At 39.7% G+C, this 72089-nt stretch overlaps 1 protein-coding gene across 3 annotated transcripts; it reads right to left on the bottom strand.

Moving 5' to 3' along the window:
• Window positions 1–8202: 8202 nt before the first annotated feature.
• LOC105255272 (B-cell lymphoma/leukemia 11A) lies at window positions 8203–56639 on the bottom strand. 3 transcript variants are annotated; one of them, XM_025408392.1, is made up of 3 exons: window positions 56572–56639; window positions 23054–23503; window positions 8203–10650 (listed from the first exon to the last, which is right to left on the bottom strand). In XM_025408392.1, exons 1-3 carry the CDS (start codon window positions 56612–56614, stop codon window positions 8483–8485), a joined length of 2661 nt encoding a protein of 886 aa, XP_025264177.1. In that variant the 5' UTR covers window positions 56615–56639; the 3' UTR covers window positions 8203–8482. The 3 variants fall into 3 exon arrangements, with proteins under 3 accessions (XP_025264177.1, XP_011262749.2, XP_025264178.1); XM_011264447.3 differs by lacking the exon at window positions 56572–56639 and adding an exon at window positions 44593–45766; XM_025408393.1 differs by lacking the exon at window positions 56572–56639 and adding an exon at window positions 30098–30612.
• Window positions 56640–72089: the final 15450 nt, after the last annotated feature.

Raw genomic sequence — 72089 nt, forward strand, 5'->3', positions numbered from 1 at the left:
GCGCGCAATTTTTTTTCTCTTTCCTCGGACGAAAGGCGATGTACACGAAGCGCTTTAACCGGAAGACGAATGATCATTACTTAATCTTTTGACCGAGGATGAGGCGTCGTCGTCGTCGGAGTATCCTGGCTAATCCGGCGCAATTGTTTTCGTCCATGTTGACTGCTTATCTGGCTTAACAGCCGACTAATTCCGCGATCTAACAAACTTCGAGCTTCATGGTCTCCCTTAGACACTTAACCCCCGCGTTACCCGCGAGTTTTTCGTCTCGGGTTGCGAGCGACTCGCTAAATTAAAATTGTAAATTTCGCGAGATAACAACACCGAGACACCGAGGCAACAACGTACTGCGGTAACGCGCGATAAAGAGCCATTATGTTTAATGAAATTGTTCTAGTGCTTTCTATAACTGGTTAATTATTCATTTGTTTGAATATATTTTCCTGCGTGAATTTTTTTCTACGAGCATCGCGATTAAAAATTACAATTATTTATCATTAATAAAATTTTAATAATGAAAAAATGTCCATTAAATTAAATTTTGCGACAGGAAAAATTTTAAAAATAAAATTATAAGTTTCTAAATTTTATCCTTTTTTTTAAATCGCAATGATTTTATTGACGTATTTACATTACTTAAATTGTTACATTTTACACAAATTATGTAATTTTTAGATAAATAATTAAATTCATATTTATAACACATATATATTTTTAGAGAGATCTTTACAACTAAATTGTTATAAATAGATTTTTCGACAATGCAGTTTGTCATGATACAATTTTCCCTCACTTTTATTTTATTCTTGGATTTATTTTAAATATTTTATTAATTTTATTTTTTATTATAAAACTAGAAGCATAAACCTATTGTTCTAAATCGATATTGTCGCAAATATAATCACGAGTAATGTATAACAAGTTTACCAGCCAGCCTGCAATGGCATGGTCAATCCTCGACACGTAAGAGTCTCTTCCGCTGCAGGGTGTATAGCAACCCCCAGAAACTCGCCCTATAGCTGGTTTTATACCGGACTGTATCTCCTATTAGCAGGCAACCGTATTGCATCGGTGCTTCTCGAGTTTGGGTGCTCCGGGTGCGAGAAACGGGAATGGCAAGGTACCACGACCAATAGCATATTGGCGCACACGAATCAAAAATTGTTCGCCTCGACTATTTTACGACGAAACTATTTTACGAACGTAAACATATTTACATCCAGCGAGGCTCCCGACAGGTAAATTTATTGTCATAGTATTTAATTAATGTAATTAATTCATCGAATAATATTTTCCTCTGTATTGTAAGAGCTAGACTTAAGAACGCTATATATTATGGAAAAAGAAGAAGCAAGTGAGATGCCATGCGCAGTCTCTTTTTCAAGTGTATTATAATTTATATTTAAATTTTTTATATTAGATATCTCGAAAATTATTATTTTATTTCAATATTAATTCATTCACAGTGAATGATACATATATGTGTCATTTGCATTGGAAAAGTTAATACTGACAATGAGAAAGGTTCCTAGTATTTTAAAGATTATCATGAAAGAGCCAAAATATATGTGTGTAAATTCTAACAAATTATATAATTATAAGAAATACAAAAGGATTTTAAAAGTTTGGAAATTAAAATAAATTTAAAAGCAAAAGAAGAACAAAAAGAATTTGCAAAGTATCTATCATATCCTTCTCGTGGTGTATTTCGGGATTATAAAATATTTTATAAAATTATTTTATCAGCTAACTGTGGAGCCAATAATACTATTAATGCTGCTTTTTACTTATTCATTATTTTAAATTTGAAGAATTTGATAGCAAGAAAAATTCTTATTTTCGTATAAGATTAATTAAATTTTCATACATTTTTTCACATGTTTCTATCTTCTCGTTCGCTATATTCAATCCATTTTTAATTTTGACAGTTTGATAGTAATTCTTATTTAGCATCCTTGCAAATTATAAAAATATAATACAATAATCTTTTATGTATTTTCATCTTTTCATCCTCTATATGTTGGCTTTACCATTTCAAATTTTGGAAATTTGATAACAAATTCTTATTTAGTATCCCCGAAAATTATAATATTTTTCAAATTTGTGAAGCAGTTTACTTTTTTACCGTGTACCTTGTTGAATAAACTGCCACAATAAACAAGTTAATAACACGCCATATCATTTCCTAAATTTCCACACATTTGATTCGAATAATTTCACAAGAATAATTTTACAAACCTTTCACATTGATTCGGTTGTCGGGATTTTGCAGTTTGCCATTTATTATCGAGGCAGAATGCGATTGCAAATTGCAATAGGAATAAATCTCTGCTATTTACAAGGCGGCAATGGCCGTGAGGGAATTCGAGGGAGGTGCAAGTGTTTGACATATTTTGTCCGGGAAACCGACAGATCAGGGACGAAAGCGGCGCCGCGGAAAGGGTTGGAGTGGAGGGAGTGAATGCAGGGGCACCTCTGTTTCTGACGTGCAGATTAGTGTTCGCCATTGTAGTGACGTCATCATAGTTAACACGCATTCAGAATGGTCCGAAGAGACCGGCGAAACTATTGACCGCGATCGCTCGTGGAAATCCGTGCGGGTTTCTCTCGGGATCAGCGTGATCTTTTCTTCCTCTCGTTTCCCCGGAAGCACGCTCGAGACGGAATTTTCACGACGGAAGTAACACGCGAAATGTACGGGGGACATATGTCGCAGAGGGAGGAATTAGAAGGCGGTTTAGAGAGGGACGTCCTTTCGACTCGATCGCGCGAACGCGTCGACTGCAGAATGTGTCAGAAGTCGGTTCGCCAGTTGACAGATGAATATGCCCGGGGAACAATGGGGGCCGACCAAAAATTAACGGCATTGTCCTAACTTTGCATTCTGATGCGGCTGTTTGCTCCCGCCGAGTCGATTGCCGCGAAACAAGGACTGAGACCGGCAGACGTGTACCGAGAAAGCTCCGAAAGCTGTTTCATCCCTCTCTCTCTCTCTCCACCTTTCTCCATCTTTCTCTCTCCCTCCCTCCCTCATTCTCTCGATTACCGAGCGGCGGATTAATCTGATGTTGACGGTGGATCCCGGACTTCGTGATCTATATTTCGCTTGAGGTTTTCGAGGAATCTGCGGAATGATCTCAATGCGAAAGCGGAGCAAACGAAAATAGGGTGGAAATAGCGATAATATTGAGTCTCGATGTGCATATTTCGTAGTTTACGTCGGCGAAGTGGAGAGGAAAAGCGACTTTTTAATTTCATTTTTACATAAACATTTTTAATCCAAAAAAAAAGAAAACAAATTAATAAGGAAAGGTAATAATTTTTAATAATTATTGCTTCAATATATTTAAATATTAATTCTAATAGCAATTGAAATTACAACTTTTTCTTCTATTATGTTAAATTCTTGAATTGGATGTAGATCCAATTAATTAATTGCATAATTAATTTATTAAAACTTGACATGTAACAATCTTATTGATAATTTATCCCATCTTTCTGCATAAAAATAATAAATAATAGACTTAGAAAATTATTCGATATGGAAGATTAAATTTTTTTCAGAGATACACAAGGATTTTGAATATTTATATAAATTTGTAGACGCGATAGTTGAATACATTTAGTTTTTAATTAAATATATTTGTTTTGATAAAATTAAATCTTTTCTGTCACGACACTTATTAATTTTCTACTTGATGTTATGCATAGCTCGTTTTACATAGATGCATTAAAAATATATTTGATTGACGTAAACGATTTACGCTTATTTTGTAAAAATTATTAAAAAATGCAGAAAAAGAAGAAAGGAAAAGTATCTTTGAAATTGTTTGCTTTTTCTAACGACAAACGAAACAGCATATGAATTAACAGGACACCCTTTGGAAGGGCAACCCAACATGCAATGCAGTATATTCCTCTCACTTTTGGCTCAATATGATTGTTCTCACCTGAGTTTTCGTTTGTATCGTTACACCTTCACGCTAGATGGCACAAATGATTCTTAAACTAGTGCAATTTTCAACTGCAACTATACAAATAAAAAAAAATGATTACAGATATTCATATACATCGCTCCATCATGTTACATACAATTAATAAGCAATAATTTTGTTTATTAATTGTATGTAACATGGTGGACAAATTAAGGAATAGAAGCTGTAAAGAGATTTATTGAATCAGATATTCTATATTTTTGGATGACGAAAAATCGAATCTGAATATTCTTCTTTTATTTCTAAATAAAATTCGACGCGAGACGAATCGATTTTAATCGAATTTTTAACCATTGCGAAACCCGTTATGCAATAAGCGGCGAATGATAGTGACTCGACGACGAGTTAAACAATTTATGTAACGAGCTTTCTACGCCAGACAGAGGCGTATCGGAAACGAACGGTACAGATGGCTGGGAAATTCTTTCATTTCCCGAATAATTCGTCAGTCATGATTATCATATATAATCAATTATAATTTCACGAATATTAATGAAAAAGTTTGCAAAATGTCATCAGAAAATTCCGAAAATTGTGTTTTAAATTATTAATTGATAACTTTTAAATTGTCGAAAGAGCATTATACATATAAATATTTCTATTATTGTTTCTAAAATATTATAATGTTGAAAATTAAAAAATGAATGATGAAAGACTCGTCTTTAAATTTAAAAAGCACATTTTTGCTTACGAGAAACTCTGTTTGTGGATATAGTTCACTTAAAGGAGAAACTCATTGAAAAGAGAAAATATAAACGAATACTTTATATTTTATATTCATTAAACAATTGATGGGGGAAAGGGAGGTGCAAGAAAACCTAAACAAAACTCATCTAGATTATTTAAAAACAATGTCGTTTATTTGAATCGCACAAGACATACACCGTATCTGCTATGTTTACAATTAGGGATCCCTGCGAGGAAAGCTCGGCCAATGTTTGTCGCAGGTCTTGGCCGGAATTTACTCGGAGACGCCTGGATTTCTTATTCTTTTTTTTTTTGTATTGCCTTAATGTCGATCCTCGGTTAAAAGTGTTTCAATGCCAAGTTTAACCCGGTCACGTACTGTCCCTAGAAACCGAGCTTCGGATTATATTTTACCCTGGATCAGAAGATTTCCTAAAAATCCAATTTCCCTGCTACGATATTATCGCTCATTTTTTTTTTCTCACCCGATAATCGACTCTGTGTGTGGATCTCCTTCTTGTATATGTGTGTGTGTGTGTGTGTCTCTTATCATAATTATAGGAAATATTTCGTAGTTTTAAATTATATAGACTGCCTAGATACTTCGCTCGACTATACTCTTGACGTTCGTTCTGGGATTATCTTTTAGCATTTTACGTGATTTACCCTGTAGAAACGTTAGAAATCAACCGGGGGGGAGACACGACGGGATCGATATTGTGCCGATTAATCTGAGGTACTGAGGAAAATTTCTGCAACATCGTATATATTTCTCCAATTTTTTTTCTCTTCAAACGCTCACGTCCGCGAATCGAGCTGGAAGAGTCGCCGTGTGCGGCAATTTCCATGCTGGATTCGCATCGCCATTCATCGCGGCTACAGCGTCCTGTCCCTAAAATGCGAAGGATATTCGCATAAAAATTCGCTCTCGTCCTCGTCGTGTCCCGCCGACCCGATCGCCCGCCGCGAGATTTGCATGTGTCACTCTCCTTTGTTTCGGTGTGGCAGGGAACTTGGTCCTATGTGGGATGAATTCGAACAAGATGGGCAAGAAGAGAAGGAGGGAGAACGTTTGAACGAAATGAAAATATTGGCGACGTGCCGCAGGATTTTTTTTTTATTTCGTCGATTATATACACGGCGCTCAAAAACCTTTCTCTCTCTCTCTTCGTATCCGCGAAATTTCGGAAAGAAAGGGGTCGCCCCTCCTGGGTATTCTTCGTCGCGAATGACGGAAACGCGCGCGAGAAAAAGGAGAAATCATTGTTCAACTTATTCCCCTTCTTCTCTCTCTCTCTCCTCCCGTGATTGTAATCGTTAAACAAATTTTCGACGACGCGGCTCTCCCTTTCTGCTCTCGGGTCTCATCGCTACGGGCAGTGCCATTATTTACAGTATGTCGTATAAACGCGCGGAGCCTGGCATGTACGTATTTCAGGAATCGATCTAACAAACTTTTAACTAGATAACGAGAGATTTTTTTTTTATCTAGGGCCGTACACGTCTAACATCGAGAGAACTATCTGATATGAGTTTTTTTTTTTTTTTAAATCGCCTTTATGCTTTCTGGTTCTCACGCACACACTCATCCCCGGAACGAGAAGGATAACACGCACAATAAAATCACAAGGAGACACGCAATCGATATCCGCATTCATCTCTCTCTCACGCATAAAGTTATTTCTTTAACCTTACTCTGTCTACGTTATATATATATTTATATATATATCTCTCTCTCTTTAGGAACAGTTCCCTTCGAAAACGTTTACGTCGACGAGGCGTCTCTCGTTGAGGAAAACAAAAAGAAAAAAAAAAAAAATAAAAGAAAAAATTCTATTTCGCTGTTTAAAGTGGAACGCAAAAAACTTGAAGAAGGATCGTCACGTCGCCCGCGAAAGCTTCAGTCTTAAGACGAGGACGAGAGAAAACGGGAATTCGATTCTGATTGCGCCTCGGATTTGGATCGCGGGAACGATCCTCGCAGGATCAACGATCGCGGGAAGGATCGATCCTGCGAGAATCGGGTCGCGATCCGAGCGACAATAAATATAATCAACGAACAAAGCGCGCTGATGACAGATCCCGACGTGTAAAGTGGCCGGGTCGAGGGAGGGGAATTTTTTTTTTTCGCAATTGGAATATTTTTCTCTTCCTCCCCCGCCCCCGCCCCCTCCCCCTCCGGGCTTTCTCGATTAATTAAACGACTCCTTCGCCTCGACAAACGCGTCGCGCGCGACGCAAAATCAACGGCCATAAACCTAAACAACTTTGGCATTTTCTTAATCTTTAAAAACATCTGAGACAATAATTTAATATCGGAATAAAATAATGAAAGCGGCGCTTTTGAACTCACTGTGCAACCGTAATCATAATAGTGACAAACGTAATAATAATAATAATAGAATACTAATAATAATAATAATAATAATGATAATAATAATAGTAATAATTACAATAATCATGTTGGAAAACAATAATAATAATATTAATAATAAAGACAATATAATAATAATATTAATAAAGATAATAGAATCGCCGATAATAGATATAATACATTGTACATAGGATCGAGCTAGAGTTTAGAGATACTAGCTTCTCATAAATTATCTTAATCAGATTTTTTTTTTCTCAATATTCTATAAGTATTGATATATATATATATATATATAACAGGGTGTTTTTTTTTCTCAAATATCGATGTGTTTTTAAATATTTAAATATATATATATATATATATATATATATGTATATTATATACACAGAGGATCATCAAAGTCGCCATTTTTTTTTCTTACGAGCTAAGGAAATCGATGCATTCGAAATAAAACGACGCGTCCGTCCAATCGACACGTTCTTACGAAGCGACATTGCGTGTAATGTACAAAAAGAACTTGACTCCGATTTGCGTCTCTAGGATACTTACATACACGGCGAGTTGCAAGTTTTCATCATATATTTATACATATATATTATGTTATACAATATGTATATATATATATATATATATATATATATATATTATTAAATAAATAATCTTCAAATGCAATAATAAAGTCACGAACTTGTACGTTCGTTATCTTATTTATAATATTTATATTTTGTATATTTATATCTGCCTTTTATATATATATATATATATATATATATATATATAATATATATAATATAAATATATATATATATATAGTCTTATATCTGTGTGTGTATGTGTGTATGTGTAATACATACATATTTAATTTATAGTGTCTTTTTCCGCGTTATTTATAACTACCTCTATAGCGATATATAATTTAAATAGGTGTGCAGAGACTCGCAAACTGGTAACCATTCGTTCGTTTTTCTTAGAGTGGGTTAAACGCGGAGTTCCTTCTCATCGAGCACCTTTCCTCTTTATGCCGCCTCCTGGGTTTCGCATCATGCGAGCGTTCCCCGCGCTTCTTCGAGAGCGAGGATCCTCCCTTCTTCGAAGAAGCCGAAACTCGTCTAGCTTCGCTACATCTCTCGTTGCTTTTATCATTTTCGAGCCGTTTCCAGGCCGTTTTGATCGAGAGATTGTTGAGATCACGCGTCGACCTACCACCTCTCCTAATCCCCGAGAGGTGACCTCGGATATTTCGCGGCGAGAAATCCTTCTGAAGTCGCACCGTATCGAGATCTTGTGCGACTCGGATCATCGGATGTGTCTCTACCTATCTCGAGGTCGCTGAAGAGAAAGATCCCCTCTGGGATCTTCAGTACACCGGATAAGGCGGCCTGTGCGGCCACAACGGTGGGATTGGCGGTAGGCTTCCGTTCCAGGATCAAGTATCCTTGCTACTGAGTGAGGAATCCTCGTCCTTGATCACCGGGTACGGTATGTCCAGCTTGGGACCCTGCTGAACCACCACCACACACTTCCTCATGTGTTTCTCGAGTGTGCTCGGCACCGAGAACGGCATCTCGCAGAAGCGACACTTGTACGTGTCCTTGCCATGTCGGCCGTGGGTCTTCATGTGCCTGGTCAACTTTGAGCTCTGGGCGCACGCGTACGAGCAAAGCTCACATTTGTAGGGTTTCTCGCCCGTGTGCGACCGTCTATGAACCGTCAAGTTGGAGCAGTTCTTGAAGACCTTGCCGCAATACTCGCAAGTGTCGTTTCGGCCGCTCCGTTCCTTCTTCAGCAACGGGCTCGGCAGGCCCTGAAGCGCCAAGCTGGACGTCGTTGCCTTGGACGCTTTACGGAATTCGTTATTCTCCAAGTAGTGCGGACTGGGTAGCCAGAGACCGCCAAAGTCCGGCCCCGAGGATCTCGGAAACCCCTGGCCGGAAAAAATGTTGGGCGTTGTCGACGAGTTGAAATTCGGCGAGAGCGCGCTCTCCTTCTCCTTGTTATTGTTGAGCGAGTTGGCGAGGTTGCAGGGCGAGTCGGTTTTGAGAAAGCCGCTACGATGATTCTCCTGTAGCGCCTGTCGATAAGCCTCCGAGTATTGGGCAATGTTGCTCAGCCCAAACTTCTCCATGAGATCGCCCACTAGACTGGCTGGTTTCTCCACTCGACCTCCGCTCTCCTCGCCACTTTGTCCTTGATTGGTGCTCAGATCCTCGGGTGTGTTCTCTTCCGCATCTTCGCGCTCGGCCTTTTGCTCGCTCTCCTCCATCTCGTCCAGATCCATGTTCTCGTCACAGCTGGATCCATCATCCGGCACCGTTTCGACGCTGCCCTGTGGACTGGCAGCCGAGTTTAGCTGCTCCTGATGCTCCTTCCTCATGTGCTTCCTCAGTTCGGTGAAGCTCGCCAACTCAAGTTCGCACACGTCGCACCTTGTCGATGTGCTCTGACTGTCTTGCGTAGTGTCTTGCTGCTGATACTGCCTCTCCTTGTCTCGATGGCTGCGACGATGGACGATCAGATTGGACTGAAAGCGAAACTTTTTGTCGCAGACCTCGCACGTGTACACCGTTTCCGACGAAGAGTCGGTAATTATTGGCGTCGAGGCCACAGGTGGACTTGTCTTCTCGCTGTCGGTCGAATTGTTGTTGTTGTGATGACCCACCGGACTTTGACTATAACAGGGTGGTGAGTTTTCCTTCTGGTGATTGCTGTGGCTTAGATTCGTAGGATTGGCCGAGGCCGGACTAGGTGGTTCCACCGAGTGAACTTGCGACTGTTGCTGTTGCGATGGTTGTTGCTGCTGCTGCTGCTGCTGCTGCTGCTGAACATTACTGGCAATGGGAACCGATGGTACCGGCGGTACCGGTGGAGGAGGGGGATTCGTCGTGGGATTTCCGCTAGGGGTTGGTGGAGCCGCGCCTAAGGACGGATTAGCGAGGCTCCTTAGGCGCGCTGAGTAAAAATCCAGGTTCGCTTCGAGTGGTGGTGGGTGTGCTTGGCCGGCGAGGCCTCGGCCGTGCGACAATTCGGCCAAATTGGCGAGATTCCGGGCGTTGTTGAGCGAGTCCAACGAACTGCGGACCAGCGGATCGCCCAGATTCAAACCGTCCATACCGCGAAGCGGGTCGCCCAGGTTCTGCAGATTTCTCGTGGCCGTCTGCAGCTCCTGGAGACCTCTGTAACCTGCCAGAGGATTCAACGTGAGGAAGTCGGGCCTGAACATGGGCGGGAAACTTCGCTCCAAATGTTGAGGTAGCCTCAAGAAGCTGTGGAGAGGGTCGCCCACCAGGGACGCTGAGGTTTGAAGCTGCTGCCGGCTACCGCTACTGCCACTTGTGTTCGTGCCACCCGATGAGTTCGCCGCCGAGCTTCCAGTGGACTTGCCGCTCAGGTTCAGGTGATTTGGCGGGCTAAGGTGATGCGCGTGCGTCGGCGTAGGCGTCGGTGGACTCGGCGCCGGAGTGTTGGACGACGAGTTCGTCGACGAGGAGGAGGAGCAGTAGAGACGAGCGCCGTGCATGCTCTGTACGTGCTGAAGAAGCTCCCACGCCGAGCACAGTCGCCGGGAACATTGCGAGCACTGCAGCCATCTTGGCTCTGAAACAGATATATGAACGTTGCGGTGGTTAACAGTCGTTGTTGTCATCGTGGAACTCGGACAATTTTATTTTAACATTGTTCGGGATTTAAATATAGGTCGCTTCGTATTTTATTCTTTCGTATATATTTAAATATTTCATATTTTTCAATATTAAATTTATATAATAAATTATATTTAAATGTTTAATATTTTTCAATATTAAATTTCATCAAATAAAATAATTACTAAAAACACAATATTTTTTAATATTAAATTTAATTACATGTGTTCTTAGTAATTATATTTATAATAAATATAATTATATTTAATAAATTATATTTAAATGTTTAATATTTTTCAATATTAAATTTCATCAAATAAAATAATTACTAAAAACACATAATATTTTTTAATATTAAATTTAATTACATGTGTTCTTAGTAATTATATTTATAATAAATATAATTATATTTAATAAATTATATTTAAATGTTTAATATTTTTCAATATTAAATTTCATCAAATAAAATAATTACTAAAAACACATAATATTTTTTAATATTAAATTTAATTACATGTGTTCTTAGTAATTATATTTATAATAAATATAATTATATTTAATAAATTATATTTAAATGTTTAATATTTTTCAATATTAAATTTCATCAAATAAAATAATTATTAAAAACACATAATATTTTTTAATATTAAATTTAATTACATGTGTTTTTAGTAATTATTTTATTTAATAGTAATTATTATTAATAGTAATTATTTTACTTTTAGTAATTATTTTATTACATGTGTTTTTAGTAATTATTTTATTTTGATCAAAGACGTTACGAAACATCAAAGTTTTATTAGCTATTTCGAAAATTGAACAAACCAGTGGGAGAGGGAAATTACGCCGATAAAATCAGGATATAATTCTCGATGGATTAGATTCGCGAATATAGGATGATTATAAGACCCATATCGCAATAATCTCCAACGATGGAGGATTCGAGGCTTCACGGTGATTTCACGAACATGTGACGGCAGCTCTCGTAAAACAGCACATTGTACGAAACGTGTGTGCGTCCCTCCCGCCTCCCCCGAGCCCCCGCTATCAATTTTCGAACCCACCCTTAATTTCGCGGAATCGAGACGACGGAGATCGGCCCCGGCCGATTGAATTCGGAATTCAAACGGCGCGTCTGTGTCAAATTGCGGTTCGGTCCGACGAGTTGCGGGGGGGCTTAAAAATAATATCCTCGAACGACGAGGGAGGAGGGCGCGGTGGAGGAGGGAAGGGTCGACGGGGGTCGGTTACCACGGCATGCGGCTGAAACTGACCCTTAACGACTTCTCGACCCTCCTACCCCTTATGGCGCGCGCGAAAGAGCTTATGGCGGGAGGGACGGGTTTTGAATTTCAATGTTTTTAATCCGGAATATCAGATTTTCGGCCCATTTTTCACGCCAGCGCGGCCATAGACATCCGCCGCGACGCGGGTTTGGGGCGAATCCGTGGGATTCTATTAATTCGCCCCAACGCGACGAGGACGAGCCGAGACGGTCGGGAGGAGAAGAAGCGACAGACCGAGGATGCAGGCGCCACGTGCTTAAGAACGACCCTCGCCTTGCGAGTAAAAAGCACCGCGAAACATTACCCGGGAAGCATATTCTCTTGGATCGTAACGCCGGACGTTGGGGTCCTCCCCCGAGGAAGGAAAAAACTTAAATTCACGTCTTGAGAAACACTACGGGATTGCCTAAGATTACGATTAATCATTCTTGTGGAAATGTTTTTTTTTTACGACGCGTACTTTTGAATTTATTCGACATTAATATGAGGCAAAAATTTAAATATAATTTTCTAATATTATTCTATCTTATATAAAATATATTTCGTTAATCATAAATATCAATTTCTTTATTAAAAGTTTTTTGTCTAAATAAGATGTATTCTATTCAATATTGTAATTTCCTAAGTACGAGAAATTAATTGAGGTAAATAAATAATTTGCAAATATTGTGATATCGCGTATATTTTCCATTTAATTAATTTAAATGACAGAGATGGAATTTATATCTCAACTGTTGGTGAAATTTAGAAAGAAAGTTTTTCTATGACGCTCATCCTTATTAAAGCTAATGCTAAGTCTAACGTGATACACAAAAGAATCATTTCTTACAAAAATTATTCTAGCTGCAACATTGAAACTAATATTTATCTAATACACTAATTAAAATAAGGCTTGAATTTATTAGAAAAAAAAATTTAGCTAGCTAATAAATTTTTATTGAAATATATAATAATAGAAACTACCTTGGCAAAAAAATGATTGTTGAGATTAGATTGAAACTAATATTTATCTAAAACACTAATTAAAATAAGACTTAAATTTATTAGAAAAAAAAAATTTAGCTAGCTAATAAATTTTTATTGAAATATATAATAATAGAAACTACCTTGGCAAAATGATTGTTGATATTAGATTGAAACTAATATTTATCTAAAACACTAATTAAAATAAGACTTAAATTTATTAGAAAAAAAAAATTTAGTTAGCTAATAAATTTTTATAGAAATATATAATAGTAGAAACTACCTTGGCAAAAAAATAATTGTTGAGATTAGATGTCCACCTATCCATCGGCAAAATATTTTTCTGAATGAAAGACACATTTTAGTGAAAACGAAACTTTTCTCTTTTTATTTCGAAGGGATTTCTTTCTCTTTCAATTTGTCCAAGATCAGACTCGACGAATTTGCAAACGCGAGCAATCCCGCAGAGTCGGCCGAATAAATACGCACATTGTTCGGAAAGAAACTTCTTAGACGAGATAAATACGTGCGCGTTGTAACGAGCAGAGAGGTAGTACTTGCTCTTGTAAGAGATTAAAAAGTTCAGGACTCGCCATTTCCTCCCCATTTACTGTCTCGCGATGGTCTTGGACGACGACAAGTCGGACAAAAGGCTGCAGCAAAATAAAGTGGTCCTAATTAAATGGCCATTCTGGATAGGGAGCGATCTTTGTTTAAATGAAGCTTCGGGATCTTAAAGCCGAACGATTGTCGGATCGAAGCGTGTTTCTCGTTCTACGCTTTGAAACGTAATTTTTTTTAGGTGAGGTGAAAGGAGCTAAGTTTATTCATCGCGTTAAAATATGATTTTATGAATTATATATGAATTTGCATGAACGTCATAAATATTTTCCGCGATTCCACAGCCAATTCCTGGTCTCCTCCAAATACAATCGTAACTTTACATTGCAATGTTGACGTGAAATAACTCAGGACAACTCTCTGAGAGATGGTCCGATGACAGCGCGAGCAGGATGTGAAGACAATGAATCTGAAATAAAATTAGGAACAACTCGACACCGGTGAATGATAGTTTATCTCGCGACAATACACAATAGAACACATTTCGTCGTGTGTAACAAGGTGCTAAGTAGAATAACGAGCCCGATAGTGGGCGAGGGACTTTTCTTTATCGTCTTGCTGACCTTTCACCACGATTACGCCGGCGAGCGTGAAATGAGAGACGATCGTCGCAATTTCATTGACGCGCGCGATTTTTCAGTCGTCGAGAAGAGCGAGGAGAAAGTCGCAGACGAACAGGGAGCAAAGATCGCGAAGGAATACGCGAGAGATCTTCGATGATTTCCTAAAGTGACAAGCTCTCTCGTTCGAAAAAAAGCATGTAATGTATTTAATTATCTCATTTCTCTAATTCTACTTTAGTTTTACTTTTAAAAAATTATTCAGTTAAATCACATCTTTTTTCAAAGAGTCCACAATGAAATTTCAAATCACATTTTTCTTTTCTTTCTTATTTTTTCCAGGCAACAAATATCTTGATAATTTAATTAAAAATAATTTTGAGAAAAAATTTAAAAAATAGTGAAATTTTTATAAAATTATAATATACATTTTTAATTATAATATAAAATTTAATTATAATTTAAAATTATAATATAAAATTTTAATTATAATATAAATTTGTATAAAAATTTGAAGGAGAAAGATTAACAGTTCGAATCAGGCAAAAGTTTCGAAACTTGAATATTTTTTTCGAGTCATCTGCAGCCTGATCCTGATGGGACGAGGATGAGATAGAAATTTGTTCGAGTTTTAGAAATTAAAAAGTGAGAAATAGGATCGTATGAAAGAGAGAGAGAGAGAGAAAGCAAGAAAGTGAGGGTCGAGTCATCTTGAAAATTGACGTCGAGTCACCACTCGCTTCACCAAGCGCGAAAATTCGGCAATTATTGTTTCACGCTTCGGGCATTCGCCGCGCTCCTTTCCCTCGACCTTTCCCCGACCGAGTCTTCTTTTCTTTCCCCGGAAGTCGAAAATATTGCCGACTTCCCCGGGGAGGGAAGATGCGAGAGACAGGGGGAGAGAAGCGGGAGATAAGCAAGTGCTCGGGCATAATAAAGGTGTATCGATTCACGGCCGGGAGCTTTTCATATGCAAACCTCGCGGGTGGCCATCCGTTTGGATTATTTCCTCAGATTTCCCCGGGCTGTGTGTGTCCGCGAGAAATGGCAGGCTGGCTGAGAAAACGCGCGCTATCGTTTACGACGACTCTTTTATCGAATAAATGGAAAGTTCAATATACACAACTGCAATAAATTGCAGCACACTTGCTTTGTTACGAGCTAATGCTGGAAAGAAATTAAGACGATCTCCATTTCTTTTAAATTAAATGTTATGGATTTTCAATAAGATTGATTGCCTTTTGAAATTACATGCGAAAATAAATGATCAACGAGCGAATAAAAATATATAAAGCCACATGCTGTAAAATTTTTTGTCGCAATATCCAACAATGGAGAACGTTTGAAGGATGGCAACAGGATTCGTGGTTGGAAAGGGCAGCGGAATCAAATGAACGGTATGTCTGCGCATGAAATTCAGCCCCACGATAGTGACCGAACGATTTTCTTCAGAAATTACCCGACAAATTGGCCCGCGTAACGTTTACGGGCAAATCGTTTGGAAGGCCATTGTTTAACAACGACTCGAGCCCTGGTCATCCTACGAATACTTCCTTTCAACCCTTTTACGGAAGATTTAACAAGAATCTACTCCTCTTTGATGCACTTCTTTTTTGAAAACTGTTGGTTGTCCAAGTATGTCGAGGCTTTCTATCGAGACATCGAGAGATAATCGATAAATGAATAGATTTTTTATAAAATTTCTTATGATATAAATAAATAGTTTTTCATAAAATAAAAAAGAATTGTTATAACAATAATTAATTAATTATAATTAAACATTGCTTAAATTTACAGGATATTATTTATATGCTTGTTTGAGATTTAAAATTTAATAAAGCTTAAATTAATGAAACAACTGTCATAAATCGCGAATGAGTCTGAAACAAACATGTATTAATATAATAATTGGCAGGAATAAAAATTGTTGCGATATTAATGCTGGAAAAATATTTCAAAGGATGAAAGAAATAACTTAAAATTATTTATAATCGCACATAATCGCAAGAGCATTATACGTGGTTTCATGAACAAATTTTAATCGTGTAAGCGACGTTAACGCGCTCTCGAAAATCTTTTTGGACGGGACACATCTGCCGCCCGGTGACGTCACGATACACCCATACACACAAACACACACAAAGGCCTTTAATCCAGAATGGCGTGTGACAATATTAAAATATCGATTAGCCGACGTATGCGACGTATGCACTTTGTCGTCGATACAAGGGCTGCACTTAAAAGGGACAAACGTGTAGCGGATCATGTCCAGGTGGGTAGTTTGCGGGTGATTTTAATCATTTTACTGGACCCATTAATTAAATAACCAACTGATCAATTTCGCGCAGTAACGGGAAATATTTGGCGCTCGTTCAAACAAATTAATAAATAAACGCGAGGAAATTTATCGAAAGTAATGTAAAAAGTAACGAAAATAATTCTGGAGGTAGATAACTTCGTCGAGCGAGAAAAATTAAAATTAACTTTTTAAATTAATTATCTTTGTCGTAATAATTACTTCACAAAATATAATATATTAATAAAATAATTAAAATAAAATAAAATAATTAAGACGTTAATAAAAGAATTAAAAACTTTGATCTCAATATATTCTTTGCGCAAATACAATGTGATTATTATATCGCATGATGTTACAATCGAATTATATTATGAAAAATTTATATAAAAATATAATAACATAATTAATTTTACATGTATGACACATATGCTATTAATATCTGGTCTACATCGCGTCTGCGAGCGTAGCTAGCAGATCTTTTCCAGTAAATTTTTATTTACGACTCGCTCAACCCACCGCAGAGTGTCGCGGTGGGTCGGACGGCAAAGAGCCGAAGCCGTTAAAATCGAGCGAATATAGCGACCGGGGCGATTTCATTCCCTCTAAACGAATATTGGAATGGTCGCGTAACATACTCCTTGTGGTCACTATAGTTCCGCGAAAAGATTGGTCAGACTGCGCTTCACGGAGCCTTTATGTCCTCCGTTACTCAGTTTGTCCGTCGAAACCGCAAATCTCGCGAATGCACCACCGGTGGGCCGTTAACCCTTTCGAGGGCCCCGAGAGTCTCAATTTATTAAAAGAGTTTATTATCCGAGTTTCTCGTGAGAGTTGGACGCGCAAGGACAATATCCGGCGAGTGCGCATCTTGAGTGAAATTTTCGCGCTGATTTCATAATTTCGAGACATTTCGCAAAATAATTCGCCGAGAGACTGAGAGTCGCGAGAGTTTGATAAGCGAGGGAAACGAGACGCGAAAGCGCGACATTTTCCTGCGAGAAGACTTTCCACGTGAGAGATTCGCCTTTACAGCTACTTCGATTTTCCTTCCTCTAGTGTTACACGACCGAGGAAAGGAGAGGACTCGCCTTACGTAGAGAGGACGTAAGGGAAAAAATTAATCAAAAAGCCACTCGACCTGGTAATTTAAACGCGTCGCGTATATTGAACTTCTGCTTTGTAAGCTTTGATGACGTTCCTGTTTCCCTCTCCCTTTCTCGCGGGGTTCCCTTTATGCGAGGCACGTCAAGTAAGTGCAAAGGAAGCGGAGAACGCAGCTACCTTGTCATTGTCGAGGAAGAAAGAAGGTAAAATATGAACCGGAGCAGTCGAAACGGAAGCAAACCTCTTCGGAGGAGGATCCGCCATCCCGAAGGTTTCCACCGTTGATTTTTATAATGGCGTGCGCCATTCTTCTCGTATTCTGCCTTTCTATCGACAATAAGAGATTCGCGATGTTTGCGCGAGTGAACGATCGGATTTCGCGTTATTCACATTAGACATTTAAATTATCGAAAATAAGAACTCGTACCAAGATACGAGATAAAGCGCGAGCGGGCTCTCTGGTTCCGGTGATATGCAAAATATATGGCCGAAAAAGTTTCCTCGACGTCACTTTTCGCTCGCGCGTTCCGTTCTTGTCGGCTTCCTTCCGCGAGAGAGGAACGAAACGGAAGGAAGAGGAACGAAAAAGCTGCAGGACCCCGAAACCCCGAGCGACAGCCAATTCGCAAGCAATTCTCCGTTCACCTCGGGCGGTCCGGGAAGTCGTCGACTTTGCCGGTGGAGAGGAAGAGAGAGAGAGAGAGAGAGAGAGGGGCCGGGGGAGGCGGATCGGAAAGGAGCCATAAAGCTGCCCGGGGAAAAGACCTCCACCCGCGGACGAGAATTAATATTCCCGGAGAGACAAACGTGACAGATAGATCAAATCTGCATCTCACCGGGAAGCGCTGCTCGGTGTCAATTTCGACGGATTATCGCCCTTCTCCACCCCCGTCCGCGCGCCTTCCTTCGGCCTTCAGCCCTCCTCGGAAACGCACATCGTCCCTCGGTTCTCCAACGCCATTCTCTCACACGCGGTGCTCTCGCGCTTTCTCTACTTCTCCCGTGGATAACCGAATTTTCCTCGCGTCACGGATTTTTCTAAACTTCCATTTGGAGACAGAAATCAAAAATATATCCCGCGTTTTTCTCCTGAAACTGGCTCCACCGATCTTCGAGGACCCGCACTGAGAAAAAAATCTGATTGCATTGATTAGAATTCTGGTAGATTCAACCAGTATGTCTGTTGGAAAATGGACGAACCAGAATTCTTGTAGGAATTACCAGATGAATCTAATTAATTTCTTTCTGTTAAATTTATCAAATTTTCTGGTTAATAATATACTAAATTCATCAGCACCAAGTCGTCTCAAATTTTTTCCATCTAATCTCAAAAGTCTGTTTAATATTCTGAATTCCAACTAGATTATTGGATAAATTCAATCCAGATTATTGAATAATTATTTTAAATTAAGTTTGTTCTATTTATTCTATTGTTCTATTTATTTCTTATTTTAAATTAAGTTTATCAAAATTAAATTGATAAACAGTGATACAAGAAGAGAATGTAGCTCAAATCAGAGAGCAGTCCTCTTCCTGACACTACTGCTCGTAAGAGAAAAAAAAATATACTTTGGATTTAATGTTAATACTAGTTCTTTATATACATTTCATGGCAATATAAAAATATTGAATACGAGTTAAGCTAAGAAGCAAGCAAAGAAATTAATTAACAAGAAATTTGATAGATTCAACCAGAAAATATTAACCAAATTTTTACAGTCAAATCTATTAAACGTTCTAGTTATAAAAAATCAAATCGTATCATGATAACTAGAAATTCTTGTTTGATTTAACCAAAATGCCTTCAATCATATACGTCTTGTTGGTACAATCAAACGATTTTTCTCAGTGTGATGAAAAAATAAGCATCTTGATTTAATTTGATTTAAGAGACAAATTAAATTCATGTAAAATTTGTAAATCAATAAAAAAATTATAGATGGACTGGAAATATCCTGAAGAGCCTTACAATTTCTCTTAATTACAAATAATAAAAAATCAACAACTAGAAATTCTTGTTTGATTTAATCAAAATGCCTTCAATCATATATGTCTTGTTGGTACAATCAAATTTTTCCCAGTGCGGAATTCGACCCATTTCTCGCGTTAATCTATCGCGTGTAGCCGAAAGTAGAAAGGTACATTTCGAATCACACGGAAGAGGGATTCGCTTCTGGCCCGAGCAACGAGGGTTCCAACACATCCTGTCGATTCCACCCCACGTGTGCGTTTCTGATACGCGTCGCTTTACCTGTCCTCATGCGATGCCCGTGCAACTCGCACGCATCGTATGGACACGCTCTCGTGTGGACGGCTCGTGCGGACCACGTGGCCGAACAATAGGACGATTCTAATTGGGCCTTTCGACGTGGCTGTCCGGTAGCAAAAAATTCGACAAAAAAGGCGACAAAAGGGGCTTAACCGGGGAATATCCCCGGCGGGATGAGCACGAGCGAGTGTATTCTTATAGCGTTCGTGGACCAGTTCGGAAAGGGTTAACTCTCTCTCTCTCTCTTTCTCTTTCCTTTTTTATCTCGTCGCCAGAACATGCTGGCGAAAGAGGGTTTGGGGCGAACGCCGCGGAGCGTGATGAAACTTTAAAGAGACACCGGTGTACGAACCATCGTCGATGCGTTGCTCCTCGAAATGGGGTTGCACAAGACCCAAGACGAGGCAATATTCGGAAAAATATTGTATTGCTATTGAAAATTTTCGAAAACTCAAAATCTTATCTTGGTCGTGTCTCGCGAGTGAATTTTTGTAGCAAAAATCTCATCTTATGTATCTTGTGCATTGTCTCAATTTTCTTGACAAATTTATCTAATGGTTAACGGTTTAAAATAATATTTAACATAATCTTTATAATATAATTTAAGATAATATTACATACATATATTTTATTTTCATATAATTAATATAATTGTTTTAAATTTATTAATATAAATATTCTTTATCGAATAAAATATTTTTCGTAAATTTGTATACAAGTTTGTATTTAATATAGTGTGATTTCTCTTTCTCATCTCCCTAGTTTACAAATATACATATTTCAGCTCGTTTTAAATCTCAATAATCTTGACAAGAACAATCTTAACAATCTTGCTATTGTCTTGACAATTAATTAAAAATCGCATCTTGATCTTGTCTCGCGATTCGAGACAAGACAATATCAAGACTAATCTCGGTGTCTCGTGTAACCCTATCTCGAGAGACACGATTATGTTTGTTCGCGATGGCCGCCCTCGTTTCCCGAGATGACGGAAATTTAACTACATCCATGTTTTGGTGTACTATTTTTAGAATAAATTCAGATTATCTGGAAAAGTTTTCGGAATTAGAAAAAGAAAATCTGTGATACTTTTCACTCGTGTAAATAAAAGGACAGCGGATTCACGCACGTATCTAAAAGTTTTATCTATGATTACTTGACATAATTAAATTGACATTAAAAATATACAATTACAGATAGAATTAGTTATACAATTACAAATTACCAATTTTATCATGAGAATAAAACTATTGTTATTTCAGAGATAAAAATCTGTCAGTATTTTTCAATTCCTCATTTTCCGTGAGAATTTTAAGAGATTATTATTCGTAATAAAAATTTCTTCTCAGGGTACATGTCAATATTTTGTTGAAAATAATTCTAAAAAACGAATTTGCGTAGAAAACTGAAAATATGGAAAGTATATCCGCACGAGTAATATAGGTTTCTCTTTAATAAATAACATATACGACGATGAAAATAATTTTAATTACGAAGGAAAATACACATAGAAGAGCCAGGGGTGGTTCTCTCTGTTATCGAGGGCGAAGGCAGAATCCATTCTGCGTTGCAAAGCAGCTTCTTACGTCAATTTGCACAGTTAAGCACTGTATAAGAATCTCAAAGGAGAAGCAGTGAATTAATCGAAAATGCCACCGGTGTGAAATTAGAAACCATGAAATCACGATGGAGTCCCGTTATTTAAAATTATAATAGTAAATATATATCTATACGCATTCTTTTATTTTTCAATATAATAAATATTTTAATATTAAACATATTTTATAATAAATATATATTATAGATAAATATTATAAAATTTAATATTATAATATTATTATAATTTAATATTATAAAATTTAATATTAAAAAATATATATAAGTATTAATTTAATTACAAAAATTTTTATTACAAAATAAATTAATATATCAACGATATATCTTTATTTGATTTAATAAGTCTAAAATTCTCTTTCCCTCTCTATAGCGGTAGTCATTACGCAATAATCCGAGCTTGTAAACCGCGGACCACAAAAAGAGAGTCGAAAGCGATCATCAGCCTCATGATCGAGCCCCGTCTTTCACAAAGAAACCGAACGCAAAGAAGATAACGTAGTATTTTTACATCGGCAACGTGTCGATTGAGGACGCTCGCGCGCGTTAAACCCTTCGACGTATGACAATGTAGTTCCCAACAAAAGGGGGTCAGAGAAACGATGCGAGGGAAGACACGAAAGGAGAGAGAGAGAGAGAGAGAGAGAGAGAGAGAGGAGCGGAAAAGGAGGGGGAGGCAGGTTCACCCCAATCCCCGAGCGGGTGGTTTAAATTCAAAAATCGAATCCACCGATCCATTGTTCGTATTCGCTCGGCCAGGTTCGACATCACATGGCAGAACCCCCTTATAACTGTACTTTAAAACACCCTCTTCCCTTCTCCCCTCCCTCCTCCTCTCGTCCCTTCGGGCAACCGACAATTCGCCAAAACCAGCATGTGATTTCGGATCGGCACAACGGATATCTCGATTCACGCACTCTTATGGCGATGAAAAAAAAAACTCTGACATACTTTTCCGTCGCTCTAGAACGCACCAACAAATTTCTGATCTGTGAACGTGAAACGAAAAGATTTTTATTTGCCAATTAGACTCCTAGAGAGCTTCCAACTCGGCCAATCGATCAATTTCAATATAAAATGCGTTAATATTTATAATTAAAATAACGAGAAATTAAAATGTTAGCTCATTATATTGAACAGTCGAAGAATTAATCAGACTTCTTTCCCTACAAATATATATATATATATATATTTCTTGAAGATGCTATATTATTATGCTTCAGAATTATTTCTCTTCCTGCGAAGAAAGATATATCGCAATACAGTAAATATCTTGAAGTGGAATATATTAAAGTAGCATTTTATGTGAATAAAAGAACGATTGTCTGTTTCTTGCTAAAATATAAGAATAGTTTTTATTTATAGAAACCATTTTTTGAATCCGAGTCGGATTTTCCTTTTCCCTTCAATTCTCCTAGTCAAGACAAGCTGCAATATTTAAATTTGCCATAAATATTAACAAATAAATACACACTTAATTCCATAAATATTCCGCTCATATTCTTCTATCTTTTTTAAAGATTCATATGACTCCAATCACTCGGAGAGGCTCGAAACTAAAGACGCCCTATTTAAATCGTGCGAAGCAAGGGTCAGTCACCGTTCTCAGCTGTAAGAATGCGAGAGGTAATAAATAAACTTACCGGAATTGACTGTGTTCGTGTCGGCGTCCACGGACTCGGTCTTCTGCTTCTTCGGAAGGTCCTCCTTGTCGTCGTCCGGCGCCTCCGTCCGTCTCTTGGGCGTCGAGCTGGCGCTCGCCTTGAGGTCGATCGGGCTTCCGGTATCCGGTCCGGAGCCCTGGGGCGTCGGCGGGCTCTCCAACCGACCGCTCCTCTTGTTGATGGGCGCGGAGATGCTGGGCACCGAGTTCAGCTTCGAGTCCGGGTCGGCGGTCTTCAGGGCGAGGGCGTCCTCCGGATCGGAATCCTCGGGAGCGGCCGTCGCCGGCGGACTGTGGCAGCCCTGAAGGGTGCTGCGACAGTGGTTGACCTTGTGCTCGATGAACCGGACGATCTCGCCGAGGGGGTAGGACGCCCTACAGCCCCCGCATTGGACGGTGTCTGGGGACGCGGTGCCTTGCGAGGTTTCCGCTGAAACAGAGAGCAGCGCGTTGCCTTGGGAGATGCGTCGGATTAACTTTGATCGAGCGCAATCGCTTCGATTAAGCTCGCCACCTTCTCTCATTTATTTTCGACTCGAATTTACTCAGGTTCGATTGTTTCCATGATAACGATATCGTTCATTTTTGGTTGAATGTAATATATTGTGTATAATGTTTGTGTATACACTGGGAAAAATCGTTGGATCGTACCAACGAGACGTATATGATTCAAGGCATTTTGGTTGAATTTCTAGTTGTTGATTTTTTATTATTTGTAATTCAGAGAAACTGTAAGGCTCTTCAGGATATTTCCAGTCTCATGAATTTAATTTGTCTCTTAAATCAAATTAAATCAAGGTGTTTATTTTTTTACATCACACTGAGAAAAATTGTTTGATTGTACCAAGACGTATATGATTGAAAGCATTTTGGTTAAATCAAACAAGAATTTCTAGTTGTTGATTTTATATTATTTGTAATTAGGAGAAATTGTAAGGCTCTTCAGAATATTTCCAGTCCATCTACAATTTTTTTTATTTATTTACAAATTTTACATGAATTTAATTTGTCTCTTAAATCAAATTAAATCAAGACGCTTATTTTTTCATCACACTGAGAAAAATCGATTTACTCAGATTCGATTGTTTCTAAAATAACGATATCGTTCATTTTTTGTTGAATATAATATATTGTGTATAATATTTGATATAATATATTGTAATATATTTTTTTTCTATAATTTTTCAGGGAAAGTGACAGGTGCGTTTTAAGAAAGAGATAGTTTTCCTCTCAGCAATTATAAATTACGTTCGATGTAATATCTCGAGTACGGTATTCCATTGTGTGTTACAAGGAACAACGTATCGCTGCAATTATCCCGCAAAGAAACCTTTCAATTATTCGTTCCCCCGACTCGGGCTGCGAATCATAGTGAAAGCAACGTCAGTATCAGCTTATTCCTATCGATATTTATGTTATAGATATCATTGCATAACCGAATGTAGACACATGTCTCGCGCATCATTCGCAATGGGACATTAATCATTACGATTTACGGTACCTATTAACCAGCTGCAGCTATAATCCCGTTGATGAGGCACCCGGACAAACGACTCTGTGTGATTCGTTTCGCCGAGAGTCGTAAAAAATGTGTATCGCAGATTAATTAAATTAATGAAGTCAAACCTGGAGATTTACATTTTAGCGAAATCGAGTGAAATTTACGCGAGTATCGTGTTTGAGGGAAGTAACAGTAAATCCTATAAAAATTCGGGTTTCGATTAAAAAGCGACCCCTTTTTTCATCCTCCAGTTTCCCCGCAATTTCCTTTCGAACGATAAACGGCCGCATTCGCCTAATCCGAGCGAGCGGACTTTCCTCGTAACAAACAGAACTAATTTCCCCTTACGCAACCGTTATAATTCACCGTCGTCCGAGGGGCAGAGGGCCCGCGAGGTCAGCCGCAGACGTAACAATTCACTTTTGAGTGTCCTTGAGGAGAAACTACGGAACGTTCCTCGCGACCGTCTTACGTCTCCATTCTCCCGTACGGTTCGCGCATTAACATAGAGATTGGCAAGAGTAGCTTCATACATCGATCTTTCCCTCGACGAGTCGAGTGTCTATATCTATCCGAAATGGGGCTGCCAGGCTCGCGACGGAACGAGAAAAACCCTCCACCGTCTCGGAGTCGTTTTCCATTCCCGTCCTCTTCTTTCCCCCCCCTCCCCTCGTTCTCGCCCTTCGAGCTTCTCCCTCTCTTCTTGTTTCGTGTCTCCTCTTTCGCTTTCGTTTCTTTCTTTTTTGCGGCCTTTACGCCAACCCCTGTTTGTTTACCCCTGGCTGCTGCCAGGGTCTCTGCTTCGTTCCTTTCGAGCTTTCGACAGCGTTCGATTCTTTCTGGGCGGAGCTCGCTTGACCATTGGCCAGGGCGCAAACTCGAGCGCCTTTCAACCCTTTAGGATTCGCGTTACATCTCGATCGGGGTGGGCTGGACTTTAATTTGGAATCAATTTCCCCCGTTTGACTTTTGATTCCATAATTTAAAAAAAAAATCTTCGAGTTAGTTTAAACTCTTGGTTTACATTGTGGCGAAATTTTAGTAATTTTGTACCACTACTTTGTACAATTTTTCAAGATTATATTCAGAATTATATATGAATTATGTATTAAAAATACTTTTCAAATCATCTTGTTTAATTCGTCAGTATCCTCGGAGTAAAAAACCATTCTGCAACATTTCGCCGATATCGTGTTTCGACGTACTTTGTTGAGGGCGGACCGAGAGACCTCTTTTCAACAGATTGAAAAATATTTTCACGGATCTAAGCAGTCCGCGATAAGAATCAATTTTTTTCGAGACCCTTTACAATTCGGAATCGGCTCGGTCGAGTTGTGGCGCTTTTCTTCGTCGCTCCCATGTATCTGCAGCTTCTCGTTTTTCACCGGAAGAATGACCCGGTAGCGCAGGAAGCGAGATAAGTCCGCAAAGTCTCGGTGTGTCGAGAACTCGTGTTCTCGGACGAGACAATCGCGCCCCGCATTCTTCGCAGGAACGCGAGATTTTAATCGCGCTTGTCCTCGACTGACAGTCGAACGCGAAGGAAAAAGGAGGGAACGGAATAACGACGGCGGTAAAAATAACGACGGTAAAAAAGGACGATAAAATTTTCGATAAAAACCCCGGGAAGACTCGATGATAAAACGCCAACCGCGTCTCTGTTCCGTTGCTTGTTGCGACGACGAGAAAAAAGATCGGCCGAGGTGGATGCGACGATTGGAGAGCGAAAGGAAGGAGCGGAGAGGCTGAATGGACGAGCTACTCTCGGATCCGTTATTCGCCTACGATTCAAAAGCGCTCGGTTAGAAACAAGAGACGCGCGACCGGTCGTTAGCGACAATGGGCTTTTGTTTTTTCGGGGGCAGATGTTGGACCAAAACTGTCGGCAGCGTCGGTAGACCCTTTCGCAACCCCTAGCGAGGACCGGAGAGGCAGCCGAGGTTTAAGGTGAGCGAAGGAGGAGAACCGAGAAGACGCGTGTCTCTTCGCCACTTCATAAATCACCCGCCTATTTATCTTCGCTTTTTGCGGTCCTCGATGTATCCGATTATCGCGTTTCTATTGGAATCTCTGTAAATGTTGCCAATATTTCTTGCGAATTAAAAATACGGTGTATGGAAGATATTTATATAAAATATAAATATAATATAATTATTATTAATATAATTATTAAATATTTATATTCTTTTATATCCTTAATTATCCCCAATTTTATATTTGTATTTAATAGGATTTCTACTTTTTGTAATTTAGAAATTTCTTTTGTATCTGGAAAAATTGAAAAACTTTTGTGGAATTTTATTGAAGCTCAGGAAATTAAAAAATGAATTTATCAAAAAAATCACTACCTGTTTTGAAATTTTCTTTAGATACAAAGCAATATTGGAATATAATAGAACGTTTCTCGATATCGAGAGTGTTTTCAATAATTTATAACGCAACAGAAATATTTTGAGAAATTATCTAACGATAATCAATACGAAATATTTACCGATAAAATAATCGTTTTATTCCAAGAATAAGATATTGATTTTCGTTCTTATTATCATTATCAAAATGAATTATCAGACTGTGCGTAACGTTTCCAACGCGATACACATCTCTGATTTTGATGACGACAATTACCTCTCGCATAAAATGGTTGCATGCAGGAGGATATATGCGAGAGAGAGAGAGAATGTGAATATATATATATATATATATATAGTCGAGAAGAGAGATAACGTTAAGATATAATATTGCCCCGCGAATGTAAGTTGGATTGCTTACAAATTGGCCTATACATCCGTAATGTTGCGATCACCAAGCCCGGTGGCCCCTATTGCCGGCGTCCTCGTAATTTCCATCTATAAGTGGGAGAAGGACGCGCGTGCGGGAATCTCTGCAGAAAATGTTCCGAGTGTTATTAGTTTTTCCACATTAATTTTCTTTCTTATGTTCTCGTAGCGAGATACACCGGATACGGTCGGAGAATCGATTCTCGACGCCGTCAGTCACTTTCCTGTAGCAGGCAATCTTTGAAAATCAATCCAATTTCGAACTGTATGATATAGTTAACTTTCAATCTTGTAAATTTTAATTGGATTTAAATTAAAGAGGAGAATTGAAGAAAAATTGAAATGAGGGATAAGATGGTCAACAAAGAGAACAATTTATTTGCTCTCGAATAAATCGAATTAAACGTAGTCTTAGAAAAAAGTCTAGCTTTGTCGATAAAAAATTATTATATATTAATTATATTATTATACTTTTTATATCCTTGATCAATTATCCTCAATTTCATATTTGTATTTAATAGGATTTCTACTTTTTGTAATTTAGAAATTTCTTTTCTGTATCTGGAAAAATTAAAAAACTCTTGTGGAATTTTATTGAAGCTCAGGAAATTAAAAAAAAAAAAATACTCTCTTTGATAATTTTATTCTCATATTATATATAATCGACAAATCAAGTGCGTGTGTGTTTAAAATATATTATAAATATGTATTTAGCTTAGATTCAAAATATAAAATATTATCTCTATTACAATTTTTAGTGATATAAAAATGAAAATTTCAGACAAGTGAAAAATGCTTATTTTATAAAAGATGTGTTATTCAGTTTCTTCGATACATTTACAAATGTAGCACTTGAGAGGCTCTGTATTTTCCCTTCGTATAAATGAAAAACTAAATATAAATGCATACATTAAAAAGAAAAAACTAATTTTGCAAAAAATAAAAATTGCAAAAAATCTTGAAAATATTCTCTTTATCTGAAATTAAATAAAAATACCTGCAAGACACGAGATTAATTTAAAAAAAATTTAAATAGACATCCTAGTTGACAGGGCATCTTTTGTACGTTAATTATATAAATGATAAATATATGTTTATGACAGTTTTTTCACGACGTGACCCTACGCGAGCGTACGTCGTCTAGAAACAGGCGAAGATATGTCCCGAGGCGGCGGCCTTGTTAGGACATCCGTCCTGTCAAAACGTCCAGAGGACACATCGGGGCAATCGAATTACGATCATCCCCAGGGCGAGCTCCGACCGTAACCAATAATTCCATTATCCATTAGTATTGGGTCGCGGCAATTTCCTTCGCCGACCGGAGGAGGCATCGGACGTGTGGCAGCCGATCTTCCTATCGAAACCGATCGGGAAAACGGATAGATTCTCGGCGCACGTTCGCATCGACGCGGGCAAAGATGGACAGATCCGTGACGCGATCGCAAATACCATATTTATCCATAATAGAACGTCGTCGCGTCATTTATCGGCGAGCGGCATCTCACGCTTTCCGAGATGATCCGAGAGCGATCGTTTTTGACGTAATTTTGCGATATATCCGATTATAATATATTCGTTGAACGAGCTTCAGCCAGATGATCCATAATTGGCGACAAAATTAGAGGTAGACATCTATTTATAATTTTATACAAATACATGTATAATCTGCGGGTTGGTTAAGTGTGGTCTCTATTTTCTTAAATAATAGAATTTATTTAAATATAATAATAATAATCAGAATTTGATAAAGATATTTTTTCAAACAATATTATTATACTTGACTTTTTTAAATAATAGAGTCTGTCTTGATATTGAAAATCTCATTTTATTGCATATATTATCGAATTTGTCACAAAATATCTTTCAAAATTATAATAAAACTGATGTATTATTTCATTTGAAAAAAAAATGTATTTGAAATTTTTGTTTCAATTATTATAAAGATTTTTTAAACAAAAATATTTGAAAAATATTAATATACATTTAAATTAAACATACATGTGCATGTGCGTGTTGTAGTTTGTAGGGAAGGAGGGGGAGAAACTGGGGAGGGGGACATTTGAATACATATTGTACTTTGTATACGTGCGTGTTATTTTTTCAAATACATATTTTCTCTGTCAACGCAATAAAAAAAATAAATAAAATGACTTAAAAATAGTTAAAAGGCTTCATGGATCAAAGGTGAAATTTATGCAAAAATCGAACGATCGTTTCAATTTAACAAACCATATGAAAATGTTTATTTAATTTAAATATGACAAACGCTGCGTTTCGATCCAATTCGGATCCTTTTGAATGTCGAATAACAAAGTGAGTGATAAACATAAGAATAAAAATAAAATCGACAGTCATTGGTATAATATAAATAAGATTTGAAAAATAAAATTTCGCTCTGAAATTCTGTCGTGATCGTGCGAAGCAGGTCTCGCGTTTGCGCAATCTTGAAAATTCTTAGGATTAGTCGAGAGCGCAAGTTGTAGCGATGCAGGTAACGGCACAACAAATCTGTAGGCGAAATTGAAACTTTGAACACATTCGCATGATAACATTCACGCGGAGAGAAGCCGCTCTCCAAAGTTACGTTTACCGTCCTGCGAATCTCGTTTCGCAAAATGGTGTTCGCGTAGATAAACTTCTTGCGTGTTTCGCTTCGTCACGTTATCACCTTATCTTTATACTTGTGCGAATCGCGTGATAAGGGAATAGATAAAAACGCGCAAAATTGCCATAATTTATTAATTACCTTTGTGCGCCATCGTTCGTCGAACAATCATACGTCTTTCCGGAAGTATTCCCGGGCACTCGCGTCAAGAGCGAAGCCAATCGCCGCCGGTGATCGATCGATCCGATCGAACGCGACGCGAGATCGTCGTCCACGTCGAACGACGCCTTCGTTTGATGTTCGGGGGGACGCGGCTCGATTTTCATCGCCGTGCTCGAGATCTGATTTCGTCCATGCTCGGATGCTGACTGGAGCATCGGGGCACGGATAGGGCCGGCCAAGGGCCCCCCGACAGGATATCAAGAAGAATAGAAAGGACCTACCGACACGCGTGCCCCGATGGAGGGGACAATTTTTATACGAATCCCCCACTTTGTATCCCTTTGCGTCCTCTCTCCTCCCTTATCCGTCCTCCTCCTGCCTTCTCTCTTTCCTCGAGGACCCTTCGCGACGTTGGGCTTCTCCCGCGGGGTCAAAGAGTTTTTCGAATTTAACCCCGTGCGTTTCGTCCTGCTCGGGACGCTACAAAGGATCCAAAATGGCGCGCACGACGTTTTTTTCCCTCCCTTCGCTGGGCCTTTCTACCCCGTCGCGCATCTCGCGACGTCCTGTTGAAAAAAAAAGAAAGGAAAAAAACAGAGCCGGCCAGAAAAACGAATCCGCTTGCGAGCAACGAGCTAGGTTCGAGACGGTAAGTTGGAAAGGTCCATCGACCTCGTTTTCACAATTGGATCGATTTTTTTCCTCTCGGAGAGGTTTCCTCGAATTTCTTTGGCCCCCTCGGATTTCTTCGATATCGCGCGAACGGTACCTCTAACGGGTTTTCTCTTTTCAAACGAAATAAAGGTTGAGCATTTTTTTTTTATGCCGCTCATCGACCTCGCCCGAAGAGCGAGGGTGTGTTAAACAGGACGATCGCAGGTAATTTTCTCGAGGTACCGAATTGCGTCTCCTAAATCCTTCGAGAGCGAGATATCGACGTTTCACTCGTGGCTGTCTGATTTTAAGAATAATGATAAATGCGAATAATTTTCGCGAACCTCCGGGATAATTAAATACAATTTACAACTGCATTTTTTATAAATATCGAGAGACTAATTTTTAATATCCTTATCGATTTTTCGTTTCGAAGGATTGCAAAAAATTTTCTTGAAAATTATCCCGAATGATATCGAAATAAATGTTGCAATTAAATTTCATGAATATTGCAGAATGTTGAATGATGCATCTAATTTAAGATGTATGCCAAATATACGTATATCCTCATCGATCTCTAAAAATGAAGGAGTATAAATCTATTATAATCGTACTCTGCCAACTGTTCTCTTGAAAATTCGTCAAAATTACATCGACGCACCGATTTCTTTTCACGTCTCTTGCAGGTAGAATATGAATTATCTGGAGCGATTAAATATATATACGAGATTCAACGACTAAAAACGCCTGTCAAAAGATAATATAAAATGAGATTCCTAATATATATAGAACCGCCGTATTATACTTGACGGTCCATTCGCGGGAGACTGTCTTTATGTTGGCTAAATCGTGCGAACTTTCAGAAACGGCGTTCGCCCCGAAAAGTGGAGCATCGTCAAAATATCAGTTTGATCTGTCCCGAACAAACGGGTGAAATCAGTGACCACGTCGGGTATCAGAAAGGCCCCGGGGAGATCGCTAGAAAACTGCGCTTGGCGACCAGACGGTTATGAGAAATATGAAATCTGGTTCTCACGGATTCTGAATGGGGTACAGGCCGCCTCTCTCTCTCTCTCTCTCTCTCTCTTTCTCTCTCTCTCTCTCTCCTTCTCTCGGCACCGTCTCGTTCGCTCCCGCGTTCCGTCGCTCCACATGCGTATCGTGGGAGGATCTCGAGACCCGCGCGGGTCGCCCTTTGTGAGCTCGGCAGCAGGACATTGTCCATTGAGAGAACGGCCAAAACAGGTCCTAGAGAGAGAGTTGACCTGTCTCTCTGCCCTCCCTCCGCGCGCATACACCTTTTCATTCGCGCTCCTTTCAAGAAAAACCCCTTTCCCCATGAATTTTCTCGATCAAAATAAATCATGCGGACGCATACGTTCGCGGACGTCTGGTCCATCCAGCTGCGCTTTGACGTGCGGCTGCCTGGACATCGCGGATTCCGGGTCCCCCGCGCGCGCCCCCGTCGCGTTTTCCCGAAGAATAATATCTTTCTCAGACACGCATGGCCTTTAGAGCGCGTTTCACCTTTCGTGAGACACGACATCGACGTTTCTCGCATCCTCGCGGACTCCTGGGAACGTCGCCGTCGTCTTCGTCGTCGTCGCGTCTCCAATCGCCGCCGCAATCGTTTTCACAACTACGCGGTAGGCGTTATGACAGACGTGGGAAAAAGGCGACCAGCGATACGGAACGACAAGTTTACTTTGGTCTCAAAGTTGCGGGGTTCCATTGAGCGACCGTCGAACGCGCGATGATTAATTGATGAAAAAATAATGAAGGCACATGTTGGTTTGTCCATCATTGAGTCAGCATCTTGATTTAATTTGATTCGAGAGACAAATTAATTTCATGCAAAACTTATGAATAAATAAGAAAAAATTGTAGGTAGACTGGAAATATTCTAAAGAGTCTTATTTCTCTTAATTACCCTGAGAAAAAAATCTGGTTACATTAATTAGAATTCTGGTAGATTCAATCAGTATGTCTGTTGGAAAATGGACGAACTAGAATTCTTGTAGGAATTACCAGGTGAATCTGATTAATTTCTAACTGTTAAATTTATCAAATTTTCTGGTTAATGATACTAAACTCGCCAGCACCAAGTCGTCTACAATTTTTTTCATCTAATCTCAAAAGTCTTTAATATTTTAAATTCCAACAAGATTATTGGATAAATTCAATCCAATTATTGAATAAATTATTTTAAATTCAGTTTGTTAGAAATTAAACTGATAAACAGTGATAAGAGAATGCAGCTCAAATTAGAGAGCTAGCATCCTCTTTCTGGCACTACTGCTCGCAAGAGAAAAAAAATATACTTTGGATTTAATGTTAATATTTCATGGCAATATAAAAATATTGAATACGAGTCAAGTTAAGAAGCAAGCAAAGAAATTAATGTAACAAGAAATTTGATAGATCCAATCAGAAAATACAAATCCTTATAGTCTAAAATCTATTAAACGTTCTAGTTATAAAAAATCGAGTCTTATGATAACTAATTCTTGTTTGATTTAACCAAAATGCCTTCAATCATAAACGTCTTGTTGGTACAATCAAACGATTTTTCTCATTATGATGAAAAAATAATGAGGGCACATGTTTCTTTGTCAATCATTGAGTCAGCATTTTGATTTAATTTGATTTAAGAGACAAATTAGTTTCATGTAAAACTTGTAAATAAATAAAAAAAAATTGTAGATAGACTGGAAATATCCTGAAGAGCCTTACAATTTCTCTTAATTACAAATAATAAAAAGTGATTATTTCAATATTCTTCAATTAGGAAAAATTAAAACTTGCATGATTTTGCGGTTTCTTTTAAATTTCTCAAACTTATCAAATTATCATCATACTCTATTAAAATCGAGATCTCTTTGAAATAAATTAATTCTCGAGAAACACGCGACATCTCTCTCTCTCTCTCTCTCTCTCTCAATCAGTCTTTTTCCTTCTAATTGATTACGAGCGACGGGGAAAATATAATATCGTTAAAATCCCCGATAAAGGTCCGCGCTGTCATGACACCCCGGCCATTCAGCGGGGACCGTCGTTTTTCGTCCGATGATGATGAAAGCACGCATCGCCGATTCGGTTCCATCGGTTGGCCCACCATTTCCGACAATGACGGAAAAACAAACGACGAGAGCAACGAGAGAGGACTGCATTGAGGAACGCGCGTAGAAACGCAAATCCACATCGCGGCTTTGTATTGTCCGGCATTCGTTTCTCTCTTTCCCACCCCCGCACTCTGTCGCTCTCCTTCTCTCTCGCTCTTGCCGATTAATTAGAAAGTTTTGCGCTCTAAAGAGAATGAGAGAGAGAGAGAGAAAGAAGGGGAAACGCGAGGGGGGAGGCGCTTCGTTGTTACATTATTCAAAACGATCTCTCCCCCTCCTCATCCCCCTCGCTCCTCTCTCCCCCCCTCGCCACCCCCGCGACGAAACTCTCGGTGCTACGCCACCGCAAAACATTCGAATGCGAACTTTTGACAACGCGCGAAGTGCCGAAGCGTGTCACGCGAAATAATTAACGATCGCGCGAGTTTTCTCGGGCGAGAATTCAACGAGCGCGCGAAAGCTCGCCGGTAATTTTCGAATTGTGCGCCTCCGAAGCACCGTCGTCATCGTCGTCGCGGGGAGATGTTTATAGTTGTAAGCGTTTATGCACACGCCAACGCCTCGATTCGCCAAGTGTAAATTTATTCGCGACACTTCCGAGACCGCCAAACATTTCGTTCGCAACTTTCCGCGCCGTATTACCTGGATCGCAACTATTGCGCATTTACGTTTACGTGCAAGCGTGGTTTTTCCATGTAAATACTTCGAAAAAATATATACATCGTCTTCCAGCTATTTGAAAATTCCTCGCCATTAAACGTCAAGACGCCCTCGTATTGCTTTGTTTATTTGAGGCGAAAGAAAAAAGATACTTATGCTTTTAAAATTATTTTCCGATAATGTCTTGTAATAATAATCTTTTTACCCCGTGAAAATATAATTATGCAACGCACAATTTCCTCGACATTAGGTATTACTCGCATCTTTCGTTGCGTGTTCGCTGAGAAGCGGCCATTGTAATTTTCGCACGTAAAGTGCATAAGAAACTATGACCCCGAGTCTCAATTTTTTTTATAATAGCGATTCTACGCGTCCCTTGTACCCCCTGCGGATTCAGTTCCGCAATTGGTCCGGTCTCCGCAACAATCGGCTCTGCACGGCCAGTCAATCCTCTCGATCGAGCTTGAACGAGAAAATCGAGAACCCCGTCGCGCAATTCTGCGTCTCGCGACCAATCGCAAGTCGTCGCGTTACAAAGCTTCGGCGCTTTTTCTTCCACGTCTTATTCCGCCTTCTTAAGCCGGACGTGATTTCTCGCGTCGCCTTTTGTCTCGCCGCTTCGCCTCGGCCTCGTATTTTTGACCATTTACGTGACTCCTTTATGCCGCCCATTATCGCCTCGTTAAAGCAAATATCCGACCCGAAAATTGCGTTCGACAGCGTCATTTCCCCTTCCGGTATTCTTTTTACCGTAGACCAAAAAAGTCCGGATATTGCGAGTTCCTCGACTTTTACGTAAGTAATAATTGCACCGAGTGTTAACGAAAGATATTTAGTAGCAATCGATGGCGGATTATTAAGTAACTTGAAAATAATTGACATGTTAAAAAAATATTTAACAAATTCCTTTGATTTTATACAAAGTGCAATCCCAAAGAGATTTGATTAAAACGGCAGAGAGTAATCTAAAAGATATCTTTGATCCTATGTTAATTTTGTATATAATTTATACATGTATTTTTTATTTATTTTGTATATAATTTATTTTTATAATTTTGTATATAATTTATACATGTATTTTTTATTTATTTTGTATATAATTTATTTTTATAATTTTGTATATAATTTATACATGTATTTTTTATATAAATATACAAATTAAATATTTATACAAATAATTTTAATTTTGCGCGATAAAAGAGAGAATGCATTTATATTTGCAACGCATTGCGAGATAAAACCTAAGAAAATACAAAGGAATACTTATCGATACGAGGCCAGATCGTACGCAAGATTAAGAATGAATTCCGAGCAACCTCGCATTGTTGCCTTTTTTTATGGAGCTCGTGTAGAGCGCGGAAGCATATTAAGAGGACAATTTCGGAGAAACTCGGCTGCTCCAGCCACTTCCTCGATAAATACGACTTCCTCAAGGCCTCGGCGCAGCCAGGAAGAGGCAACGAACCCATCCAGGTATCAAACTCGCGTGAAAAGTAATCGTCAAGGACGCGCCATTAAAGCGAGAGGAGACTCTTTCTTCCCTTTTAATTACGCGCTTCCGGCACTCCGACACCGCGACTCGTTCCCATTAAGAAGCCGGGTAAAAGGTCGAAGTTTCCTCAGGGGCCAACGCACGCCGTGGGGCCGGGAAGGCGAGAGAGCGCATAACTAGATCCTCCAACCTCGAAACCGACGCGACGGGTCCAAGGGAATATCTATAAAAGCACCACGTTCCTCCCTATTCCCCTGAACTTGGTCTCCAACGCGTCGTATTTATAGAAATGCCGCGAGCCGTCGCGAGTATATACGCGCACCACGTGGTTTACATACGCGCGCCGCTCGTCGAGGATTAGATTATAACGGGTGGCCACGAGGAAGGAAATCCTCGGACCAGCAGCACCAGAGACGGCTCGCCCACATGCCTCGACATGTGATATAAATTACCCTTTCGGGTTTAATCTTGTCTTTCCCCAAAACTTAATCAATTGTACCTAAATCTTGTTTAATTCTTACTTTTTTTATATAAAGTTTATCACTTTAATTCCCTTATTTATCAAATTAAAATAAAAAATAATAGATAATAAAATAATAAGATAATAAATAATAAATCCAGAAATTATTACTTTAATTCTCTTATTTATCAAATTAAAATAAAAAATAATAAATCCATAAATTATATCTTCAATGATTTACAAGGCTTTATGAAATGGCAAGAAAAATTGTAAGCTGATGACAGGAGCAAGAATTCTGCAAACGCACTCGATGAGAGGGATAAATAATCCTAATTAGATTAGTCTTAGAGTGACAGGTACACTTGTGGCGAGGTCAGCTTTCGTTCTCGCGTGCAGGGAGACAAGGCGTAGTGACCTTTTGTCAGGTAATCTGCGAGGTGTCGTCGATGATCGTCCGGAAAGGGGACCGGCCACCTTACACTTCCGAAGTGGAAGAAGTGACCCTTGGTCAGGTAGCGGAGAGTCGATCTCCCTTCCTCTCCCCGCTCTCTTCCGACAAGTGAGCGGCCGACAAAGCCGTGTAATAATACGAGAGCAGATTATCGTTTGGAAAGGTGTGTTCGCACCTCTCAGGAGGAGGGTCCTCTCGGACAATAATGGACAATGGACCGGGAAACCGACACCGCAAACAACATAAATTTTCGTCGCAGCGCCTTCTCGGACAGTCTCGACCTCCGTCGTGCCCCTCTTCTTCTCCTTTTTTTTACGAGTGCAACTCGACGCTTTTCTTCCACGGCGACCGTCCCAGCCCTGGTAAAATCGCCCGACCACCGTGGACGCGCGCTTGTAAATCCATTATTTTGAATAAAAGTCGCAGCGAGACCCCGATCCTCTTCAGAAATCCTCTTCTGTCCTCTATAGAATCGCTATTTAAGGGAAGCAAAATATTTTCGTTTGTAGCGACGTTAAGTCGATGGACGGGAATTCACACGACATAATTGCAAATTACTCTTCTTTTCTTAATTTGCTATTTATACGTGTTGACATCTCTTTGAATATCTCGTATATTTCTTAATAAATATATAAATAAAAGTTGAAAGAAATGTTTCAATCGTCTTTGGGTTAATATTTTCCAATTAAATTGCTGAAGAAAGAAATTACGTCTTCTTTTACTTTAGAGAATATCAACATCGATGAAAGGAAAAGGGATAATTCGGATTTCTTAATTTCCGCATCTCGCGTTCATCGTGAAAGAGACGGCTATTCGCTCGCGGTTCCGCGATCTTAACCCCTTTTTAAGGGTGGGCGTAGCACGGAGGCCAATAAACCGGGTCGATCGAGTCTCGCGAATGTACCAGACGACATCGTATTTCAGCCGAAATTGCCCACCGGCAGATTGGATGGACGATATACAGCCCCGTTGTTGCCGAGTTCGGGGATACCGTATCGACGTCGTCTGTTCTGGTCCTGGTCTGTAAGGACACCGCGAGGATTGAAAGAGAGTCCGATGAGTAATTAATGTCTGTCCCTAACGTGTGCGATCCGTCTCGTTTACCCCTGCAACCTCCTCGGTACTTTGTATCGGAAACTTATGTACCTCCCAGTCAGTTTCTTCTCGCGTGTATCCGATGATTAATTTTGTGCGAAAGTTTAAGCGCGAGCAAGTTTCCGTTTTATTAATTTCTCGCATCATCGAATCTGTTAATTTTCATAAATCTAACAAGTTGACGTATTTGAGATTTAAATTCGCGACATGAAAAAGAAACAAGTTTCAAGTACAATTAATCATTAATTACCTGTTTCCATTTAATCTGATTTTTTATCACTTTTATTTGAATTAAGATTGCAGGGATACCAAGAGATACTAGTCTTGATGTTGTCTTGCCTTGTTTCGAAATTCAAAAACATCAAGCTTTTTAATTAATTATCAAGATGACAAGATCAAGATTGTCAAGATTATTTTTTTCTTGTTTTCAAGATTAATTTTAATTAAAAAAAACTAAAGCATGCTTATAAACTATACGAGAAAAAAATCATCCAAACATTATATTATATAAGAATTTAGAGAATTTTATTTAATATATAAAAATATTTAACAAATTTAGAAATAATTAATACAAGAAACAAAATAAATAATATAAAATTTTAATTAAATAATTATTTAGCTGCACAAAACTTTGCTTACAGCACATGTACATGGATTCTTTGAGTGTGTGCATGTTAATCGCATCTAATTCTGACATCCAAACAATTGTTCTTTCGTAAAGACAATATATATTATTTTGCGTGGGAAGTGAATGATAAATAAATAATAATTATTATTATTTTAAATTATAAAGATTATAAAGGTATTGTTAAATATTATTTTAAACAATTGTTTAGATGAAAATTGTTAATAAGATCAAGACAAGAGTTAAGTTTTTGAAAATTCTCATCGATGTAATATTTTTGCGAATATCCTAATTTGAATAGCTCAAGTTTTTCTTTTTGAATAATTGGCGAATCGTTAAATTTTATTTTTTATTCATCATGTATCTTTAGTTTATTGCCGAGGGAAAAAGTTTAATTACATTTACGAGAATCTTGCCTCTTTTTCGGAAGAGAAAAGGGTTGATCAAAGCAAGTGTTGACATTCAGTAGCGAATATCAATGCGACATCCGACGGTGATGTCAAGTGGTGCCATCTTGATATTGGTCCACGAACCGATCGATTTTTCGAATATGCATTGCAAATTATTAATTGAAGCATATTAATGAGAATATCGCGCACACATTAATTTTGATTAACATTGTCGCATTAGTTATACCGCGGCAATCAATATATATATACATCTTTATTTAAATTCCCCTCGTTAGAGAGTTACACACACGTTACGACGCCAATTTAATTACCTGTTCATTTAATGTATAATAAAATACCAGAGTATTGAATATCATTTCCATTTTGGAAATCCCAATTCGATTAATGTACAACATTAAAATCATAAATATTACATCGCATTTAATCACGTTCACCCAAACGTCTTTTTTATCCCCCGTTACAATTAATATTACATTCATCCACGTCACACGCGCGTCTTCTCGAGCTCTTTATTTTTTTGTTTCAAGAATCGAGAGTCCCTTTTCTCTTACCTGGTCGCGTGCTGGAGATTCCGACGCGAGGAGGGGTAGGGGGGGGAAAGGGGACGGGAGCGAGAGAAGAGGGCTCGGGAGGAGGAGGAAAGGGTTCGGCCACGCGCCCTAAACGTTAATCTAGGAAATCAAATCAAAGCGGTTTCTTTTTTTTTTTCTCTTTTAAACCGAGGAGCCGCCGGAGATGCGAGAGACGCAAGATCCGAAAGAGGGGCGGGGGGTGAAGAAGAGAGGAAGAAGGGTTTCCGACGGGCCGCATCAAAGACAATATCCGACACGTACGCGCAAAAGGCGCATATGCCGCGCACGTGCCGGCGGGGGGCAAAGCTTTAGCGCTCTCTGTTTGCTAAATAACATCCTCGTGAGTGTCTGGATGTGGGGCGCGCAAGAAACCCTCCCCTTCTCCCCCCTGATCGCGAGCTCATTAACCTCCGCGTTCGAGAAGAAGAAGAAGACTTTGCTACGAATTAACGTGACGAAGATACATCCGCGTGCTCTCCATCGCGAAAGCGCAAAGTTTTATTCGCGCGAGAGGGTCACTTTCGTCGCTTTTTATTATTGAGGCAAAATAGGATTTTTATACCGACTTGGATTAAACGCCGCGTGTCAGATTCTTTTTAATACGAACTCTTTTTAATGTTTCACAGAGACCGACCGCCATTTTAGACTCATATTTGACTTTAATTTTACAGTGTTTACTCATTGGAAAAATAGGGAAGACGTAGAATTGTCAGAGATTTCTTTTGTATCTGGAAGAATTAGAATTCTCGTGTGGAATTTTATCGAGACTCGGGCAATTTTGTAAGAAATTCTTTTCTCGATAATTTTTCCTTATATTCAAATAAACACACGTATGAGTAATCCAAGAATTGTGTGTTTAAAAAAATTATAAATATCTATGCTTATATATTCCTGATAAAATAATTGAATATGCGATATTTTTTATTATAATTTTTAATGGCAAAATGCTTATCTTAACAAATGCTTATTTTGTACAATTCTCTTGAGACTCTCTGTGTTTTATTCGTATAGTTAAAGAACGTTAGAAAATGCAGTAAAAAACTTATTATAGAAAATTCCACCAAAAAACCTTTAAAATATTCTAGTAATCTAATTTTGAACATAATTATTTGGAATATCGGAACATTTTTTACAAGATTTGCGATTGACATTTATGAAGGAAATGTCAATTGGAGTTCTTGTATGCGATGTCGAAAGAAAAAACAATCGCGTGCTATCGATAATTGACATTCACAGCAAACCGCAAATGCAACAATTGGAGAAAATACGTGGCCAGTTTAAGGACCCTCCAGCGATGAGTGACTATGCGGGCCGGTCAGCCAACTAATCATTCGATCTTTAAAGGTTGACACTTGAAGGCTTATCGCGTTATTGCGATCCGGATTATGCGGAATACCTGCGGCGACTCCATTGACTAGGACATTATGTGGTTATCGCATGTGGACAGAGACAAAACACAAATGACTAATGATTTACAGCATTAGACGTTCCGCAGTCATGTGTTTTGCAATTTGAAATTTGCAAAAGATGCGCGATAAAGAGGAAAGGTCAGATCCCCTTCAATTTCTTGTATGATGATCGTATGCATAATTTTATAGAAATACGTCGAGTCGATATAGTTGATGTTTAAAAAGTTATTAATTATAAAAAAATTATAAATTAGAAAAAATTATTAAAATTATTAAAATTATTATTAAAATTATAAAAAATTATAAATTATAAATTATTGAATACAAACGTATGATGTAAAAATGTCACCGTCACATGACACATTCAAGTATTGCCGAAAATTTTTGACAGCGAAAACACGAGCAGAAGCCTTCGTTGGATTAAAATCACAATTAAAAGCTGAAATCAATTAATATCTGACATAAATAAATTAAAAGATCCTTTCCGTGACATTTAAATCATAGCAAGAGGAGAATGAATATTACAATATTAAATATCAATGATTTATTTATAGATATCAGGCTTTGCGCAAATTGTGCTCTTTCTTTCCACTTTGAGAAATCAGGATCAGGACATTCGGCTCGCGACGGTCGGCGTCTACTCTGGGAAAATACATTCGCGATTCTCGGATGATTAAATGATTCGTAAACGACAATTCCGAGTTTGCAAACACGAATTTAAAGAGCCCGAAAAGCTCGAGATCGCGAAATTTGAATTCTTTGACATTTGGCAAATTTTTTTCGCTCGATCTCTTCCCGGATCTCTTCCAAAGAATCACGAGTCGCTCAACATTAACAAGGACTCACCTTGACACGAAGGATGATATTCGGCGAAGCAGAGTTGTCAGTTGTCAATTAATCGTTTGAGAGATACATGACTTTAATTACTGCGGAAGGAAAGCTCTCGTTAGGTCGTCTTTTGGAGAGGCTTCTACGGGAAAAAGAGAGAGAGAGAGAGAGAGAAGGAAAGAAAAGTCAATTTCGGAGATCTTCTTTCCAGAGATCCGTCATCGAAAACGACCATGATTGTGTGTCAGGGGGACACACATACGCACACACACACGCACATCTCCCGACACTGACACTGTCTCTCATTGATTTCGCCTCCTCAAGGTGGTAGATACGCAAACTCGCAAATCAGCGATGCTATCTTCGCGTTCCTAATCACGACCGATCGATTCCGGTCGCGGGTTATCATCGGTCCCCCTCTCGCAGGCCGGATCGACATCGCCGAATCGATCCTACGATCGCCGAGCGAACCGATAGAGGTAATCGAGGGACGCGAGGGGGATAATCGGTGGCCGGGAAATATTCCGGTATCTTTTCGCGGCGGCGTCATCGCGCGAACTAAAGAATATCGCAGTTGTAATTAAGAAAACGGAGCCGCCGCCGCCGTCGTCGCCGCCGCCGCCGCTTCGTGGGGACGAGGGGGTGCCTCGCGGGGGCGTCGCGGGGGCGGCTGGCTGCCGACGGGGGGTAGCAGTCTCCCGCGGGGGTGGAAAAGTCTCTGAAAAACGCGCGCATGACAATGCCGCCCTTCCTAACCCTCGCCCCGCGCCCGCCGCCTCCTCCTCCTCCTCCTTCCCTCCGCCTTCTCTCTCTCTCTCTTTCTCTCTCTTTTTCTCTCTCTTGCCCTCTCTTCTCCTTCGCCGCCTCCGCTCCTCGCTTGGTGGGGGCTGTCGCGGACTAATTAAAAATTCAGCCGACGAGTTACCCGAAGACGTTGGCCTTCCATCCCTCTTTTCCCTCTTTCGCTCTCGTTTGACTTCTCTCTCTCTCTTTTTCTCTCCCTTCTGGTTCATTCACTCGCTCGCGCGCACTTTCTCTTTCTCCCCGTACCCCATTCCGTCCTTCTTTCTCTCTCGCTCAACTTTCTCGCCGTCTTTCGTAGCTTTTTTACCTTCCCTTCTCGTCGTCGGCCACGCGACCGCCGATCCTTTTCACTTTTTTTATTTTTTTTGCGGCGCGACCGCGCGTTTTACCTCATCGACAGGTTGCCCTCTTGATCGGGACGCGAGTTCGCCGAGTTAATTACCGGATCGTGACCGGAATACCGGCTCGATGCGGAGGGCTTGCATTATGACTACCGCGTCGGATTATTTTCTTTCGGGAAAGCGCGACGGGGGATTAATCGCAAGTTTGATTCTCGACTCTTTTCCCCCTTTTTTTCTCGCCCGACCTCTCGGCCGATGACGCGCGACGTCAGTGGAATCGGAGTGGATGTATAAAATGATTAGAATCAAAGTGGAGCGCACCGGACTCGCGTGACTCGATTGAAAACGATTTACGACGATCCGATCACGGATCGCCGGGGAAGGATTTGCGGGCCGCCGATGAGAGTTTCTCGTTACAAATGGCACGGATTTGTCGACGGCGGTTAACAAGGAAGAGAGAGAGAGAGAGAGAGATTGCTTTTGATTCCGAGGAAAATTTGAAATCGAGCTGCGGCGACAAATCGATTGGATTCGCGAACAATTAATCAACGTTGTTTTTATAATAATATTGACATGTAACATAAATATTCAGAAATGTCAGCGCATGAAGCATCAGGCTAAAGATTCTTTCACTTTTTCGCCCGATATAATAAATGTAATATATTTGACCGAGGACGGCAAATACGAAAATTTTGCAAACGGGAGGGAAACATTAATTTAAGATTAAACATGTATAATATGTGAGTTTTTTCGAAGATGGACATTTTCAAGGTGGAACGAATATTCATATCTTACATATTTGCGCCCGATTAGAACCCGACGATAAGCTCGTCTGGCCACGTTTCTGTCCCAAAAATGCCGTACTTTTCCGACAGGTATTACAATTACAGGTGACTCGATCAACGACTCCGGTTCTTCCGATTTCTCGTCTCTCTTTTAAGTTTCGATTATCGAGAGAGGCAAACAATTGCAAAGTAAAGTTAACTAACGTCGCTGAGAAACCATTCGTTCTTCTTACAGACATTTATCGGTTATACAATTAAACTCTACTTATCGTAAACATTAGTAAATTATCTGGCCTTCGAAAGCGATCGCATCGAAAAAGAGAAAGAGAGAGAAAGGGAAAGAAAAAGGGAGAAAGAAAGGAGCGGCAATACATTATCAAATCTAATCTAATCGCACCATTATAGGTGGTAAAAAACGTCGCGATACCCGGCCCAAGGGCTGAAGAAACGTCCCAAAGTAGGCGAGAGACAGGCTTTACGATTCGAAATAATTTTCGTCGCGTCGTAAACACCTGGATAACCCACCGTGTCCTTTAACAATCGCGACTCCCAGGTCGTTACACGTGTCGCTCGAAAAACGGACGCACTCGAATCGAGCATACAAAGTAAACGTTCGCCGAGTGACCGATGGTGACCCGATCACGTGTTGTCGCTTTTTGCGCGAAAAATTGCGTGCGTGAGCACACGTCGACATGTAAACACCTGCGGTCGCGTCGGCCGACGGGGCCGACCGATTCCCGCGGCTTTTCCCTCCGTCGTGACTCACCTTGCGCGATCCTGACCGCGGGCATTTTGATCCTCATGGTGGCGTTTGCGATCTTCGACTCTCGTCGCGTGGAGTTTCACTGTTTCTCGAGGAAGAACGAGAGGCCCTGGGGTGAGAAAGGGAGACGACGATGGTCGCCGAGTGTTATTGTTGACGCCAGTGCCTTCCGCGGGGACGAGGAAGACGAGGAAGGAGGAAGCGACGAGCGCGCGTCGCTGTCAGCGACAGCCACCAGGACAAAGGACCCGATCTTGGCCGTCGTCACGCTTCCGTCCTCCCCCCTCTCACCTCCGCCGCGCGTTTTCGCCCGCCGCGAACGGGTCCATCCGATTTTTTGCCCCCGGGGATACGAGAAACACCGTCCTCTCTGCCCTTCTCCGACACGAGCCGCGCGCGCGCGAGCGCGCTTCTTCGACCTGCTTCTCCTCCGACGCACTCGTCACCTGGACCTACACTTGTTCGTCAACTGTCAATGTCGGGCCTCATGTTCCCCGTTGGTCGCGCTCCTCCGCGACTGCACCGTGTCCACCGACATGCGGCCGCACTAGGTGCGGGCCGACGTGGACGACGGCTGGCACCTCCGATCAGCGAGCGATTCTTCCTCTTCCACGTCGAAATTCGTCACCCTCGACCGCACTCTCCCCGGCGCGACCAACAGCGTTCACAGTCTCACTCTCGTCGTCGGGATCGACTCTGTTTCTCGCTCACCACTCCGTCACGTTTCGGACCGACCTGGCCGACACGGTGGCCCGAGGCCGGGAGAAGAAAAGAAGAGGAAAAAAAGGTAAATATAAACAAGTCCGAAGGCGTCCCGCAGGCGCTCGCGCGTGTTTCGCCGCGGGTATTTCGTCGTTCTCCTCGCTCCTGCTTTCGCTACTCTCGATCGCCGGCCCGCGGCTCCTGGACCAGGCGCGATCGGGCTCCCGACGCGGTGACGTGGACGCGCCGCAGCCGCGGCACCGCGTCCTCGGGCCTGACGCTGCGTCGATGAGCACCTGGTGCGGGCACCTTGGCGCGGGTGCTGGATGCCTGATGCCGGCGTGGACCGGAGCGACGACGACGGTCCAGCATGGGTCGTATCGCCGAGTGGACTGTGCCGGACTGTGCGCGCCTCTGGTCGTGTGCCGTGCGGGACCTGGTGTGCGTCGGGCACTGCGCTCGGCTTCGGACGCGCTCGGTTCGCCTCGCCGCCGAGGCCGGACACCCCACGCGCTCTCGGGGTAGTTTTCACCCCCTCCCCCCCGGGGTGGGGGAAAAGGCTCTCCCTCTCTCTCCCTCCGCTCGCCGTCTCTCGCTCCCTCCCTCCCCTTCGCGCGCCCCTCCGTCTTCCCTGTCATCCCCTCCCGCCTTCGCGCCCTCTCTCTCGCTCCGGCGAGCGAGGCTCTTCTCTCTCCCTCCCGCTCCCTTCCAGTCGCTATAGGTCGCGCAAACACGCCCGCACCTTCGTCTTTCTCTTCTCTCGTCCGCCGTCTGGCTGCCGGATCCGCTCCTCTCGCTTCCACCTCCTCTCCTCGTCTCGCGCGCGAGAGATAACCGCGAAGAGGGAGAGACCCCCGGCGCCTTCTCTCGCGCGGTTATCTCCGGCGCGGCGAGTGGAGAGGGAAAGACGCGCTTTTTTTCCAAAACGCAACCCTTTCCTCGCGTCGTGTCGCGGCGCGAACGCGGTCGCGACGATTTTTCAACGGACCCGCGGAGGAGCAACGGTTCCGCATCCGGCGCGCGAAAACTCGTTTCGCGGCTGCGAGGAAGAAAGTGCGAGGAAAAAAATTGCTAAGCCGACGTTTTTCAGAATTTGAGTTCGATAACAGGGTCAATATTTGATGTAATCTACTCCCTTAAACTCTATTATTGTTTTCGGTTTCCTTTTACATGATTTTTAAATTTTTTTCAAAAGGTTTAAATCTTTAAAATCTACTTGAACTCCCTTAAACTCAATTATTATTCTCGGTTCCTTTTTAAATAATCTGTATAAATTTTTTTAAGAGCCTTAAATCCTTATAAAATCTACTTAACTATCTTAAATTCAATTATTATTCTCGGTTTCTTTTTAAATAATCTCGAAATTTTTTTTAAGGCTTTAAATCCTTATAAAATCTACTTGAACTCTCTTAAACTCAATTATTATTCTCGGTTGCTTTTTACATAATTTCTAAATTTTTTTTCAAAGGATTTAAATCTTTAAAATCTACTTGAACTCCCTTAAACTCAATTATTATTCTCGGTTCCTTTTTAAATAATCTGTATAAATTTTTTTAAGAGCTTTAAATCCTTATAAAATCTACTTAACTATCTTAAATTCAATTATTATTCTCGGTTTCTTTTTAAATAATCTCGAAATTTTTTTAAAGGCTTTAAATCCTTATAAAATTTACTTCAACTCCCTTAAACTCAATTATTATTCTCGGTTTCTTTTTAAATAATCTCTAAATTCTTAAGGACTTTAAATTTTTATAAAATTTACTTCAACTCCCTTAAACTCAATTATTATTCTCGGTTTCTTTTTAAATAATCTCTAAATTTTTTTAAAGGCTTTAAATCCTTATAAAATTTACTTGAACTCCCTTAAACTCAATTATTATTCTCGGTATCTTTGTAAATAAATTTTTAAATTTTGTTTGAGGGGATTTAAATCTTATAAAATTGCATGGCACGCATGTATCGCTTCGGATTTTTTTTTAAATTTCCGATTCGCGAATGACAAAGTTTTTAAGAAATCCAAGACAAAGCGCAGACAACCTTCGCGGTGTCGACGCGATTAATGCTGACCGAGCGTTTAAGTTACCGCGGTAATTCCCGAACGTATTAATGTTGCTTGGCGTGGTGCCAAGTTTTCGTTGCTGATCGTTGCCGCACTCGTTATAGCGGCGATGAGTTTCTGTAGCAGAATTCCGTCGCGCGCGTGACAAATTGTTTCAAGTTACTTTTACCAAGTACTTTTCGGAAACTGTTAAACTGATTGTATCCCTATTACCTGTCAAGGGAAGATAAACAGACAGATGGGGGGCTGGATACAATTTATATTCCTAGCTTCCTCGATTAGAAAATTTAAACGCAAATTATAATAATGTGTATCACGAGAGGACATATTTTTAATACTTGGCATTCGTTGAGGGAGTTTCGAGTTGAAGACGATCTGGAAAATCAATTTAAACGCCGGGCACGAATTAATTAATTTCTCGAAATTAGTCCTCCATTTAAAAAGGAAAGACGCAAAATATAAAAGTCGCAGGCAGATTCAGGGACCGATCGTAGAGCGATGCAGGCTCGTCGTTGCTGGAAACTCGCCGTAAACACGTAGCACGTCGAGTCACAGAGAAAGCGGAGGAGCACACAGGAGTACCTGTTCTCTCACATTAATTATTCCGCGACTAAAACTCCTCATTCTACTTGTGGGATCGATATCCGCGACGCGGATCTTTCCACGTTCCGGGATTATTCGCCGGAGGATCTCGATCCTGCGACTAGGCTAGCGGAGGAGAAATAGAAAGAGGGAGGTAGAGAGAGGGCGGAGGGGAATGGAAAGAGACGCGACTCGTATTATCCTGGATCCGGGAGACGTTCATCCGTCTCCACAAAGAGCCGCGGTGGTCGCGATAGGAAGTTCAAAGTTTCAAAGGAAACGTGGCACTGCTCGTTCCGTACGCATCCGTATATATATCTTACGTATTACGTGCATACACACATATACGAGCGACGTCGCTTTCTCATCTTCGGTCTGCAGTGACGGACCGCGCGATACGGTGCGCCCTTTAATTTTCCAGCGGGCGGAGGCGGCCTCTTTCCTCGAGTCGAGCACCGGGGACGAGGGACCGAGGGGGCGAGGGGGAGGAAGGGGGAAGAGATGGGCGCCGAAAATGCTTCCCAGGCCCCAGATGCTTGTCCTGTCCTCGGCTCGTTCCTCAGGCGTCTCTGAAGTCAAGACTTTTAACAACCCCAAAAAATTATCTCCTCCCCGTAGAGTGTTTTCGGGCTCCTGGACAGTGTTTCGTGGTATCCCGTCCGGCCAATCTGGAATTTGAATGAGAAAGATTCCAGAGAGGCTTTCACGAGGAACGCTTCCATCTCATTTTTGATTAACTTTATCAATTTTATATTTATTCATTAAAATCTGTCTTGATAATTTGTCGATAAATACAATTGTAAAATATTAGAGCAGAGAAAGTTAGAGAAAAACAGAGAAAGAGAGAGATAAATATATATGTAAGATTAGAGATGTAAAAAAATTTTTTTCTAATAGAAAACAAATGTTGCAGAAGGCATTTGGTCTTCTGTTTCCATTATTTTTTAATATAATATTATTTTCTTCAAACCTTTTCTTGTTAATATATTTAAAAAACTAAAAGTTCTTGTATTTTTAATTTATCTTCTTTCAAAGTAATTTTAATGAACTAATGACACTTTTCCAGTAAATCACATCAAACATAATTCGAATAATTTTCAAATACATAACAAAAAAATTTTGCTATGTAATTAAAATAAAGTTTGTTATCTAAGTAAATTATGCGTCTAACTGAAAATTATCCAAGTAATGTTTTGGCATTATTTTAATGGCAAAAATCTTATTAATTCATTAAAATTACTTTTGAGAAAAATAAATTAAAAATATAAAAATTTTCCCTCTTTTATTATATTAAAATAAATAATAATAATGTAAAAGTAACTAAAATATGACATAAAAATAATGATTACATATCTAATCAATTGAATGCCATCATTATCAATGCGATTTATATTTAAAATAGTAATGATTAGTTTAAATCCATCATCTAAAAAGTTAAAAATAATAGAAAGTCAACTTGCAATAATCAAAATATATAATAAAAATATAAAGATGTTAAATATCTGAAAAAAAACAAAATTTTGAAAGAAATTGTGGCTTATTGATTTCTTTTGCAATATTCGTATTTTTTTTTTTTCTATTTACACCTCTAAAATATAAAATAAATTACTGTCGACTCTAAAATATAAAAGTTAATAAAAGCAAACGAATATAAGAATACCAATGATAATTTCAAACCTCAAAAGACAAAATTAACTCGCTCAGCTTTAATTTTACCCGAATAATTTGGCGAGATATATTTTCGCAATCATTTTTAAGCTGGAAAAGAGAGGTCGGAGAACTCTTTCGAGTTCGAAAACACGATGCTAAATTTTTCGGCGGCTTTCCGTTTGTTGAACAGCATGACCGATGCGGCATCACGACTGCGCGCCTAATCGATATTAATCTCGGGGGAACGGGATACGATTACCACGATTATCGGACGTACGTGGCGCGGAAAGTAGCGAATGTTTTCACGGGTAAAGGGCAATGGGTGCACGGCACGCGACGTCGGCGTCGCGAATTTAAACTCGTGGTATTTTGCAATCGAAGGTTAATTCATTTTCCTTGCGTAAAAATCAGCCGGTCTCTCCGATAAGACCCATAAATTTCGATTCGATCGTACCTCAAATAATTTCCAAAAATAACTCGATCTCGATTGAATCTTCTTAGATTAATTAAATGCGTTTCCAGAACTAACAATTACGTGCGCCAATTTACTCGGTTGAACAAACGAATCCAGAGGAAAGTTCCTTTCGCGGGCATCATCGTCGAGAGGACCGACGAATTTATACGCATCCAGTTTGCGTACATCTTATTTACGGCAGCGTTAGATAGATAATATCTCGTCCGCTCGGAATGCATAAGTTATCAAGCGGTTTATTATGGGTAAACACGCTAGGATACACGCTTTGACTCGGCTGGCAGAGGAGCGAGAGAGAAAGAGAGAAAGAGAGAATGCACCGCAAGAGAGTGCACCTTGCGCGTATCCCTAGAAAAGGCAGCGATCCGTTGACCCGTGTGAAACTCCCACATTCATTACCGCGGGAGCCCACTGTATTCCGGACGACCGCAAGTTCATAGCATTTTTTCCGCGCTCCCCGTGTGTCCCGTGCGTGTTTCTGCGATTCTCCTCTTCCTCGCGTGGACGGAGCACCAGCTCGCTCCTTCCGCGACCCGCGAGAAACTAGGTGACGGGGGAGGGGAGGTTGACGCAGGGTCCACTTCCGGCAGAGTACGAGATCCTAATTTTCTCGATGGTGGCTCTGAAATTTTCAGTCTCTCCCTGTTTGCCTCGAGAGACATGTTAAACGAGGAAATTTTGCGATATTATTTTGCGATATTATTTTGCGATATCTTTCACCGAATGGATAATTATATATTATTAGATGTGATGGTTAAATATATTAAATCATATTTTCAATTAATTATGTAAATCCCGAGCGTATGGGAAATTTTGAAATTAAAAACAGATTCTGCTTCTGATATTAAAGATTCTTAAATAGAGAAAATGTGTTGTTTCACGTCTGCTGATGATGGTCCAAAAAACACGACTTTAAGCAATTATTAAATCGAAAGAAAAAGAATCAACTTGGCTCTCGATTATCCCGTTTCTCCTACCTGTGAATTTTAAAAGTGTTTTTCTGATTTTAAAGAGATGACGAGATAATTTCTGTTTTATAGGACAAATCTTTTTCCGATTTCTTTTAAGAAAAATTTCAGTCTATTCCAGAAGTATAATTTTTAGAAACTTTTCTGAAGAGTATTGGAAATTAGAAAGTGTATTAGAATGATCTTTTAGCATTTACATATGTGTTTATTGATTTTTATACAATATGTCAGTATTTATAAGTTTTGAATATTTAGTATTTTTTGTTCAATACTAATCTTGCGCAAAGCGTAGTCAAAAACAACTGTGTGACTGTGTAAAACATTTTTAAGATATTGAATCTAAAAGAGAGAGAAAGAAAGAGAGAAGAATTTTAAAAAATTAATATTTAATATTTTATTAATTTTCAAGAAATAACAAATTTCAGAAGAATTCTAATTTCAAAATGATATTACTTCTTTCCATTTTCTTCTAATGAGAGAAATTAGGTTCGATATCTCAAAGATATTTTACAGAATATAAAACTAGGCCGAGTTTTTTTTTTTTTAAATACTGACATGTATTATTTATTAAAAATCCCTGAAAAATCAATTTTTCATACTGTTAAAGTGGATTGAGCCTTTAATTCTCTTCTCTTCAATTTCGCAGGAATCTTTTGCGTTTTTTTTTTCTTTCTGATGCCACAGCTACTATGGCTCGGCGTTTGTTATGCGAGGATACATGTTCCCCGCACATCGATGCGTTCGTAGTTAAGTCAAACAATACCAACAGGCCGCGATAATGTAGGTACTCGTCACGCGCCCGGCGAAGTGTGTCGCCGATAGGACCACCGGGCGATCTGCGATAGCACAATGGGTCGCAGTTGCGAGATGTCACCGGCTTCTCAGCTGATTCTTTGCCGCGCGCGCGTAATATCGCTCCAATTTCAGCCTTGAATCGCACACGATAAATATTTCCCGCGATACCAAACACGCTTGAAGACTCGTTCCCGCGTCTAATAATTTTTTCATCGAAAGAGCACTTTGCTCTCGAAGCTCTCTCCCGGCGATCGACCAACCCAAGCCTCGTTTCAGCGACAGATGCGGTCAAATGCGTACTTTGAAACTAGCAGAGCTGGCAGAGAGAGAGAGAGAGGGGACCTCCGTGTCGCAGGACGTTAATTTCGGACACCCGTTACAGGGAGACGAGCCGTCCAAAGGGTGAAAAAACCGTGGCTGCGTGGACCATCTTGGTGACGATGCCCGCGCGCCATCCCTCTCCCCCTCTCCCGGCGATCTCTGCCCTAACAACGCATCCTGTTCGGGGTTTTAAAGATTATTTTTACTTCGGGACAAAAAAGATCTGTCTGGCGACTCGGCGACGTGCACATGTGCCTCGCACCGACGACCACGACGACGGCGACGACGACGACGACGACGACGACGACGACGACCAAGACGGTGACGAGAAGGAGGTCCGATGGTTTCGGCCGCGCTCTCGTTGCCCACGTCCAGTTCTTCGTGGGAGTTTATCGCCTTCTCCCCGTTTCCCGCACCCCCCTTCGTCCATCTCCCTCGACGCCACCGCGAGAGTGGAACGAGGAGGTCCGCAGATGAAAGCAAAATAGTCCCTAAAGCGACCGCGTGGTCCTATCGGTGACTAGAGACGGTCAATGGGTCACTCTGGCACATATCGATATTTTTGAAAATTCTTGACAAAGTTCAGAATAAACTGTTGTCCATTTCAGCGCAATCTTGAAGAAGGATTTTTTTTTTATTGCATAAAATTGTCATTTTATTATTTAAAAGCATCCAGGCCGCCCCTTTCAGAATTTTTTTATTAAATTCATACAATATTTATTTTACACAGGTCTTGGATACATGAGTCTCTAATGATTCACTCTGGTGTAATTTTAAATGACACACTGTCGAAAAATGGCGTTGAAATTAAAAAAAAAATACTGGAAGGGGAAAAAGAAATGCAATCAAAGGCAGAATTAAAAAAAAATAAAATGTGCAAATTCCAACTCGTCTATCCAAGATTTAAACGCATCCTCTTTGTTCTCTCGACAACCGAGAGCTTCGAAAAGAGGCAAATGACCACGCGGTCCATCCGTTCGTGGCTACGCCACTGCGGCATGTGCGTGCTCGGGAAGAGACAGTTACCAAATATAACCGGAGGACGGACCCCTTGCCAAGGGTGTTTAGAAGTTTTGGATCTTCGCAAGGGTTGGCCCGGATTTTTCCCGGAAAGTCCCATCCATCGACACGCACGGGAAATCGGCCACCCTGCGTCTTCACGCATCGTTTTATCGTTTCTCTCTCGTGGCCGCGAGATATTTCTGGAAGGGCCCTCTCGTAACCGGATATCCCCGGACTAGCCGCCAAGCAAATTTTTGACAATCGTCAACGGCGCCGCCGGAAACTCGCGCGAGTTTCGGAGGTCATCGAACCGGCCAACCACTGAAAATCTTGATATGTAATTGAGGTTTTTTTTATGATGTTATTTTTGAAAATGCATAAATATAATATTATTTGAACGACGATGAAAGTATGCTTTCCAAATAACACACACTGTATAATCGTATTTTTCAGAATATCTAAAAAAATATAAAACGTAGATTAAATTCGTTTTATAAAATCTGTTTTGTTTTATTAATCACGAAAATATGCATCAATATTATATTTTTCTCGAAAATGAAGAATTGAGAATTGCACTAATTAATAAATAATTAATGATAATAAATTGAAGTAATTTCGGAGCATTTATGAGGGAGGATTAATATTGTACGAATTTCCAAATTCTTGGGTCGAAAAACCGCGCAATATTTCCTCGAGGTTTTTTGTTTTCTCTGGCAAAGAGTCCGTTTGGCGAGGAACTTTCGAATCGAATATGTATTGGATGCATTGCACATCAATGGTGCCCGTCCGATTTTTCGCGAATGATTAACGTCGCGCAGAATTTCGCATTCCCGCAAATCTCACGGGACACTTTTCCGCGTCTGAGGACGTAGCGGTCGCCATCGATGATTTAACGGTGCACTAAATCAGAACAGCGGGAAACAACGAAATCGGAGGGAGAAGGAAAGAAAAGTCACGAAAAGAGCACAACCTATTTATTATTCCGAGCCAAAAGACGTCAGGACGGATGTAGCTAAACAGATACATATGAAAAATAATAATAGCGCTAAATAAAATTATTAAGAATTTATATAAAACTTGTATCAATTATTCAATTAAACATACAACTTTATTTAGTTATAAAAAATTTAATTTCTTAAAATTTTTAAAAATTATGCATAAATCACTTGGAATTTTAAAAGGAAAATTAATTTAAAAAATAGATGATAAATTTACCTTCATCTTTGATACAGATTTGATAATGCAAATTTTGATTTATCAATCTCAATTAGCATTACGCGTTCAGTCGTTGAATTTTCGCGTTGTTATCATTCGCAAGATCATTTATAATTATCTGCAAAACGCTGATTTCAAAATTTTAATTTAACTTGCAGTGTAATCTGATTTCCGTCACCACAGACGATAAAGTGGGTCAAGCTACATTCTGGAAGTGAACCCCCAGTCTAGTTTCTTCGGAATTAATAAGATCCATGCAATTGCTGTCTATCAATGTGGCCTGATAAAACGAGACAGAATTCTATTTAATCTAAGCTCTATTTCACGTCTCGTGTCTTATGCAATTATTTATACACAAAGACTTGGAACGATATCTGTACCTGATATAATGAATAAGTGAATGAAAGAGAGAGAGAGAGAAAATTTTAGTTGAGAAAATCTTTAATCGCTTCCGGTTAAAAGTAATTTCGTGAAATAATTTAATATAAAATTTTGATTTATTTATTTATATATTATCGATTATCGCTATAATTCATAGTATTCCAAAAAATTAGAAATTCTATTTTATAAATTTATGTGCACTGCTTTTAGTTTAAATGTACACACTCAGTTATTTTTAAAAAAATTATTTTGTTGTATTTTGTTTTCACATAATGTATGTGTGATTTAAATGAAAATTATCTTTTCTAACTATTGTCCATGAGCTTTGTTTTTTAAATGTAATATATATATCTATTTTAATACGATTTTGTAAGATTTTATGATAAATTAAGCAATGAAATGAGATGTTCAATAGCCGTTCATTATCAATATATATCATATCATCTTGCGTTGTTTTTAGATACGAACAGAAAAGCAAAGTGTCTTGAATAAAAATTATTACGATAAAAATTATAATGAAAATATCTGAATGAACCAAGAGGCACATGAAAGAAATGCTGATACATGCATTAATAAAAAAAATAAAGTTTCTGCCGATAGCTTTTCTATCAATGTCCGACCGATTCAGATCCGGGCGCTCCCGTGTATTTCCCATGTCCATTTTTGCATAAAAAAATTCTCACCGTGCCACTTTCGCACGGCCCGGCCTCGGAAAAAAACGTCCCGCGCGCCTCTCTCTCCCCCCCGGGAAGGACGGGGGGAGGGAAAATAACGTACCTACATGCGGCGCATCTAGGTGCGACGTGTTTCTCCCGCTTCGCGACGCACGATGTGCGCGAATGCGGCACCGAATGGGGTGGTAGAAGCCCGCCACCGAGGGTGCTTTTTTTCTCTCGCCTCTCCTAGGGGCCCGTCGAAGACGACGAGGGGGGAAAGGGGGGTCCAGGGCGCTCCGCCGGAACCGCATCAGAACGGAAACACCTTGTGGACGGAGAGAAAAACAGCGGGACGGGGGAGAGGGGGAACGACCCTTACGGTACCCCGAATGGCACGGGATTCCTCTCGGCGGCGGAAGATGTAAAAAAAAAAACCATTTTCTCCGAGTAAAAAAACTGAAATACTGCTAGGTTGTTAGCCCGAGTCCACATGCGCCGAGGAGGAGACGACGACGACGGTGCGATATCGGTCTCCGTGCTGGGCGAGCTGAAAAATTTCGGGAAAGTGCACGGTCGCGCCTTCCCGCTCGTGAGAACGGACCGCAGTTGGCGCTTAAAAAAGGTCTCTATTTCGGGATAACGGCGCCGGATCGTAAGAGAAAGGTGCTTCGCCGATGAATTGCCAGTTTCTTTTTTCTTTTTTTTTTTCCGATCGGATATAAATATCGCAAGGGCGTCGTCGGTTTTAGGAGAACCGACGATTACGTCGAGCAATCAAATATCGTAGTAAATAACGATTTATCAACACGTACATTTCGCTGCGATCGAAAAAAAAAGAGTTTCCTTTCTCTTTGTGTTCCACATCGGTGTTTCGAAAAGCGCTGGTTTATTAATCTAGAATTGGATATAATTTGATTAAGACTATAAAGCATAGAGATTCCCCTTTACTTGCGTCAGTTTTTGTAATTTAAATCGTGTTATGATCAACACTTTTTTAATTGAATACGATTTACGCGCATTGACCGTCCCATTCTTCTTCGGGATAATCATGCCCTCTGGACCACTTTTTAGCCGCAGGCCGCGTCAGCATCATCGAATCGATTCTCGTGGATGTGAATCTCGTCCCACAGAGCTATAGAGCTACTAGCTGAGATCTTAAACTGGGCCTTAAGCCATTACCCCCGGATGATGGGCTCCCTCGATTTTCTCTCTGTTCGTCCATCCGTCCTCTTCCCTCCCAGGTGCATCCTCCGTTTCACGTTGGATAGATCATCTCTCGTCTGCCGTCTCACTGTACGCATCCTTCTTCGTCTTCTCTGGCCTCAACCCCTCCCCGCAGGTCCTGTGCATCTTGGCCGCCCCTTCCGTAGTGGCAGATGGCCAGCCAAGGGGTAAGAAAAAAATCCTAGGGCCCTGAAAAAAGGGAGGAGGTATATAAAAAGCAATCCGTGAAAAAAAAGAGCTGGAATAGCGAGGGGAGAGGAGAGGGGGATGCCGGGGGCGACGCGAACCACGTGTGTTCTTGAAAATTTTCCCGAGTGAGGACCCTGTCCTTCCTCGCCGTCCAACATGGCCGATCGCCCCCTTTGATCGAATTTCGGCCATTCATCGAGATCGATTATACGATCGAGCGGCCATTCTTCTCGTTACCTTGGCGGCTCGATCGCTCTCGATCTCTCGCATTAGCGTCTCCGGTGACGAGCCGCGTCAATTTTCGAAAAATTGACTCCGCACAGCTGTGGGTGATCAGCCTCTCCTTTTTTTCTCTCCTTCGGACGCTCCCGCAAGATTCTATTGCATTTGCATTTGATTTTATGAAGCTCCACGAGTCAAGATCTATCGCAGAGTCACTTCTCGAATTATCAAATTGTATCAAATGCAATTATAAATTAAAAAGGACACATCTCGTAAATTTTATTTTAAATTTGAAGATGCTTTCAACACACATGAATTTATTTTAGTAATTTTTACAAAAATAAAATAAAATAATTTCACATAATAATCATTATAATTTAGTATGCAATTGCAATACGTTTAATTCAAATATATAAGAAATGTTCTTTTTTTTTCTTTAGAAAGATTATTATTATTTAAGATTATTATTAAGATTATTATATTAAGATTATTATTATATATATTATATATATATTAAGATTATATTATTATTATATATATTATTATATATTATTATATTATTATATTATTATATTATTATATTATTATATATATTAAGATTATTATTTATTTTGATAGCAATATATTTTTATAGGTCAAATTTTATAATCAAATATTTAATTTAATTAATAAATGTAACGCGTCGAGAATAAGTTTCGAAAAAATTGCAAGACGATAAGGGAGTCCTTTTTTCTCGTATCTCGCGCGAGAATCTTTTCGCGTAATTGTAAAAGATCTCGCGCGCTATCCTGGATCTCGGATAGATCCCAGGTAGAAAAATCGAAATTCATAAAAAAGAGAGACCGGAGGAAAGTAAACGAGAGAGAAACGTAGCGGGAAGGACGGATAGAGAGGAGATCTCGGCGCTTCTGGACGCAGGCCAGCTGACCAACCGTGGGAAGACGTGATTTGGCTGGCCTCCTTTTTTTTTTTTTTAAAAGGATTCGAGAAAATTACTTTTAAATTGGCGAGCCACCGGAATCCCTAGGATGCACCCGAACAGGTAGATCGGTCAGTCTCGCCCAAGCGTTTCCGGGAGAGCCTTTCAAAGCGCTTGCCGACGATTTTTGACTCCGCCAAACAATCCTGATCGATTAAATCGCTCTCGTCCGCGCATTTAGCGATCGTTTATTTATTTACTTCTTCATTCGTTGTCTATAAAAATCCTCTCCTTGCATCGAAAAGTTCGTGCTACGCAAGCTATTCTTACGTCAATGCTATTTTAAGAAAACGGATACGTTCGTAATAAAAGAGAAGCCGGTGTTAATTTGATCAGAAAATTTGAGAAAACCTTCAAAGATCTTGGAGCGTACGATTTTATGATGATTCTCGAGCGCGCGTCTGTTACTCGTATTTTTTCCTCGTTCCTGTTTTATCGCAATCTTTAGGCTGGATATCGGACACCTCCTTGAAGAAGGGATTTTACGGTATTCGTAAAACACTCGAGGAGAACAAAAAGCTTTCTTGACCGGGACACGAGACCGTCTCTCTCTCTCTCTCTCTCTCTTTTCGAAATAAATATTGTCAAGAATATCGACGACGGACGAAACAACTCTCTCTTCTCTTCTTCGTATTATCTTTCTCCTTCCTTCTCATTACTGTATAGTAAAATATAGTTCTCTCTCTCTTCGTTTTCTCGACTTCTTTCGGAAGGGAGGCTATGCATTTTTCGGGCGTTTAAAAATAGGCGATTCGCTGGCCAGAGGTCAGTAACTCCTTGGGCGCAAGACTGCGCAAAAATAGCCAGGCAAGACGGAAAAAAGAAATAATTTCTTTCTCTCCCCCTCCTCCCCTCCCTCCGAGAAAGCTCTTCTCTCGTCGGCAATTTCAGATATGCGGCGTCGCGTCGCCCAATTTCAAAAAACTCGCTTCTGTTCGGATCGTTTGAGCGAATATCTCATCTTTAATAAAGACTTTTGTTTTTGAATATCGTAAGATTTTTTTTTATTATGATCTAATCAATTTATTCCAAGTAATTATACGTGAGGCGGAAAATTGCTGCGCGTCGCATAAATTTTCTTTCATCCAACGTGCGGCTCTTGCATCACGTTGTACGCTTTAACGGGAATAGATAGATTTCATTTCAAGCGGAAAGATCGCAAACGATTCAACGGCACGCAACGATTTCGAAGGCGTCCAGTTGCATCGCGCGATCCGAACAGAGAGACCCCCGCACGTTAAAAGAGAGAGGGCCCTCTCCTTCGGGCCCTTTCTCCTCGGGCTCCTTTCCCTCGGGCGGATTCTCTTCGGCCTGTTACCTCACGTGGCCCCGGTCGATTGCGAGATTGGTCCGAATCTGCAGCGTCAGTTCTGCCAGATTTTTCACGGTACCGATCCCCTTTGTGGGGGGAGGGTTGCCCGGCTTGTCATATTTGCCTATGATGGACGATTCCGTCCGAGAAAGAGCTCCGCGCGAGGTGACAGGAGGTCCCCGGCCAGGGATGACGAACGCATTTCTCATTCAACGCGCGCCGATTTCGCTGATTCTGATTATGGCCGTTTCCTCGGATCGGCCAGTCCGATTTCTTTCTTTTTTTTTTTCTTCTTCTTTTCCTTGGGACCCGGAACGAAGCGCCGCGAATATCCTGGCTCCTTTCTTGGCTGAAAGGCGAAGCGTAGTCGGCTCCGGATTCGTGGCGTTTCTCGAACACGATCGGACCGCGAGGAGGCCCGCAGCTGGACAGTTACGTCGTGGGTTGAGTAAAAATAGACGCCACTGTCCTAGCGCCCGCTTCTTTCGGCTTCCCCGAAGCTGCAATCGTCGCGACAAACGAAGAAACTTTGGGAAAAAGTATGCATGTCCGAAAATATTCTTTCGCTTTTAAACGGGAAGAGAGACAAATTTATCGAAAAAGAGCTCGAAAATTATAAAGCGCTAAATTATTTACTTATACATTTTATTAAAGATGTATTATTATTCTAAAAAAAATTATTATACTTTTCATAAACAAATATATATTTTTGTACAATCAATAAATCAGAAGAAGATTAGAATTGATTGGCGCTTGTGATTGACAGTTCATCCGCTCTTTTATTTAATCGTAATTGATACCGAGTAGAGAGAAAATTTTAGACAGAAAAAGAATTTATGACTAAGTAAATTGATGGAAAGGCTTCGAGAAGAATAAAATGCTAAATTATTTATTATTAAGATGCCGTGATTCTAAGCTTACGTCATCAACAAGCTCGATTATTATTCTAAAAGAGGATTATTGTATTTTTGGCAAATGAGAAAGAATAGGACACTTCTTTTTATATAATGAATAAATCAGAATATTATAACTGATTGTTGCTTCGTGATTGACAGCTGCTCATCCGTCTGTCCTATAATCGTAATTGACACGGAGTAAAAAAAGAACACCGAGTGGAGATATCGCGTCGATCGAGACACCGATCGGAATTAACATAATCTTATAACCGGCGATAAAACCGAATAACAGTTCTCCATAATTAGAGATAGATCGGCGACAGGAGGAATCGCGCCAACATTCTGAATTAATAATCGTCAACGATATCCTCAGCGAGTCTTTCCCGGTCCTCTTCCTCCCCTCTAATCCCCCGCATCCTAAACACGCGATCTCAATTTAGAATTGAATCCCGGATCCGAATGAGCGACGGGTGAACAAAAAAAAAAGTCCCCCCTACAAATGCTCCCTACACAAATCACGCTCCCCCCACCCGACAAAAAGAGGAGGGAAAAAAATCGAAAGGAACGAGGAGACAATCGGCGATATCCTCGCCAGCGGAAGCGAGACTCGGCGCCCCGGGCTTTCGAAACATTGCGAGCGATTCGAGATCCGGCAAATCGCACGAGATAAATTTCCCGGTGACATCGAATCTTCCCTAATTCCTCCAGTCGCTCCCGCTTAGTCCGAGAAGCTCGGCCATCACAATGTACATCCTACTGGGAAGAATAATATAACGGAAATGAGGGAAGAAGCAGCCATTATGAAATATGCGGTGAAAATGGAAGATTTAAGAAAATTATACGAATTGTATCGTGTACCTTGATTTTTTTCGTGCGCAAGATTTCGTGACAAATTCGATAATGTGCAAAAATGACATTTTTGTTGTCGTAAAAATATTAAGACTTTGTTATATATTTTTTAATATATTTTAATCTTTTGTTCTATTTAAAAAGTAAAATTTTTATGGACAATATTGAAACAAGTAATTAAACAATTTTTGTTCAAGTCACATACATTATATTAAACTTTCCTAAACAAAATAACTTTTATTCGAAACATTTCTATTGTTTAAAAAAATAAAAATCCAAGATCTACAAATATAAGAGAAGAGGGACCCAAAATGGGAATTTCTTTAAAAATGGGAAAGAAAAATATAACAATTAAAAATAAAGAGTAGAAAATTAAAAATCGAGCTAATTTAAGAAAAATAAAATTAAGAAACGTTAAATTAATTAAAAAAAGAAAGAACTGGATGCAGACACTCGAAGCAAACGTACATTGTGCATCGCTCGAGGGACGGAAATTCAGAAAAGCTGGAGACCGAGCCACGTCGGGGCGAACGTTAGGTTCACGATGATGCGACCTCGGTGAACGACTCGCGGCTTAATCGTTTTAGGAGTCGACCGGCAACGCGTTTGCGGATGATCCCACCGGGCGGTCGAATCGGCCAAGGAAAGTACGTGAAGCTTGCGAAATTTTCGTTTACACAGCCGCGTTCGCGGCGGGCGCGCCTCGCCCGTATATCAAAAGTTTAATTGAATTTTCGGCCGTGGCCCCGAACCGGAGAGAAGAGATTAGGATCGTCCGACCCGGCCCGTTTCGCCCTCCTCTCCTCTGGATCAGGTTCGCATCTACCAGACGTATTGTATCCGCACCCCCGGTCGGTCGTCTTGGCCCTATTCCTTATCCGCACCTTTATCTGACCCGCGCGCATCTTTACGCACATGTTATTCTAGCTGCCCGACTTTGTTTTGCGATATTCCATTAGATGACATAATAATTTAACCATGATTAATTTAAATATTCCATTAAATTAAATTAATTAACTTACTTAAAGATTGTTTTACCTGGATAAGATCTCTTTAATTCGATGCAATTTTAAATACGTATTATTGTGTCAAAAAAGCTTCTTTGATTTAAAACGCACACAATCTGCATTATAATCTAAATATTCCATTAAATTAATCAATTTATTATGTAATCATTGATTAAAATAATTTAAATTCTATTAAATGAATTGATTATTTAATCACCGATTAATTTAAAGATCGTTTTACCTCGATAAAATCTCGATGCAGTTTTAAATATCTTTAGAATTTAAATATTATTTAAATATTATTAATATAAATATTGTGTCGGGAAAGCTTCTTTGACTTAAAACACACAATCTTTAATTTAAATCTTCCATTAAATTAATCAATTTACTTCAATAAGGTATATTTGAGCTTTTTACTGGTTGGATGCATAGTTTTAAATATCTAGAATTTAAATATCGCCGCGTTGTGTGTCTCTCGGAAAAGCTTCTTTGAAAAAACAATTCGAAACATTATCCGCACTTTATTGATGAGAGTTTTCGCGCAAAGACATATTTGTGCAATCTTCCTCCTACCTTCACGTCGGCGATTTGCATAATTATACGTTTTAATGTACTCTCTGGTCATGAGGGTCAGATCGAATTTATCTCATTGGCCCTCACCTGTCCCATACGATGCGGGTTGCCTCGTCGGGGCAACTGACCACCTGTACAGTCGTGGCAGCAAGAAAAAAAAGGAGGACACCAGATCGATTTGGAGAACGACCTGCGTCGTAATAGTAGCCATTCTGAACGAAAGGTAACAATTCGTAAAGTCTTTGACGCCCGAAAAAGGATTGTCAAAGATTGTTTTTCACGATCCTAAAAATTAGATAAAATTAAATAAAATTAAATAAAATTAAATAAAATTAAATAAAATTTGTCGACATAAAAATTCTCAAATAATATTAAATACTGGCAGCAACTAATTTCTCGAGATTAATTCCTTAATATTCTTATACAACGATAACAATAATTTTTCGACGAAAATTCGATTATTTAAAATGTTTTTCGAAGGAGAAGAAATCAATAAATAAAATTCCCTCATTTTTCTCGTTTGCACGGCCTTTTCCGGGATACAATTATCTGCAACCTTTCCGTCGTAAATTTAAGTACCTAAGCCAAACGGAGGATATAATTGAGCGCAGGATTTTTTAACGAGCTTTCTTTGACATCGAGAAACGCATTCCACGTTCTCGTCGCTTCATTCAACGGCGACCATCGACCAGGTCGAAGCACCCGCGCGAGACAATAGAAAAGCCATAACTTTCTCCGCCGTGGCTCGTACAACCTATATCCTGTCCCCGGAACGTCGTTGCAGACGCGCCCAAAAAGTTCGCGCCGCCTTCTCGTGCGACCTGTACCACGGCGGTTATGACGCACGTCGACGATACCACGGGACATGGAGAGCATTGGCAAATCGTCGAGCAAGGTCGAGAAGTTCGGCACACCGTTATACACACGATCTAATCAGAAAATTGAATCATCCGTCGCCGGTCCCTCTATTTTTGCCCCCCCTGCTCCGATTCTTTCTTCTCCTTTTTTTTATTTTCTTCAGCGATGAAGAGAGAGAGGCAAAATCCGCATCCTCGCCTCTCTTTCTTTCTTTTCTTTTGTTGCTTCTCCTTTTTTTTTCGATCTCGGACTGTACGACCCGCATAGTTGTGACGCGCGAGAAGGAGAGGTCGAATGGGTCCTCGCGCGTGAATGTGTGTCTGCGTCTGGAAAGGCTGTACAATGGGGACACATGTCAAAACAATTGGCACACAGGTGTATCGAATTTACCGATGGAAGAGACGTCCATGTCGAAAAGAATCGTGGAGTTGCGTCACGACGTCCCGGTCCGCTCTGTCAATGAATTTCCGTCGACCAGCGACGAATCATCGAACCGGGGACTATTAAGGACGCGTATTTGCATTCGACGAATGTTCCTTTTATCAACGGTGAATTACCGTTCGCGACTGTTGCCTCTTTTCCGCTCGAGAGCGTTCTCGAAAAATAATTTTTGTCTCCTCGCGTACGCGTACATGTAAATCTCTCATTACTCTTCACACCTGTATGAAATTAACTGGAAGTAACATATTTGTATATAAGTAGATGTGTAAATAGGAAAAAACAAAGTGTTTTATTAAAACAGGTTTTCGTCTAAAAAAAAAAACAAGTCTCATTTATTTCAAACTTTGTTTTTTTTTTTAGATATTTAATATTTTTATAATATAATTATTAGATTGTAAGTTGATTTTTTTATTTTTTTAGATGATATGAATCACTACTATTTTAAATATTATTATTTTTAATTCTCTTACTTAAATAAATTCTCCAAAGCTGAACTTAAATAAATTGTCTTTATTATAGATATAAAAATATTGATAATAATTTTTGAAAAGATATTTTAATCACTATTTTAATATAATAAAATAACTGAAATTCTTATATTTTTAATTTACTTTTCTTCGAAAATAATTGGAATGGATTAATGAGATTTTTATGATTAAAATATATCATATATATATTGACAATATAATTTTTAGATAGTTTTTCGAATTAAAAACATATAAGAATTTTAATTTTTCATTACAATTAATAAAAAATATAAAAAAATATACAATATTACATTTTTAAAAAATAATCAGAAAACGTCAATTTATTAAAGGAAAAGTGATTTTCTTACACTCTCTATGACTGTCAATCATACCTTTTTAAATTGCGTGTATTAAACTTTTCGTTTTCTACGTCATTGATGATAAAATTGAATTAAGTTCACAACGGAACTTGACTTTTAATCAAATTCGCGTACCCTCGAGCTCGTCGAAAATAGTAGTTACGTCACTCGAGTGAGAAAACTCGCGGCTCTTGGAGAAACTGAATGAAACATGATTCGCGGGTGTCGCCTCATCCCGCTCGCTTCTAACAGCCGATCGTTTTGTGCATCATCGCCAATGAAAGTTACGATTATTGTCGACGTCGTCTCGGCGAGCAGAGAGAGAAAGAGAAAGAGAGAGACGAAAGCGCGGGCTTTTCCTCGCTGAAAAGACACCGCGGAGAGCGAGTGAGAGGCGGATCGAGGGAGAGTGTGACACGTCGAGAGGGACGTAGGAGTAAAGCCGACGATGAGCAAGACCGAGAGAAAGAAGAGGGTGAACGGGACGAGGAGGAATTCCTGAGTCTGTCTGCGAACGAGTGGGAGAGAGACGGAGAGACGGACGGACGGACGGGCCCACGAACGGAGAAGGTTGCACACGTATAACGCGTACGCACACACACACACCTGCGCGCGTGTGTATGCGTATAAATAAGCGGCCGGGCGCACCGACAGGGTGGGCGAGGAGGAAGGCGAGGGAACGAGGGGAAGGAGGAGGGGGGGGGACAAAAATGACAATCATCGTCATTTTAATAATATGCAAAGGCATAGTCGACTTCCACGCCGGGCAAGTGCGGCCACAATGGCGTTATATAATGACAAAGACACGTCGGGGTCGGCTGGGTGCCTTTCGCTCGACAAAAGGCGCGGCGTTAGGGTCATCCTACCGGACCGGAGCATGTTTTGTCCGGCGCGGACAAATGTCACCGATAATGTTCTTCCTCCGGAGCCTGCGGCCGTAAAAGTCAAAATAACAGTTCGCGCCGAAAATATCGTCGTCAAACCGAGCCATCCGAGGGGGAGAGGGAGGGGGGAGAGAGATCGCTGTTGCTAGCCTCTAGTTTTAGATGTCTACGGAACTTGGAGCTCTCGAAGAATGACTCAATTAGAGAAAACGATGCCTCCTTTTCATTTTCTCGAAATGAAATATCCCTCACGTTTTACCTACATCTTTGGCGTAGAATAGCAATTAAAAAAAAAACAGAGATGGATGGATTCTTTAATTTTTATGCTTCGTAGATTTATATTTTTCGCAAATTTTTATTTTAATATATTTCTTGCGTATTTTTATCTTAAATTGTATCTTATTTTATTTTATTTTGTTTTATTTTAACTTTCTCTCTCTCTCTCTTTCTCTCTCTTCATTTCTATATTATATGATAAACACGTAAATTTTTTCATTATTTTAAATTATTTATTTATATTCTTAATTATTATATTTTAATTTATTATATTTTTTATTTTAATTTATTTCTTGTGTACCTTTATTGAATTTTATTGCATTATTACGATCGACATATTAGACGAACCAAATAATAATAATAATAATCTTGCTCGGCTATTCTTTAGCCTATTCGACTTTAAATACAAGAGAGTGAAATTTAAATGCGAAAATTTCCGTTATTTTATCGTACAGTCATGATTGCGCAATATTTACATATTTTATACAATCGTTAGAGCGACTCGATCTCTTTTTTTGACAGCAATAAAGTCATGATATGACAGTGGTACCGAAAATATCGTGACATGACGCGCAATGCCGACAAGCTTGGCATTTGTTTCTCGCGGCACGCCTATAGAAATTTAAATTCCAAATAAATTTTAATCGCGAAAGTTCAATTTTTTTCCATCTACTTTGTACCTTTCGAAAGGAGAAAAAAGATTGATATATGTGTTCATTCGTGTATTCTTCATTCATATGAATTCAGATGAAAGGAAATTAAATTTCCAATCTGCGTCATGGATGGAATCTGATATATGTATGAAGGTAATCTCTGAAATCTCCAAAAGTTTCGAACAATAACATTTTTTGCTGTCGAAAGAAAAGTTCAATAGACAAAGTTACGGAGATATTTTATATCGTTCTATTTTTATATCGTTTTGTCTTTTGAATAGAATTTATTTCTCTTTCTCATAAAATATTCCAGCACAAAACATTGTAACAATATTGCGGCAATGTTATAACAATATTAATAATATTGTTGCAATATTCTGTGTTGTATAGAATGATATTAAATATTTAATAATTAAGTACAATAGTAGGTATTAATAAATAATTAATAAGTACATTTATTGTGAATTTCCATCATATAATATTTATCCCAAAATAAAGATCTCTAAAGGAAAAATAATCAAAAATCTTTATTATTTGTCTAGTAATAATTTTCTTTCTTCAACATTTTTTTTTTTAACACATAGCATCATCTGCGACGTCGCGAAGAATGAACACAAAGCATTACGCGAATTGAAGCGACGTTACGAAACAGTTGGTGTCGGATGCATGTTGCGCGTATGATGGCGAAGGAGTTCGTTTATGCTAATAATGTTTTTTTTTACGCGGACGCGATTGACGCGATGAATCGAATGATCTCGCGCGTATGCAAATGGGACTGGTGTCGTCTCACTCGATCCGCAACACGTCCGACAAATTCGTCTTAGTCGGTGCCGTGCCCGTTACGAAAATCCCTTTGTCATCGTGAAAAAGGGCACACCGCTCACTTTTCGTTTCCGGTAACGCATAGCCTTTTGTGGTATTTTATGCAATTTTATATTTTTCGTAGATTTATTTTTCCATTTCAACATGCATCTTTATTTTAACATTTAATTTTACTACATTACTTTAATTATCTTTCCTTCCCTCGTTCCTTTCTCTTTGTTTTATTTTATGAAGCATGCAGGTTTTATTATTTATATATTTATTTATATTTTTAATATAATTTTATTTTATTTTATATTATTTATATTTTTCATTTCAATATATTTTTTTCATTCCTGTATTTTATAAGAGCGTATAATTATTTTATTTTATATATTTATAATATATTTATAATATTATTAATTTATATTTTATTCATCTATAATATGATTTATTTATATTCTTAATAATTGATTTCTTTAATTATTAAGAAATTTACATATTTAGTTTTTTAATATATTTCTTAGGCGCCTTCACTTTAAATTTAATTTCATTACATTATTTTATTATTTATTTGTTTACTTAATTATTTTATTTTATTTTATTACTATTTTATATTATATATATATATGTTTTCTTGTACATCATGTCCGTTCATTTCATTCAATTGCCTTTCGCGGTGAAATTTGTTTTTAAAATGCCGTAAAAATTTTTCCGTTCCTCCTTATCGTCCATCAGTTTCACCACGAGATGCGATGGACGAACTTTAACGCACTAGTGGCTATATAGCTACATATTTACACACCCACCAATCGGAATGCACGAACGGTCATGAGCCGTCAGAAACGGCCAAGCGCGCGGCACATTATATGCTAGGTTTATGTACGAGAGGAGATGATCTTCACCATCGGGAGACTTGAAATGTTCGTCTTTTGGAGGACATTTCTATTCGCTGTAATAATTGTATGCGCCAGATGTTATCGCACTGTCTCTGATGCATTATACAGAATATCCCTGACGAGAAGACGATCTTTCTTTTGAAGAAAATTTGTTTGGTCCTTGCTATCTTCGTATCTCCAAAAGCTCTACGAATTTAAATATTACATTTTCTGACGTGTATTTATTGATCTTAAACATCCGCGAAGAATAATCGATGAATAAAGTGCCCTCGGTAACTCAAAGAGAGCTTGATGCTCCGAATTCCTTTCTTTATATTTATTAAGAGCACAGGCTGATGTATTTATTGTCACGTCAGCGATTACGCTCTATCGCTATTTTACTTTTGCACGCTTCACATTTATCCGAGAATTGGTGTATTTTTCCATGTAACAGTAGTTTCTCCTCCATTGGACATTGCGAATCGATCTATCGCGCGATGTTAAGCGTACGTGCCACCGATTCACACCCAACAATCGGAATGCATAGGCAGGCAAAAGGTGCCAGAAACGCTACGCTCGCACCGTCTCCATCTGAGACAAGAAAATCGCGCTAATATATCGCCAGACTTGCAGCTACAGTTCAGGTTCCGAAGAGCGAATCAGAATTTTCCGATATTTTAAGCTATTGTAAGAGGAATTTCCTCCCCGCAATAATTATTCGATAATTATTGAAATCCGAATCGAATAAAAATTAAAATAATATTAATAATAATATTAATAATATATATATATTAATAAAATAATATTAATAATATAATTTATCTAAAGATTGAAATTTGAATAGATTTAATAAAATTTAATCTCTAAATAAAATAAATATTTGTCAAATAAAATAAAAATTTATCTAATTCACAGAAACTGACTTTTTAGATGAAACAATCGATCGAATAATCTGTATAAATAGCGTGCATTTTTAAAAATTAAATTTTTGACATTACACAATTTTCCATATTTAAATACAACTTTGGGAATTATGAATGCTATACTTAAATTTAACTGCATTATACGAAAGATATCTATTTTGGGCATTTATCTCTAATTCTCCAACAAAACGCAATATCAGTGTTCGACGGATTTGTCGAGTTACTAATGTCTTGCTTAATATAATTAGTATTATTATTAGCTTGTAAGCCTCGATTAGCAGCCTCCGATAGGATATTCCATTCTACACACGATGATCTTTCACGATCGATCATTTATAGACACAAGTATATCGTGGCTCCTTTAGATTTCTCTCTCTCCCTTTCTGTCTCTACGTTCTCTCCTTTTCTTTCTTTCGTTCTCTCGCTTTCTTCCTGCGAATCTATATTCAAATTACGGGAGAAGGCTAATCGCAAGCCTGTTTTTAACGGTACACGAACGAAAGAACGACCTCGTAATTCCTTAAAATCATGCAAGGGGATAAAAATTTGTCAATGTCGCTTTCGAATATCTATTCGAAATACTTGGATTTTTGCAGAAAGTAATGCAAAATAATTTTAATAATTATTACTATATATTAATAAGAATTATAATGATAAATTCTTTGTAAAATTATTTATATGTCGCATCTGTTTGTTGCGTAAATTGCCTGCGAATTAGAGGGAAAATTTCCTTTATTTAGTGCACAATTGTTAACGTTTTTATTCGTACTGCTATTATAAACTTCTTCCTACGCGTGCGTTTTTCATTTTCCTTCTTCCTCCTTCTCTACTCGTTTCGTTTTACAGATTCAAGACGCAGGAAAGATACAATTAAGAAGAATGCACCTGTTACGCGAAGGACGCAACGTGCGATATCGCGATTTCTCACCCGACGTTTCTCGGGTTTAATGAAAAACTCGCTCCGAGACGTCGAGTTTCCCGGTTTCGACGACGAGACAGTTCTCTCTCTCTCTCCCTCTTCCCCCCTCCGGCGGCGCATAAATTTGCATGTTTCGCGAAACAGGTAAAGCTGTCCGGGGAAACAGGATGACGCGAGGGGGCGAAATAAAAAAAAACTCGGGAGACAGCCAGGTGGTTTTTTTCGCGCGATGAGAGAGAAATATCGGTCACCCGAGGACCGCGAGCTACGAGAGACGACGCCTGCGGATCTCCCGGCCTCGGGGCCGTTTAAAAAATCCGGACAATACTTCCCCGGGCGGCGGGGCGCATTTAAATGTATGTATTCATACGCTCGTGTATCGCTTTGACGAGAGGTGTGGTCAAAATTATTCAAACTGACCCGGACTCTTTTTTCTCCTCTCGGTCTGGGACACTTTCTAGCACCGCTGCACCCACGTATCACCTCGCGTCCCCCCCCTCTCCCCCCCCTTCCATCACGATGTCCTCCTTCGTCGTCATCGGTTCCTCCCCATCGCGCGCTCTCTAGTCCATTGTCCCGATGCCGAATTGGAGATCGCGCCGGGCCTCGGTGACCTGGTTGCCTTCGTAGTACGTTAACTCTGCGATTCGCGGGTCGCCGGTGATTGCCGAGTAGATCGGGACGACAAAGAGATCGGGGAGGATGCGTGTCGATCGTTACGCAAGCGCAAGCCGAGTGCGGACGCTGTCGCAACGCAAAAACGCGCATGCCGATGTCCAAGTCATTAGGGTACTTATTATACGTCTCGTACAGAGGTTTATTAATCGACACGACGATTCGCGATTATCGATATCAATTTTATTATCTCCAAGGACACGATAGTTTCTCTCGGATGCCTGCGGAGGTTTCGCAGGCATCTGAGATAATAGTTTCGGGGGGGGAGAAGAAGAATCAAAAGTGCCCTGTCCCCAAAGAAGACGCGATTATGGCCACCCACCCGAAATTCCCGCCACGTACGTATCATGAATGGACAGAGAGCCCCAAGCTGGGCTCTCTATGCCCTGGCATGTTCTCGGCCAGGCCGACTATGACATATGGGTAGCGCAAAAACCGCCAATGCTGATCGATCGGCCACGCTAACCAACCCCCTTCCGATTCCCTCTTTTTCTCTCACGTTCCGGCTTTTATGCCCTAGTTGCTACCTTTTTCGGGGGATCCGCTACCGGAATACCGCCGACCAAAGCAAACAAACGAGATGAAACTACTCGTACCTGCGGCAAATTTCGCTTCCTTCTCTTTCTTTCCCTCTCGGTCTCGGCTTTGTGATCAAATAATCAAATTATTAGGGAACTTTTAACAGATCAAATGACACCAACGGCAAGACAATTGTTTTTCTTCTTCTATTTGGTTCTGCGGTTTGAACATTTTTCACGGAAAGTCAATTTATTAATGTGTGCTGATAATTTCATAGCAAGATAACATCTTATGAATTTATCTTCACAACTCTATCAATTTATTATTACGAGAAGTCAATGTTGATAATTTTATTATAAGATAACATCTTAATTATATTAGCAAAATAGCGTACACATGCATTAAATTAATAGAATTAAATACTCCGTCTTATGAAATGCTTATATAAGTTTACTTAAACTTATATAAGGCAAGATTTATTAATTTAATTCGAGATGCTACTTTTATTTTTAGATTTCCAACAAGATCTCGAAGACTCGGTCCCTACAAAAATATATCATCTCCTATAGTTTTAAGATTCCTTCTATATAATAATAATCTTTGTTAAACACGTGACATTCTCTGATGATTCTCTCGAGTACGTAGATATGCAAAATGGTCTCAATCCTAGAAAAGCAGCGGAGGCAACGCGTCCGATGCATCGAGTCCTATAAACGACGTCTATAAAAGGTGCCCCCGCGTCTTTCCCCCCTTCTCTTTTCATCGTTCCGCCGCTTAGGCCGCATTCGCACGA

This window comes from Camponotus floridanus, unplaced genomic scaffold (assembly GCF_003227725.1).
Source record: "Camponotus floridanus strain SB8 unplaced genomic scaffold, Cflo_v7.5 scaffold208, whole genome shotgun sequence".
Classification (NCBI taxonomy): domain Eukaryota; kingdom Metazoa; phylum Arthropoda; class Insecta; order Hymenoptera; family Formicidae; genus Camponotus; species Camponotus floridanus.

Bases quoted from the DNA above. Each gene is read 5' to 3' on its own strand.
- LOC105255272 (XM_025408392.1), bottom strand. From the start codon at position 56,614: ATGGACGAACAGAGAGAAAATCGAGGGAGCCCATCATCCGGGG. The intron at 23,504-56,571 runs GTAATGGCTTAA...TCTCTGTTTCAG, and splicing joins AGGGAGCCCATCATCCGGGG to CGGAAACCTCGCAAGGCACC. The intron at 10,651-23,053 runs GTAAGTTTATTT...TATCTGTTTCAG, and splicing joins CACGAACACAGTCAATTCCG to AGCCAAGATGGCTGCAGTGC.